The sequence below is a fragment of the Lathyrus oleraceus genome, chromosome 3 (assembly GCF_024323335.1).
Source record: "Lathyrus oleraceus cultivar Zhongwan6 chromosome 3, CAAS_Psat_ZW6_1.0, whole genome shotgun sequence".
Classification (NCBI taxonomy): domain Eukaryota; kingdom Viridiplantae; phylum Streptophyta; class Magnoliopsida; order Fabales; family Fabaceae; genus Lathyrus; species Lathyrus oleraceus.
The window spans coordinates 73,043,874-73,115,962 of record NC_066581.1 but is presented as its reverse complement, the minus strand read 5'-3'; the positions used below and the strand labels follow the sequence as shown (position 1 = coordinate 73,115,962).

Below are 72,089 nucleotides of genomic sequence, written 5' to 3'. Positions count from 1 at the left end.
CTAATTTGGACGTGAATAGTAACATGCAATGATCCATTTTCACTCAAAATCACCTAATGAACACAATGGCAATGGTATTTTGTTCATATGATGCACCAAATTTGAATTCCTCAATTTCCCTCCAAAATGCACTTGAATTAGCACATGATCATATGATTAAATTTCATGCAATGCAATGATGGATTTGGAAAATATAGGTCAAGAAAAGAATTTTGCAAAAAGAGTGGCTTCATTTGGAGTTTTGAGTCAAAAGTTATGCCACTTTGAAGTTTCATGCACCCTTGGTGATCGTTTGGCCATATCTCCTCAACCATTCATCATAAATTCATGATCTTGGACTTTTTGGAAATGGGAGAGAAATATCTTCAACTTTATTGTTCAACAAAAATTCATTTGAAGCTTATTTGAGGATGCAAAATCAAGTTGAATTTGGACCAAAATCTTTCCATTTTTGGAAACTTGAAATTACAGATCACTTTCCATTTTTGGAAACTTTTGATCTGACCTCAAATTCTTCAATACATATGTTTCTAATGACAAATGAACCCCATTTGAACATGAATGAGATGTTGAAACTCATTTCTCCACCTCATAGCCCTCAGTTGACTTTCTGTTGACTTTCTAGGTCCTCAAATGACCTAGCCATACTCTGATCAGCTTGAGCCTCCACCTTTTGAGGAAATGGCTCCAAAATGAAACCCTAGCTTACATAAGCTCAATATGATACTCATATGATCTCCATCTCAATAGAATGCCTCATTTCTTTGATAAACCCTGACTGAAAGGATGACACTGATTAGGGTTGACCAGATGTCAAAACCCTAATCCAGAGGAACATGAGCATGAATTCTGAAACCTTTGATAAGAACATAACCATGATGATGATGATGTATCCTTGCAAACAAGATAATGCTCAACCTTTTGAAGGGCCAAGAAAACCCTAATTGAAGCACAAACCCTCAGATGGCTAGTGATCAATTTATGGAGACCCTCAAGCTTGAATCTCTTAACCTCTCTATCTTCTGAGAAAGACTTAGGAGGATGACTTGTTTATTTTCACATGATATGCAATATGCAAATGCCTAATGTCCTAAAATATGAAATGCCACATGCTAAGCTAGTCCCAAGAGAGGAGGGCAAATTTTGAGGTGTTACAGCTGCCCCTATTCAATCCACTGTGAACCTGTCGATATGAATAGCCTCGGCTTTCAGATGATCAGGGTGAAGAGTGATTGAATACCAAGAACAGACGAACAATTTATGCTCCGCTGGGCAATAATTAACAATGCCTGTCAGAATCGGCAACAAGGTGATCTTGAAAAACCCGTCTGGTACGGAGAGAGTCAGTCTAAATACCGAAAAGAACGTCGACCTGGATACCAAAATAAATGGTAACGCAGGAGTAACCATGGCCTGAATGCCGCTCGTCAGTCTGAATACTGGAAATGACTTCGATCTGAGTATCGGAAGAAAGGAGATTATCAATATCGGTTTGAACACCGAGAGATCGGCCTGAACGCCACTTCGATCTGAATATCGGAAAACTGGCCTGAGTGCCACAAGTACTTCGACCTGATCATCGGAAACTTCTTCGATCTGAACATCAGAAAACTGGCCTGAGTGCCGCAAGTACTTTGACCTGAACGTCGGAAACTTCTTTGATCTGAACATCGGAAAACTGGCCTGAGTGCCACAAGTACTTCGACCTGATCGTCAGAAACTTCTTCGATCTAAACATCAGAAAACTGGCCTGAGTGCCACATCGGTCTGAATACCCGAAAAACTGGCCTGAACGCCACATCAGTCTGAATACCCGAAAAACTGGCCTGAACGCCACATCGGTCTGAATACCCGAAAAACTGGCCTGAACGCCACATCGGACTGAATACCCAAAAAACTGGCCTGAACGCCACATCGGTCTGAATACCCGAAAAACTGGCCTGAACGCCACATCGGTCTAAATACCCGAAAAACTTGTCATGCCTGTCAGAGTATCGGCAGAAATAAGGAAAAATGATAAATGAGGCGGCACGCGGGCCAACGACCTATGCTGGGGATAACAAGCCATGAGCACACTATCCTTATTCAACCATAGCAACCGAACAATTTGCGCTCAGCTGGGGATTTTTCTCTCTTTATTTATTTGCTTTTCTTAAACCCCGAAACTTCTTTGATTATCATTTCCATCTCTGCCCGACAGAAATTTCCTCCAGTATCGCACTACTGGGGAATACTGCTGATCTGACGTCATGATGCTAAACTCCTCAGAGTAACATCTTCACCATCCGGCTAAACCAATTCTCAAACGGTAACCACAGCTTGAGACTAGCTTATGCTTGCAATGCTGCTGCATGATAATTTTTCAGCGTAATGCTCCATAACCATGGAAATGCTACGCAATCAGATATGCAGTATGCTATGCTTATCTAAATGATGAATGTATAAAAAGCATCCCCCTCAAGGGACTCTACTGGGGAGCTCGAGGCACTCTGCTGAGGAACTCGACAACACCCCAATCTCCACCCTGCTGGGGAATAGCACTGCTACTGGGGAAAGGACAACCCTCACCAGGGATGACCTCCACTGAACTTGATCCGCTTGGGGACTTCGCTGGGGAAGAAACCACCAACGCACTCTGCGGGGAAAACAACAATCTTCGACTTGCTGTGGAACTAACAAGCTCCATCATGCTAGGAGAAACAACAACCTTCAGGCCTGGCTGTTGAGGGAAAAGCTACCAACGGACTCCTCCGCTGGGAAAATAGCAACCTTCAGGCCTGACTGCTAAGGAAACACCGATCTCGAACCTGCTGGGGAGATAAAAATCCCGACCCTGCTAGGGAAAACACAGACCTTGAATCTGCTGGGGAGGTACGGAATTTTTGACACAGAACACCCGTCGACTCGTCGAACGCCGGCATTCACCATCTGACCATGGTATCAAATTTCCACTCCAGACTTTGAAGAGTCTTCTTGATTAACCCTCCAGGATCGTCGTACGTCTATCGTCGCCTCACCATTATTCTATTTCTCGTCCCTGATTGGACTCCACGGGAGTCTTTTGTCAAAACGCTTCACATCACAACCTGCAAGTGAGTGAAAATATCTAACAGCGCCTGCAAAAGAGATCGTTAGATAAAACGTGCCCCAAGCATGCCAAAGTTTCAACACCTAGGTCACTCAACCTTCCGAATAAGATTTCAAGTTTTCAATCTTATAAACATGCATCGGAAGGGATCTCCATGTCTCAAAATGCAAAGATTCTTATCAAAATAAACAGATGTTTTTGCAATCAAAGCGGTTATGAAAACAAAAACAAAATTATTTGACTGAATTTGCATTTTATTGATTGAAAAAGGTGGCTCGTAACTGAGCAATACACAGGAAGCAATTCCTGAAAAGAGGTAATTGCGCACAAAAGGAAAATCTATCCTGATGGCAATGTGAACCCGTGATCTCATCGAGTTCCAACTCGGTTACACCCCATATGTCCTCAAGACTCTCCATGCTTTCTGCCTTCTGAACAAGACGCTTCCGACCGATCCCCGCTGGGGGATTATCCATGTGTCATAACCAAAGTGCAAACGATCATGCTAGATGCAGTTGTTTGTTTCAATCTCTCTTTTTCCTGGACCGCCCTTTCGGGTTTTCAGTTCACCGGGATACCCTTTTTTGCCCAAGTCGCCCTTGTGGGGTTTTCGACTTGCCGGGTGTACAGTTTTTTTCCTTTTTATCCCTAATTTTTGCCCGAACCTTTTCATCATTTTTTTTTCGGTTCGCCGGGACGCCCATTTTTGCCTGGACTATTTTATTCTTTTCGTCCAGCGGGTCTCTTATACGAAGTATTTTTTAACTGCGTCTGCATTCACAAGGGATGGAAAATCCTCGCCATCCATGGTCGTCAACAACAAGGCTCCGCCAGAGAAAACCTTCTTGACCACGAATGGACCTTCATAATTGGGTGTCCACTTGCCCCTACGATCGTTCTGAGGAGGAAGGATCCTTTTCAACACCATATCTCCCACATGATACACACGAGGTCGCACCTTTCGGTCAAAAGCTCGCTTCATCCGCTGCTGGTACAACTGCCCATGACAAATGGCCGCCAACCTCTTTTCCTCAATCAGGCTCAACTCTTCATACCGAGTTCTTACCCATTCAGCCTCTTGTAATTTCACGTCCATCAGGACTCTCAACGACGGAATCTGAACCTCAACCGGTAGCACGGCTTCCATCCCATACACAAGCGAGAATGGCGTTGCCCTAGTAGATGTACGCACCGAGGTTCGATACCCATGCAATGCAAACGGTAACATCTCGTGCCAATCCTTATAGGTCACGACCATCTTCTGCACAATCTTCTTAATATTCTTATTAGCTGCCTCGACCGCCCCATTCATCTTTGGACGATAAGGAGAAGAATTGTGATGCTCAATCTTGAACTCCCGACACAGTTCTGCCATCATCTTATTGTTGAGATTAGAACCATTATCAGTAATGATTCTTTCGGGAACCCCATATCTGCAAATGATGTCTCTTTTCAGGAACCTGGAAACAACCTGCTTTGTCACGTTTGCATAAGAGGCCGCTTCCACCCACTTGGTGAAGTAATCAATAGCCACTAATATGAACTGGTGCCCATTCGAAGTCGTAGGCTCGATCTTTCCAATCATATCAATGCCCCACATAGCAAACGGCCATGGAGACGACATCAAACTCAACGGGTTTGGAGGCACGTGCACCTTGTCAGCATAAATCTGGCACTTATGACATTTCCGCACGAAGTTAAAACACTGGGCTTCCATTGTCATCCAGTAATAACCAGCCCTTAACAACTTTTTTACCATTGCATTCCCACTGGCATGGGTACCAAACGACCCCTCGTGCACCTCTTTCATGAATTGGCTTGCTTCTTTGTCATCAACACATCTGAGCAAAACCCAATCGAAATTCCGCTTGTACAAAACTCCATCCTTATTCAAATAAAACGCCATGGACAACCTCCTCAGAGTCTTTCGATCCTTCTTAGACGCTCCCTCGGGATACTCCTGGGTTTCCAGATACCGCTTGATATCATGATACCACGGCTTCTCATCATCAGGCGCTGCCTCAACAGCAAACACATAAGCCGGTCTATCCAGACGTCCCACCTCCACACTGGGGAACTGATTCCACCACTGCACCTTAATCAAGGCGGCCAGAGTAGCCAAAGCATCTGCCAAAGGATTCTCTTCTCTCGGCACATGATGCAATTTCACCTTGGTGAAGAACGTCAACAATCTCCTCGTATAATCCCGGTATGGAATTAAATGAGACTGATGCGTATACCATTTTCCGTTAACCTGGTTCACAACCAAAGTTGGATCTCCATATATAACAAGGTTCTTGATCCTCAAATCAATCGCCTCTTCAATCCCCAAGATACAAGCTTCGTATTCAGCCACGTTGTTGGTGCATTCAAATGTTAGCCGGGCAGCAAAAGGAATGTGGGATCCTTTCGGCGTAACCAAAACAGCACCAACTTCGCTACCATTCACGTTAACGGCCCCATCAAACATCAGAATCCATTCGGATTCAGGGTCAGGCCCCTCCTCCGGGATTGGTTCCTCACAATCTTTCGATTTGAGAAACATGATGTCCTCATCAGGGAATTCAAACTTCATTGGTTGATAATCCTCAATGGGTTGCTGGGCGAGGTAATCGGACAATACACTCCCCTTGATTGCTTTCTGAGAGGTATACTGGATATCATATTCGGTCAAAATCATTTGCCATCTCGCAACCCGTCCGGTCAATGCTGGCTTTTCAAAAATATACTTGATTGGATCCATCTTGGAAATCAACAAAGTGGTATGAACCAGCATATACTGTCTCAGTCGGCGAGCAGCCCATACCAAAGCACAACAAGTTTTCTCGAGCAGTGAATATCTTGTTTCACAGTCGGTAAAATTTTTGCTAAGGTAGTAAATTGCATGCTCTTTTCGACCAGACTCGTCATGCTGCCCCAATACACACCCCATAGACCCCTCAAGGACCGTCAAGTACAGAATTAACGGTCGTCCCTCCACAGGAGGCATCAGAATCGGAGGCTCCTGCAAATACTCTTTTATCTTTTCAAATGCCGCTTGGCAGTCATTATTCCACCTAACCGTTTGCTCTTTTCTTAACAACTTGAATATAGGTTCACACGTGGCAGTTAGATGAGATATGAACCGTGAAATGTAGTTCAATCTACCTAAGAAACCACAAACCTCCTTTTCTGTTCTCGGCTCAGGCATTTCTTGTATTGCTTTTACTTTAGCAGGATCAACCTCGATTCCTCTTTCACTTACAATAAACCCCAGCAACTTACCGGACCGCACTCCGAAAGTGCACTTATTCGGATTCAACCTCAGTCTGAATTGTCTCAACTGGTCAAATAGCTTGGCCAGATCTACCAAATGCCCCTCTTCTGTCTGGGACTTTGCTATCATGTCATCAACATAGCACTCGATTTCATGATGAATCATATCATGAAACAAAGTCACCATAGCCCTTTGATAAGTGGCACCGACGTTCTTGAGACCGAATGGCATCACCTTATAGCAGAAAGTGCCCCATGGTGTGATGAACGTTGTTTTCTCCATATCATCTGGCGACATTTTGATTTGATTATAGCCAGAAAAGCCATCCATGAAGGAAAACACCGAGAACTGAGCTGTATTATCTACCAACACATCAATGTGAGGTAATGGGAAATCATCCTTCGGGCTAGCTCTGTTCAAATCCCGGTAGTCCACACACATTCTCACCTTTCCATCCTTCTTCGGCACCGGCACAATGTTCGCGACCCAAGGCGGATAATTGGTGACAGCGGGGAAACCAGCATCCAACTGCTTCTGAACCTCCTATTTAATTTTCATGGCCATCTCGGGTCAAGTTCTGCGCAACTTCTGCTTCACTGGAGGACAGTCTGCTCTCAATGGTAGCTTGTGCACAACGATATCGGTATCCAACCCTGGCATATCTTGATAAGGCCAGGCGAAGATATCAACATACTCTTTCAACAAGGCTACCATTCTGCTCTTGACATTTGCCTCCAAAGCGGCCCCAACTTTCACTTCTTTCCTGACCTCCTCGGTACCCAGATTCACAATCTCAACTTGCTCCTCGTGCGGTTGAATCACATTCTCCTCTTATTTCAACAACCTGGCTAATTCCTCCGGCAGTTCACAATCTTCTTCGCCTTCTTCTTCGGCATGATAGATCGGATTGTCGAAGTCATATGAGGGTGTAACAGGATTGTTATAAATGAGATCCGGAGAATGATCGCATCTGCATGAATGTTGATTCATGCATTGCTTTAGAACCGGAGCGAGACAAATGAAAAGAAGAAAAATGAAAACAAACATTGCCATTTTTATTTTTGTTTTTATTAAACTGCAAAAATAAATGAAAAACAGGGAACACCGCTTTTAATGAAAAACATCCTTTATTTATGATGCAAAGATTGCAAAATGAAACACATGAGGTGGCCCTTACAATGAACCATTACGTTTCAGGCAAAACGTATGGCTTTCATGCAGACAGTATTGAAAAACAGGAAATATTACTCTTCACGTAGAGTGACAGTGATGATCTTTTCGGCCTTCTAGTTATGGATCTCCATCCCTGGTACGCACGGTTTTATCCACTGATCAAGCTCACAGTCACTGTCAACCTCTTCACCCACCATACAGATGTGATCTGGATCCAGCATTCCAGCACTGGTGAACGTGAATGGCTGACGATGTCCTCTGCTCTGCCCAGACGAGCCTCGGCCCGGCTGATAACCAACCCCAAATCGGTCTTCTTTGGCGGCGATGTCTGTAAGACCCCAATTTTGGCCCTAAGATCCCTCATGGCCCATATCATATCATATCATGGCCTCAAGGATCATTGCATACCCTAGCTTCCCTCCTAGTGGGTGGGATACCTTGTGAGTGTGGTTCTTGATCACCAAGCATGTATAGCATATTGTATATCATTGCTTTTCATATGTTTACTAACCAAAAGTACAAAAATATTGTCATCTAACCATGTTGCTTGCAGTTGAAGCAATCATCAGTCAAACAGTCAAAATCAGCCATTGAGCAATAGATGGTGACCATTCTTGAAGAATTTGGACACCATGATCATTCATAAAGAGTTCATATAACTTGTGATATCATTTGGAAGCAAGATCTCAATTGAAAGAGACTTGGAATTCATCAGAACATGGCCCAGTCAAGAAAAGTCAACAAAAGTCAACTGTGGTCAACTGTGCATTTAATCAGGGATTGGAGGGTGTGAGATGGTTGGAAAAGTCTCTTTCATGTCCATACAAGTCTCATTTGACATTTCAAAGATCAAGGTTGAAGGATTTGAGGTCAGACAAGAAGTTTCCAAAAATGGAAATGACCTGTAATTTTCACCTGCCAAAAATGGAAAGTTTGGCTCCTCAAATTTACATCATGATACAAGCTTCAAATCAAAATTTGTCCAACATGAAAGTTGAAGACCTTGTCCTCACCATTCCAAAAAGTCCAAGAACTTGAAAATCCCATGTATGGTTAGCAAGATATGGTCAGATCAATTTCAAAAATGACCCATAATCAGAAGGGCGTAACTTCCACATGGATTGTCCAAATTGAATGTTCTTTATATGCACAAACTCCATTTGACATGTACTTTCATGGTGCATAATTGTATTTCTTCAAAAAAGGTCAATGCAAAAGGTCAAATTTCAACTGGACAGTTAAATGAACCAGGGGCAAAATTGTCCAACTTGTGAAATAATTGGAATTTTTGAGTGGGGATTTTTGCAACACCTCACAAATGGCATTTGAAACTTGTTGGAATACTCATAACATGCCAAGGCTTCATGGTTTGAAAATTAGCTTTTGAAATGAATTGGAAAAATGGACAAAGTACCATCACATAGTGAAATTGAGAAGTATGAAGAATTTGGACACGAGACTAATGCCATCAGCTTCCAAATGATATTTATGGTTTGCTTGAGGTGATAAACCACTGTTACATTGATCAAAAGCATCCAAGGGCAAAAAAGCCAAAATACACACATAAGCTCATTTTTGCTAATCTTCATTTTTGCTAATCTTGATTATGAGTTGGATTAAGAGCACCATATATAAGCCTAATCACAACTAATCTCTAACAGAATTTCACAATCCCAAAAATCAGATCCAAATTCTCTCCAATTTCTGAAAATCTCTCAAGAACACTTCACACAAAAATTGATCAAACTTCACCGATTCTTGATCAATTCTCGAAATTCCTTTTGTGTTGATCTTCCATCATCCTCTACTCCATCTGTTTCGGAAGTTTGAATCAAGAGGAGCTTCATTTGTGGCTGTTCATCTTGGAGGCATCAATGGTGAATTGAGAATTTCGCGCGGTAGAAGCAACCTCCATCGAACCTGGGCATCGTATCCAATTTCTTGCAGCTTCTAGTCCATCTGTTTTTGGTCGAGAGGTGCAAAGAACACGCGAACTATCACTGCCATAGCAAGGTACTCAAAATTCGAGTCTCATGATTCTTTCGATTATCCTATGCGTGTTGTAGCTTGTTAGACGTAGTTTATCATGCTAGGCTCGGTTTGTGAAACGGTGAACTATAGGTTGAGAAATCTGAACTCGAAGCTTTGAATGAGAAACTTTATTCGATCGATCCGTGAGCTGTGTTAGGAGTTAGGTGGAATTAGTTACATAGTTGAGATGTACACGGTGAGACGATTCCAACGGATATTAGTTTGTGCAATTTGGCGATGAAATGATTGAAGCCGAGTTTGGATATGGAGGCGTGTGTGCCGCGCGGGGAAGAAGATCGTTCCTGGAAATTTTCTCCAGTTTGATTCGCTATTTGGCAAGGGAATTTTTAAATTGTGTTTCCCGCAAAATCCTAACCAATGGTACAGCGCCAGCACATTAAGTTGTGCTGTGCGTTTTGGTCCGTGGCATTTTATTTACCATAATGCCATTGGTGATTTTAATTAATTAACTTAATTCCAAATAATTATTAAAAAATGCTATAACACCTTAAAAAATTCATAAAAAATAATTGGCTAATCCAAAAAATGTGAGGATTTTTCCTATGGTCTCCATTTTTCCTGTAGAATTTTATGGACATATTTTTTGAAGTTGTGCCTGGTAAAAATTTTGATTTGGCATAGGGATGTTCATAATGTGTGTAATATTCATATGTTTTGCTATTTTAATCATAAAATGACCATGCCTTATCCAAGTGAATTGAAATTTTAGAGGGTGATTCTTGACCCTCTCCTGGAGATTTTGACATATGATTTGTAATTTTTGGACCTCTGGTCTATTAGATGTGATTAATTCTTTTTGAGTGTGACAATATGTGTCACACTTTGATATGCTGAGTTCATGAATTATTTTTCCATGCTTCCATTAGGCCTATGGTTCTGATTTTTTGCATGAGATACCTTTGACATGTTAACTTTCAACATGAATTTTTGTGGATTTTAATAATCCATTTTCTATTTGATTAGAAATTTTGTTTGCTGCTTAGCATTTTTAGGGCTTTGCTTGTGTAACATTCTTCCCTATGTTGCCAAATCCTCATCCCTAACCCTATGAATATGAAATTTGGTGTAGTAGTTCCTGACATGTGTAGCTTTCATTTGGCTTTGGTCCTACTCATTTCCCATTTAATATCACTGTTTACCATTTGATTGAAGTTAGTGTACATGTTGTGACCTATTTTGGTTGTGTTTTTGCATGCCTTAACATGTTGAATTAATTCCCATAGCTCCACTAGTCCAAATGGCATAAAAATTGACATGTAGCTTGTTGAATGTCCTCTGTTTAGGATATAATTTTTGTGGAATTTTCTATGCTGTTTTGGTATTTTTTTTGGATGTAATCATTCTGGTTGTCCATATGTGATTCAACATTGCTTACTTTGTCTTAATTTGTGCATAAATTGAAATTAGTGCATAGTTTGGATATGAGCCCAATTGGGATCCCTTTGTAATTGAAATATCTTGGTTTTGATTATGATTTACTTGCTGTTTTAGGATTTTTCCATCCTTTGGACCCTAGGCTTGGCCTAGTGGTCTTGTTACTTATGTTTGAGCTTGACTTTGACTTTTCAGGTTAAAAAGCTAATGCCTTAAGGAGGTTGATGCATAATTGAGTTGAAATCATTTGACCAATTGTTTGTTTTGTAGGGCTTGGTTCACATGAACTTGGTGCTATGCACATTATTGTTTAATTGTACATTGGTTGATTCTTATGTTATTGTTTTGTTTATGTTGGGATGCTGATCATGTTTGACTATTTCAGGTACCCTTAGTTGCTCAGTTATCTTAAGAACTTGCATTGCTTTGCTTATAAGCAATTGGCATTGAGGTATAGAACCTTCTTCTTCATGTAGTCTGGAGACCCGGCCCGTTATTTAGCCGGGCAAACTGTCTGAAGTCCTCCTTAAGAGGCAATGTTTGTGATTGTTTATATTTGTCCCAAGCAGGAAAAGTCCTCATTTTGAGGCAATCGGTGGATCAAAGAGATAAGTAGCCTATCTCCCACTATTCTGTGAGTCTTCTCCTTGCTCCCATTACATGGTTGTAGCATTGAGATCCAAACCCAAGATCTATCGAGTCTAATCGGGGAAAGAGTTCCATCTTTCTGAACTCCCCCACATTCTTATATTTACATGCTCTCTCGGACTTGAGATAGAAGCAATGAGGCACACCCCTCATATCCTTTCATCTGCTTCACCTTAGCCCCTCAATGGCAAGGTTAAGAGCGACACTTACCTCTTACAGTGGACTTTCATAGTCAAACCCTTTTGCTTGAGCCTAATTGAATGGTTATAGCGTGTGCTACTTGAATTTATGTGATCGATTACTTGACTCATTTATACATGATTACTTGTTTGCCATTGTGCATTTACTATCATTGATTGCCATTGTGCATTTATCATCTTTGTTTGCCATTAGTGCATGATCATTTCTTTTGTCCTTGTGACATTGATGTTTTCCCATTGAGGACAATTGTAAGTCCATATTGATTGGCTTTTGTTCCTATGACATGGAAGAGATAGAGTGTAAGACCTCATTGGTCACTCATATCTTCTTTGCTCTTTGATTGAGCATTGTTGTTGTATGTGAGGATTCATTGTAAGTCCCTGTGATGTGGCATTTGTATTCCTAGGATCATACTGTGGAGGTTAACATAAGTCCAGATAGATTGGCAGTTGACTTCCCTGTTTTGTTTTTTGTATTATTCTGATGGAGATTAGTGTAAGTCCATAGAGTGGCTTCTGATATCCTTACTTGTTTTAGGAGACGGGTATAAGACCATTGAGTGGCATCCAGTATCCGCTTTTATTTACTTTCATCTGTTACCATGTTCAGATTATTGCTCATTTGTAGCCTATTCCTAAGGACCCACTTGAATCATCTTCTATATGATTTCAAGAGGTGGACCCTCCTAAGAAGTTTTACATTCACTCTTCTATTCCATTCATCCCATTGTGTCCTACCTTTTCACACATGTTTTAAAACTTGAAATAAATGTTGTGCAAACATTCTCACCCCTTTTCAAATTAGAAACTTGGACCTTAAGTCCATGATTTTTCAAACTCCATTTTGTAAATACTTCATTTTGAATTGACTTTAATCATACTTTGACCCCACTTTGTAAATAATCCAAATAACTTCACCCATTCAAATGATTTTGTGGCTTTGTCCATGTTTGTTAAGTTTTCATACATTAGCTATAGGTTTGATTTACCCTAGTTGGTTGATATTAATCTCACCTATTTGTCCTTAGTTGATTGAATTGTAAGTCTTCCTTGCCTATTATAGGGTTAACCCCTCTCTAGCAAGTTGAAGCTTTTCTCACATGGTGGACTAGTTGTTATAAAAGGTTGAGTTTTCTCCCATGGGTAACGTAAAACCTTAGGGCTCGTGTTTAAAATTGAACTCACTAACTTTTGGAAATCTTTTAGCCGAACTACGGCGTTTTGATCCTTACCTTTGATGGAAGGTACGTAGGCAATGGTTATCCATCCAAACACAAAAATAATTAATTTGTACATTCTTTTCTCATCATCCCACTCATGTTTGCACAATACTTATGTCATGACAAAATAATAATTTTCAAACAACAAAGTGTGAAAAGGGCTCCCTAGGAGTACCTAGGACGCATTGGGTGCCTAACACCTTCCCTTTGCGTAATTTACCCCTTACCCCGATCTCTGATCTTTTCATTGGTTTTCTACGAGTAAAACTTCTTAGGCTTTTGTTCGCTTTTTAGCCAGTCCTTAGGATAAATAAAAGTGCGGTGGCGACTCTATGTTTATTGTATACTTTGCTTATGATTTAACCAATAGATCATATAGTAACGAATACACCGCTACAGAAAAGTGGCGACTCCACTGGGGATCAATGTGCATCGTCCTTGGTGGTATTGCCAACTTTTCACCATTGTTGTGATATATTATTATTTGTTATTTGTCATATTTTTGTACAATTTGGGATAACTGTATTGATTGTAATGTTTGAATTGCTTGATATACAATTGCTGTTTGCTTTGGTGATCCCCGTGAGATGAGTTCTATACCCGAACTCGAGTGCACTCTAGGATAGGAGAATGGCATAGTCTTGTCGACTGGTGTGGAGTAGTCCTTAGCCAGTTGACTTGCGAGTCCATTCACTTGGTGGAGGTCATGTTGGATTAATAATGTCACACAAGTTATTTGTGGTTAGGCATTATTCTTTCAATCATGTGCCTTAGAAGCCAAGGACCTTAGTTTACCAAACCCATCTTGGCCTATTTTTAGGACGTAGTGCGGAGGTCGTTCAGATGTAAGTTCTGATGCGATTGTCACGCGATACTACACTCATAAGAGTCTCTCTTGAGAATATTTTTGGAATACGAGTATTCGTTCCTCCGATAATATCCGAGAGATGGGACGATGATTATGGGAACCTCTGGTAGAACATGTCTGGCAGGTTTAAACCCTAGTACATTCCCCTTGGGTGATTCTTAACCAAGACCCCATGCTCGTGACTCTCAGCAAACCCGTGATTCGTGGTTGAGTCGTTCAAACATCGTTAATATCAATGGATCCCGGATCAGGTGTAAAACCTAAAATCCACCAAAGCGGCTGGTTGATATTAGGGATGTTTGAGCCGGTTCATGTACCGTTAATATCAATGGAACTTGGGTGTTGATAAGGTGAAAACCTAAATCCACCAAAATGGATGATTAATATTAGGGATACAATGAGCTTTCCCATGACCTTTGTTTGGTGTGCTTTGCTTGATCCTTGAGTGTGATTGTTGCATTCATACATTCATGCATTCATCTGCATTTCATGTCATCAGAAAAGGAGAAAATTTTCAAGGAACTTAAAGGGTTTATTTGCAAAATTTTCAGACATGGAAAGACCAAAGAGGCATACGAAGAAGTACAGTTTCCGACAGCCTGATGTAAAGGAGTTAAGGAACCTGACACCTTATGTACTAGATCCCCTGGGTTTCAAAGCTCGCTATGGGAAGCTTCTGCCTCTGCTAACCACCCAGATTGATGAGGGATTGATGAGCACTCTTGCTCAATTCTATGATCCGCTGTATCACTGCTTCTTATTTCCGGACTTCCAGCTGTTGCCTACCTTGGAAGAGTACTCTCACCTTATTGGGATCCCTATTCTGGATCAGGTGCCATTCAGTGGCCTAGAGCGTATTCCATCTGCTTGTGAGATCGCTAGTCTATTGCACATAGATGAAGGCCTGATTAGAGCTAATCTGATTACCAAAGGTGGAATTCAGGGTTTTTCTTCCGAGTTCCTTGTCGCTCAAGCTACCTTCTATGGAGAAGCCAGGAGTGAAGATGCCTTTGAGGCTTTGTTTGTATTACTCATCTATGGATTAGTGCTATTTCCCAACTTCGACAAGTTCGTGGACATGAATGCTATTAGGATCTTCTCAGTTCTTAATCCAGTTCCGACTTTGTTGGGCGATGCCTATTTCTCTCTGCACCTGAGGAATATGAAGGGTAGTGGAGTTATTGTCTGCTGTCTGCCGTTGCTGTACAAGTGGTTTATTTCGCACTTGCCGCAGACACTTGCTTTTAAGGAGAACAAGGGATGTCTACGGTGGTCTCAGAGACTCATGTCTCTCACTAATGACGATATCTCTTGGTATGATCGCGTGTATGATACTGTGCAGATCATTGATTCCTGTGGTGAATTCCCGAATGTGCCTCTTCTTGGTACATGTGGTGGGATCAGCTACAATCCTATACTTGCACGTCGTCAGCTTGGGTTCCCCCTAAAGGATAAACCTCGTAACATTCTGTTAGAAGGTGTGTTCTTTCAGGAGGGTAAAGATCCCCAAGGCTTGAAAGCCAGATTCGTCCGCGCTTGGCGCAGTATCCATAAGAAGAGTAGGAATGAGCTGGGTCCGAAGAATTGCATTGCTTTGGAGCCATATACTTCTTGGGTCAGACAGAGAGCTGCAACCTACCTGATGCCATACGACTATCCGAGACCTACACCTTCGGATGTGGTTGGGCCTTCAACCCTCCCTATCCAACGCGTAGAGGAGTTGAGAGAAGAAGACCTTTCACGTGCTTGGATCCGTGAAAGAGAGGAATTGCTGCAACAGATTAAGGAGAAGGATGCTCTGATAGAGTTTCTTGAGCATCAGGTGATCGACGACCCGAACGACACCTGGACTTCTTTGCTTCCTCAGTCTTCCAAGTTTTGGAAGAGGAAGTATGATCAGCTTGCTAAGGCAAAGGCAGATATGGAAGCTGCTTATGAGAGAGAGATCAAGAAGCTGTGCACCTCTCGTCTTCCAGCATCCAGAGCTCCTAGGGATCCATAGGATGTTGTTTTCCTTTTCTCCTTGTAATTGAGTCAAACTGATGTACTTCTTTGTCTCGAATATATTGAATGAGATATTTTCCATGTGAAATATAAAATGCTTTTAATGCTCAAAATATTGCAAATAATGCCCTAAGGGTTCCTTGAAAATAAAACAAAAGCATCTGCACAAGCATGTCATGCATCATGTTGCATAAGCAGGTACCTTGTTTCTGGCCTCCCTGTCCTAACTCTGTGTTCTTCATTTATTTTGAAGACAAGCTGACTCACCGGTATTACACCCGAGCCAATTCTGCAAGAGTAATGGATCAGCTAGAACAAGAGAACCGTGAACTGAGGGATGAAGTCGCCAGACTTGGCGCTCTGATGGAGCAACTTCTTGCCGCTCAGAATCAACCTGCTCAACCGCCTGCAACTCCCCAAAGGACTGTAATCTCTGAAGTGGCCGTTCCGACTGTGCCTGCTGTCAACGCTCCTTATATGCCCAATGCCATGCCAGCCGGGTACCCGTGGGGTATGCCTCCAGGTTTCATGCCTGACATCCCTGCTCCTACCTTCGTTCATATGCCGACATCTAGCCCGGTCATTACTGCTGCTCCTCCTGTAGTGCATACCTTGCCAAGGGCAGATGAAACCATATATCATTCCGAGCCATCTAAGGGCCCGGACGTTAATGAAAAAATGGATGCTATGAATGACCAATTCCTTGAGCTGAGGAAGGAATTGAAGACCCTCAGAGGTAAGGACCTATTCGGCAAGTCTGCTGCCGAGCTCTGCCTGGTTCCTGGAGTCAAAATACCCATCAAATTCAAAGTTCCTGACTTTGAGAAATATAAGGGGAACACCTGTCCGCTTGCACACCTGGTTATGTACGCCAGGAAGATGTCCACTCAGACTGACAACGATCAACTCTTGATCCACTACTTCCAGGACAGCTTGTCTGGTGCTGCGCTCCGTTGGTATATGAGTCTGGACAGTGCCAACATCAGATCATTCAATGACCTTGGCGAGGCTTTCGTCAAGCAGTACAAATATAACGTCGATATGGCGCCTGACAGAGATCAACTCAGGTCTATGTCGCAAAAGGATAAGGAGACTTTTAAAGAGTACGCCCAGAGGTGGCGAGAGCTTGCAGCGCATATCACTCCACCACTCGAGGAGAAAGAAATGACTAAGATTTTTCTGAAAACTCTTAGCTCATTTTATTATGAGCGAATGGTGGCTAGTGCTCCCTCAGACTTCACTGAAATGGTGAATATGGGGATGAGACTTGAAGAGGGTGTCCGTGAGGGACGTTTAGCAAAAGATGAAGGCTCTTCTAGCAAAAGGTATGGCTCATTTGCTAAGAAGAAAGATGGGGAAGCACATGCTGTGCAGTCCCATAAATTCAGGAAACCTCCCGTTCAGAGGAAACCGACACGCCGTGCAGGTCATCAGCATCAGGTGGCCCATATTGCTCCTGTCTTCAAAGACAGTGCCCAGCAGCAGCAATATCATCCTCAGCAACAGTATCAGCAACCTCAATATCAGCAGCAACACAATCAACAACAACCTTCTCAACAGTATCGTCAACAACTATCTCGCCCACAGCAACAGGCTTACCAGCCTCGGGGTAGCACCAGTAATCAAGCGAACATGAACTACGATAGGAAAAAGATCAGTTTCGATCCAATTCCTATGTCGTATGCAGAGCTGTACCCTTCTCTAATAGAGCGGAACCTGATTACTCCAAGAGATCCTCCGGCTATACCGGTCAACCCTCAGTGGTGGTATAAGCCTGATCTACATTGTGTCTACCATTCTGGCGCTCCGGGCCACGATATAGAGAACTGTTTTCAACTAAAGACTAAGGTTCAGGACCTTGTGAGATGTGGTATTCTGAGTTTCGAAGACTCAAGCCCAAACATCACCAAGAACCCATTGCCCGCGCATGGGAAATCTGTCAATATGGTTCAGGGATGCCCTGGGAAATACAAAGTCAAATATGTGAGTCATATTAGACAATCGTTGGTGGAGCTACATCGCCTGCTGTGTCAATATAGCCACATGGAGCATGACCACGATAAGTGCCGTATCTGCTCAGTTAACCGCTTGGGTTGCAACCAGGTCCGAAGAGAATTGCAAGAGTTATTAGACGAAGGAACCATTGAGATTCTCCAGAATCGCAATGTCGACGAAGATGAACCTGAGGTTAACGTCATATCTCCAGTGTTCAAATTGCCAGAGCCTGTTGTTATTCGCTACGATAGCAGCAAGCCAAAAACTTCTCCCTCCTTGGTGATTAAGCCAGCCGGCCCTGTGCCGTATTCATCCGATAAAGCTGTGCCGTTCAGGTACAACCCGGTTGCCGTGCAAGATGGGGTGGAAGTGCCTTTGCCTTCAACTGCTGTGACCAATATTGCCGATGTAAGCGGCCTGACCCGGAGCGGTCGAGTTTTTTCTGCACCTGCTAAAGCTCCTGTTGCTTCTGAATCTTCTGAGCGTCCAGTTGGGACTGCTGTCAATAGTCAGAATCCGGCACTTGATGTTGCCAGACCCTCCATACAAAAAACTCCTACTTCTTCAGTTGGCCCGAGTGGCATTGTGAACGAAGAATCTGATGAGATGCTGAGGCTCATCAAGAAAAGCGAGTATAATGTTGTAGACCAGCTTCTACACACGCCATCCAAAATCTCCATACTATCCTTGCTGTTGCATTCAGAACCCCATAGGGAGGCTCTGCAGAAAGTCTTGGATCTGGCGTATGTTGATCATGACGTCACCATTGAACAATTTGACAGTATCGTTGCAAACATCACTGCTTGCAACACTTTGAGTTTCAGTGACGCTGATCTCCCTGAGAAGGGAAGAGACCACAACATGGCTCTACACATATCTCTGAACTGCAGATCTGATGCTATGTCCAATGTGCTGGTGGACACTGGATCATCTCTTAATGTGTTGCCTAAATCCACACTCTCCAGATTGTCATATCAAGGTCCTCCCATGAGGCAGAGTGGGGTCGTTGTGAAAGCTTTTGATGGGTCGCGCAAGACCGTGATTGGGGAAGTTGATCTCCCTATTAAAATTGGACCAAGTGATTTCCAGGTTACCTTCCAGGTAATGGATATCCACCCATCATATAGCTGTCTCTTAGGCAGACCATGGATTCATGAGGCTGGCGCCGTGACTTCCACCCTACACCAGAAGCTGAAATTTGTTAAAAACAAGAAACTGGTTGTGGTAGGGGGAGAAAAGGCTCTCCTGGTTAGCCACTTGTCTTCTTTCTCATATATTGACGCAGAGGATGAAGTTGGAACGTTGTTCCAAGCTTTGTCTATTCATGAACCGATTGAGAAGAAATCTCCCTCATTCGCTTCTTACCGTGATGCAAAGCGGGCCATTGAATGTGGTGCAGTCGCTGGTTTGGGGAAGCTGATTGATCTTGAGGATAACAAATCCCGGGCTGGCATTGGCTACGGTTCTGGGGCATATAATGAGCACGGTCTGTTCACAAGTGGAGGATTCATCCATGATGATCAGTCTGTAGAAGAGGAAGCTGCTGCTATCATTGAAGAAGATGCAGAGGATATGAGCAATTTTGTTATTCCTGGTGGTGTCTGCCACAATTGGGTCGCTGTGGATGTTCCTACAGTTATCCATAGATCAGAGTAAATATGCTCACTTTGTTTAAAACCCTTCTCCCATGCCAAAAGGAGAAGTGATGACATTATTGGCTCATATATACAATGATGTTTTCCTTCAATTAATGCATTGTTAAACATTTGTTTTTCCATTTGTTTTCACTTTTTGCTTTTGCATGAAATCAGTGATCACAAAAAACCCATAAAAACAAGAATAAAAGCAACCTTTTCATCTGCATAATGGTTTGCTTGTTTAAATACAAAAGTTTTTCATTAACCAAAATCATTATGCAGGTTGATTCTAAAACCCATTGAACATAATGATCCAATGCCATCTCCCAACTTTGAATTCCCTGTATTCGAGGAAGAGGAAGATGATGTTGAAGGAATTCCTGATGAGATTACCCGTCTCCTCGAGCACGAGAAGAAGATCATTCAGCCACACCTGGAAGATTTGGAAACAGTCAACTTGGGGTCTGAGGATTGTGTTCGCATGGTGAAGATTGGGGCACTTCTCGAGGAGTCTGTCAGGAAAGATTTGATCAGCTTGCTACGAGAATATTCAGACGTCTTCGCTTGGTCATATGAAGACATGCCGGGTTTAGATACAGATATTGTGCAACATTTCATGCCTTTGAAGCCTGAGTGCGTGCCTGTGAAGCAGAAGCTCAGAAGAACTCATCCAGATATGGCAGTGAAAATCAAAGAGGAAGTTCAGAAGCAAATTGATGCGGGGTTTCTGGTGACTTCTACATATCCTCAATGGGTGGCCAATATTGTGCCCGTTCCTAAGAAGGACGGAAAAGTCCGTATGTGCGTTGACTACAGAGATTTGAATAAAGCTAGTCCGAAAGATGATTTTCCTCTGCCACACATCGACATGTTGGTAGACAATACAGCTAAATTCAAAGTCTTTTCCTTTATGGACGGATTTTCCGGTTATAATCAAATTAAGATGGCACCAGAGGATATGGAGAAGACAACGTTCATCACACCTTGGGGAACATTCTGTTATCGAGTGATGCCCTTCGGTCTGAAGAACGCCGGAGCCACGTATCAACGAGCTATGACTACCTTGTTTCACGATATGATGCACAAGGAGATAGAGGTCTATGTTGATGATATGATTGCTAAGTCCCGAACGGAAGTTGAGCATATTGAACATTTGTTGAAGCTTTTTCAGCGTTTGAGGAAGTTTAGACTCCGCCTGAATCCGAACAAATGTACTTTTGGAGTCCGTTCTGGCAAGTTGTTGGGTTTTGTGGTAAGTGAAAGAGGTATTGAGGTTGATCCTGCAAAGGTCAAAGCGATACAAGAGATGCCTGCACCCAAAACTGAGAAGCAAGTCCGAGGTTTTCTTGGCCGCTTGAACTATATTTCCAGATTTATATCCCACATGACTGCCACATGTGCGCCGATATTCAAGCTCCTTCGGAAAGATCAGTCTCATGATTGGACCGAGGATTGCCAGAAAGCTTTCGACAGTATCAAAGATTATCTGTCTGAACCTCCGATCTTGTCTCCACCCGTGGAAGGAAGACCTCTAATTATGTATTTGACTGTGCTTGAAGACTCAATGGGTTGTGTACTCGGTCAACAAGATGAATCAGGGAAGAAGGAATTTGCTATTTACTATCTCAGTAAGAAGTTCACTGATTGCGAGTCTCGGTACTCTATGCTAGAGAAGACGTGCTGTGCTTTGGCTTGGGCTGCTAAGCGTTTGCGCCAGTACATGATTAATCATACAACTTGGTTGATATCCAGAATGGATCCAATCAAGTATATTTTCGAGAAGCCTGCTTTAACTGGGAGGATTGCCCGTTGGCAGATGTTGTTGTCTGAGTATGATATTGAGTATCGGGCTCAGAAAGCTATCAAAGGTAGTATCTTGGCTGACCATCTAGCACACCAGCCAATTGAAGATCACCAGTCAGTTCAGTATGACTTCCCTGATGAGGAGATTCTGTATCTGAAAATGAAAGATTGCGATGAGCCTACACTTGATGAAGGTCCGGAACCTGGTTCCAGATGGACGATGGTGTTTGATGGCGCTGTTAATCAATATGGAAATGGAATTGGTGCAGTTATTGTTAATCCTCAAGGTTCTCATATTCCATTTACAACAAGGCTAACTTTCAAATGCACGAACAATATGGCTGAGTACGAAGCCTGCATCATGGGACTTGAAGAATGCATCGACTTGAGAATCAAGCATCTAGATGTATATGGTGATTCGGCCCTAGTTGTCAATCAGATCAAGGGTGAATGGGAGACGAATCAACCAAGTCTCATCCCATACAGAGATTATGCAAGAAGGATTTCAACTTTCTTTACAGAAGTTGAATTTCATCATATTCCTCGAGAGGATAATAGGATGGCAGATGCGCTTGCTACGCTTGCTTCCATGATAGTGGTCAGATGGTGGAATGATGTCCCCAATATCACTGTGATGCGCTTGGATAGACCGGCCCACATATTTGCGATTGAAGAAGTCAATGATGACAAGCCTTGGTATTTTGATATCAAGAATTTCCTCCAGAACCAGGTCTACCCGCCTGGGGCATCTGTGAAAGATAGGAAAACCCTGAGAAGGTTGTCAGGCAGTTTCTACCTCAGTGGTGAAGTGCTGTATAAAAGAAATTTCGATATGGTTTTGCTCAGATGCGTGGATAGACACGAAGCAAACCTATTGATGACTGAGGTCCATGAGGGTTCATTTGGTACTCATTCCAATGGGCATGCCATGGCTAAGAGGATGTTGAGAGCAGGCTACTATTGGCTGACAATGGAGTCTGACTGTTGCAAATATGTGAAGAAATGTCACAAGTGTCAAATTTATGCGGATAAGATTCATATTCCTCCGACACTCCTGAATGTGATTTCGTCACCATGGCCTTTCTCTATGTGGGGAATCGACATGATCGGCATGATTGAGCCGAAAGCGTCCAACGGACACCGGTTTATTCTCGTAGCAATTGACTACTTCACCAAATGGGTTGAAGCCGCTTCATATGCGAATGTGACCAGACAGGTGGTTGTGAAGTTCATCAAGAACCAGCTGATTTGCCGTTATGGTGTGCCAAAGAGGATCATTACTGATAATGGATCTAATCTGAATAATAAGATGATGGATGAGTTGTGCGCTGAATTCAAGATTGCACACCATAATTCCTCTCCTTACAGACCTAAGATGAATGGGGATGTTGAAGCTGCTAATAAGAATATCAAGAAGATTATCCAGAAGATGACTGTCACGTACAAGGATTGGCATGAGATGCTGCCATTTGCTTTGCATGGATATCGTACGTCTGTACGCACTTCAACAGGGGCCACCCCTTTTCTCTTGTGTATGGCATGGAAGTTGTTCTCCCAGTAGAGGTGGAGATCCCATCAATGAGAGTCTTGATGGAAGCCAAGTTGACGGATGCTGAATGGGTTCAGAGTCGTTATGACCAACTGAATTTGATTGAAGAAAAGCGATTAACTGCCATGTGTCATGGTCAGTTATATCAGCAAAGAATGAAGAAAGCATTCGATAAGAAGGTCAAGCCTCGTGTGTTCCGGAAAGGTGACCTCGTGCTCAAGAAAGTTTTGTCTTTCGCGCCCGATTCCAGGGGCAAGTGGACTCCAAACTACGAGGGTCCATATGTTGTTAAGAGAGCCTTTTCAGGCGGTGCTTTGATGCTTACAACAATGGATGGGGAGGATTTCACTCGTCCTGTGAATTCAGATGCAGTTAAGAGATACTTTGCCTAAAAAAAAGTATATACAAATGAAAAACAGAATAACTCGCTAAGCTGAAAACCCGAAAGGGCGGCTTAGGCAAAAATGAGTGTCTCGGTGGAGAACCCGCAAGGGTAATCCAGGCAAAAATTAGAGACTTGAAAAAAGTATATTTGCATCCCGCTAGATTGAGTACCTCACTCTGGGGCAATCTAGGCAAAAGTTAGGGATTTGGCAAGTAACTGCATCCTGACAAAACTTTCTGGTTTATCAGTCGTCATTTCGTCAGAAGATTCTCGATTCGTCGTCAACTGAAGCTTCGAATACATCGAGATTCAAATTGGTAGAGAAAGGATCATTATGTTCAATGTAGCCCTCTTCCAATATATATCACTGATTTCAAAATTGTACAGATTTATGGAGTCTTGCCATTTGCAGACTACCATTCCATCAAATAAATTTGAGCTTTTATCCAATTATTTGCACTCTTATTTGTTTCAATTCAACAAATGTTTTGCATGTTTTGATTGATAAAAATATCATTGTTTTAAAAACAAAATTTTTCAAAGATTATTGTTTTAAACAAAGTGAACATTCACAATGATAAAAGGATACCCACAGAATTTCTCAGTGCTCTCCCAAGGGTGGCATGATTTCCAACAGGTAAGACATTTATTCACATTCCTGGTTTGGGTTGTATCCTTCTTCTCCAGATTTTGTTGTTGAGGTTGTTCCCCAAGCAGAGATTTGTTGTTGGGGTTGTTCCCTAAGCAGAGCTTCTGTGGATTTTGACTCCCCGAAGCAGAGTGGTGTATTGAAGACTCAGTCTGTTCTCCAGCAGTAGTCTCTCCCCGGCTTGATTGCTCAGTTGTTCAGAAAATTTGTGGTTAGGGGGTTGATATCCCCGTATCCCGTATTTCTCCCCAAGTGAGTTGCCAGCATAATTGCAAGTCGAGTTGTTGGTGGGGTTGTTCCCCAAGCAGAGTGTTGTTGAAGACTCAGTGTTCTCCAGCCGCAGTTTTCCCCAGCATGGATGATTTCCTTGTGGAAGGTTCGGCAGTTGATGGTTTGTCACCTTGGTGCCTCGCCACTTTCTCCAGTGGATCGCTATCCCCAGACTTTATTTGTCTCCTTGGCACAGTAGAGCTGTTATTGACATCGCCATCGAAGTCGCGAGCAGAGTTGTTGTCACTCCTCCCCAGCGCAGTCGCGAGCGGAGTTGTTTACTTTCTCTCTATCAGAATGGTTGATCTCCTCAGCAGAGCAGGATTTATTTTCCTACTCAATGGCGGATTGGGTTGATATCCCCGCATTTTCATCCAACTTTCCCCAGCATTTGTCTGCAGAACGGTTGTTGTGGCAATATTGCCTGTTGAACCTCTTTCAATCCCCGGTATGGTCGGTTGATAGCTCCGTCATCCAGAGATTGTATTGATTTCCTGATTACTCGTCGATCCTCAGTAGAGCGGATTTTGTTGCAGAATCTACTGATGTGATCCATCAGATATGTGTTCGCCCCGAGTAGAGTGGTTTGTTGCAGAATCTACTTGTTTGGTGCTTTCCTTCCTCAGTGGGTTGTTCCCCAAGAGAGTAATTGACGATATCCCCAGTAGAGTTGCGTGTGCAGCCAAACTCTATCCGGGTAACCTTTGCTCCCTCAGTGGGTTGTTCCCCAATGGAGTTATGTTGGATCCATTCCCTTAGCAGTGCTGCTAGGATCCCCTGCAGGATTTTGAGATTTTTCTCTTGTTCGCCAACAGATTTGTCTTTGTGGCTCTTTGCCTGTTGTGACTTTCTGTGCCCTAGTTGGGGTGATCGTTGATCCATCACTCAGAGATTTGGTATTCTCCAGATATCTCTGATTCTTTTGCTTCTGCTTCCCAGCAGTACCCGCAGATCTTTGCTTTATGGCATGTAGATCTCCAGCAGAATTGGCTTTCCAGTCGGTTTTCCCCTGGAAGTGTAATACCGGACGTTTGATTCCTGGACCTGTTGTGTTAGAAATGTCTGTTTTGTCAGCATTCATCAAACATAAATCACGCATATTCATGCATATTCATAAAACATTCAGATATTCATGTTGCATTTTTGCCATATATCCTTTGTTTGTTGTTCCCTGCTATGGTGATATAGATCTCTTTACAGATCCCCCCAAGCAGAGGTCGGGTGTTACAAATCTCTCCATATAGAGTCAGCCCCATAAGCAGAAATGTTGTCTTTCCTTCTGCGGTTCCCCACTGAGATATACCCTCGTGGATGACGGTTTCTTCCGTTTCCTCCCAGCACATATATTGGGATGGAGGTTCCTATTTGAGTTATATCCTCATTAGGACGTGTCTTGATTTAGTCTGTCTTTTCGGATCTTTCCTGAATTGACATTTGTCGTCTGTTCCTTGTGCTTCCCTGTGGTGATTTTTATCCCCAGCGGAGTAGTTTCGGGCCTCTACCCCCATACCGGTAGTTATAAGTCCTATCTTTCCTGGCTTTCTTGGCAGAATTTGTGGTTATACACCTTTTATTCTCCAGCCAGAGTTTTGGTTTTCTACCCTCATACCGGTAGTCGTAAATCCTATTTTCCTGCTCTCCAGCAGTTTGTGGTTTGTTATAAACCCTATTTTGGTTTCCCGTGCGGATTTGTGATTTATTCTATCCCCACGCGGAGTTGTTGGTCTTCTACCTCGTATTCGGTAGATGTAAACCCTAATTTTGTGGTCAACCCCACCATCTTTTGGCCTTCTGCCTACAAACCAGCAGTCGTAAGTCCTATCTTTGCGGTTTTTCTACAAACCAGTAGTCATAAACCTTGTTCTCTCCTTGCAGAGTTAACTTTGTTGTTCATCCCAACCGATGACAATTCCCTCTTTGTGGATATCTTCATCTAGTTCTTGATGTTGATTTTCCTTTGCTTGGATAAGTTGCTCAGATCGGCACTTATATCCCCAGCAAGTCTTTTGTGGACAATTGCCGTATGCTAGCAATTTTATCCCCAGCGGGTCCTTTCACCTTTTGTCAGTGATTGTGTTACCCGGATCATTGATTTTCATCAATGTATCCCAGCGAGTCTTCTTTCATTTACCCTCTTGTTGGTAATGTTTGTTGCGCCCTTTGACTGGTCATCATTATATACCTAATTTGGTATCCCGATGCCTTTCTTTTCGGATTTTATCCTACAAACAACCTACAACCCGGTTCAGGATAATCTTCCATGTGAGTATTCTATCCATGTTCTGACGGTGATGGATATTATATCTCGTTCACTCTCGAGTCAATCTTTGATTGTTTTCTCCGCAGAGTCAGATTCGTATTCCTTGTGGAATCGAATGTCCATCCTATAAACAAGTCTGCTGTTCTAGCTTTCTTCAGGGTGATGAGTGTTTTGGAACACGAACCAATTCACGTTTTCGGATTTTATCCTATAAACAACCTACGACCCGGTTAAGGATAATCTTCCATTCGAGTATATTATTCACGGTCTGCCGGTAATGAATAATATATCTCATGCGCTCTTTGGTTGGGTCCTTTGTTGATCATCCCCAGTCGAGTAAGATTCGCATTCCTTGTGGAATCGAATGTCCATCCTATAAACAAGTCTGCTGTTCTAGCTTTCTTCAGGGTGATGAGTGTCTTGGAACACAAACCAATTCACGGTTCCGGATCTTATCCTATAAACAACCTACCACCCGGTTCAGGATAATTTTCCATGCGAGAATATTGTCTACGTTTTGACGGCTATAGATAATATATCTCATGCACTCTTTTGTCGAACACTTTGTTTGTTTCCCCAACTGAGTAAGATTTGTATTCTTTACAGAATCAAATTTTCATCCTATAAACAAGTTTGCTTTCGCTCTCTTCAGGATGATGAGTGTTTTGGAACACACACCAAATCACGCCCTGGTCGGTCGCCTGTTACATACCTACAACCCGGTATCCCTGGTGTCCCTTCCTTTCCATTCCCTATTATGACTTTGGTCCCTTGTGGAGTCAGATTTCCTGAGTTTATGTACCTTTCCCAGGTCTTTCTCAGATGTTTGGTTGATTGATATCTCTCACCCTTATGTCGGTCTTAGATATTCATTCTTCCTGAGTTTGTTGCCCTTATACCGGTAACATCTTCATTTCTTTGGTGCTTCTTCAGTGGAGTTTCCTGTTGCTTCTCCCCAGGAGTCAGCTCGTGTCTCTCCAATGGACGTTTTTTCCTTTGGAATTTTTCTTTTCCCCAGTGTGAGTCATTCACTCCCCAGTGAGGTCTCTAGTCTGATTTCTGTTATTACCCTAATCAGAGTCGTGTCGCGTTCACGCCGTGTCAGTTTTGTCTTTCCCCAACTTGAAGTCGTGTCCTGCTCACGCATTCTTTTTTACTATCCCCAATAAGAGCCTTGTTAGAGTCTCTGTTCCTGGTGAGTGTATTACTCCGATGGATCGTCTTTTCTTCTGTGTGAACCATATATTCTCCACAGAATTTGTCTTTTGCATGCATACAACTGCATCATGAGGTCTCTTAGGGACCAAAATTTGTCTCATTACTATTATTTAAGCCCATTCTACCGCGTCGAGATGAAGATTTCTAAACTTCACTCCTCCGGCTAGAATGACCTTAAATAGGGGCATCTGTAAGACCCCAATTTTGGCCCTAAGATCCCTCATGGCCCATATCATATCATATCATGGCCTCAAGGATCATTGCATACCCTAGCTTCCCTCCTAGTGGGTGGGATACCTTGTGAGTGTGGTTCTTGATCACCAAGCATGTATAGCATATTGTATATCATTGCTTTTCATATGTTTACTAACCAAAAGTACAAAAATATTGTCATCTAACCATGTTGCTTGCAGTTGAAGCAATCATCAGTCAAACAGTCAAAATCAGCCATTGAGCAATAGATGGTGACCATTCTTGAAGAATTTGGACACCATGATCATTCATAAAGAGTTCATATAACTTGTGATATCATTTGGAAGCAAGATCTCAATTGAAAGAGACTTGGAATTCATCAGAACATGGCCCAGTCAAGAAAAGTCAACAAAAGTCAACTGTGCATTTAATCAGGGATTGGAGGGTGTGAGATGGTTGGAAAAGTCTCTTTCATGTCCATACAAGTCTCATTTGACATTTCAAAGATCAAGGTTGAAGGATTTGAGGTCAGACAAGAAGTTTCCAAAAATGGAAATGACCTGTAATTTTCACCTGCCAAAAATGGAAAGTTTGGCTCCTCAAATTTACATCATGATACAAGCTTCAAATCAAAATTTGTCCAACATGAAAGTTGAAGACCTTGTCCTCACCATTCCAAAAAGTCCAAGAACTTGAAAATCCCATGTATGGTTAGCAAGATATGGTTAGATCAATTTCAAAAATGACCCATAATCAGAAGGGCGTAACTTCCACATGGATTGTCCAAATTGAATGTTCTTTATATGCACAAACTCCATTTGACATGTACTTTCATGGTGCATAATTGGATTTCTTCAAAAAAGGTCAATGCAAAAGGTCAAATTTCAACTGGACAGTTAAATGAACCAGGGGCAAAATTGTCCAACTTGTGAAATAATTGGAATTTTTGAGTGGGGATTTTTGCAACACCTCACAAATGGCATTTGAAACTTGTTGGAATACTCATAACATGCCAAGGCTTCATGGTTTGAAAATTAGCTTTTGAAATGAATTGGAAAAATGGACAAAGTACCATCACATAGTGAAATTGAGAAGTATGAAGAATTTGGACACGAGACTAATGCCATCAGCTTCCAAATGATATTTATGGTTTGCTTGAGGTGATAAACCACTGTTACATTGATCAAAAGCATCCAAGGGCAAAAAAGCCAAAATACACACATAAGCTCATTTTTGCTAATCTTCATTTTTGCTAATCTTGATTATGAGTTGGATTAAGAGCACCATATATAAGCCTAATCACAACTAATCTCTAACAGAATTTCACAATCCCAAAAATCAGATCCAAATTCTCTCCAATTTCTGAAAATCTCTCAAGAACACTTCACACAAAAATTGATCAAACTTCACCGATTCTTGATCAATTCTCGAAATTCCTTTTGTGTTGATCTTCCATCATCCTCTACTCCATCTGTTTCGGAAGTTTGAATCAAGAGGAGCTTCATTCGTGGCTGTTCATCTTGGAGGCATCAATGGTGAATTGAGAATTTCGCGCGGTAGAAGCAACCTCCATCGAACCTGGGCATCGTATCCAATTTCTTGCAGCTTCTAGTCCATCTGTTTTTGGTCGAGAGGTGCAAAGAACACGCGAACTATCACTGCCATAGCAAGGTACTCAAAATTCGAGTCTCATGATTCTTTCGATTATCCTATGCGTGTTGTAGCTTGTTAGACGTAGTTTATCATGCTAGGCTCGGTTTGTGAAACGGTGAACTATAGGTTGAGAAATCTGAACTCGAAGCTTTGAATGAGAAACTTTATTCGATCGATCCGTGAGCTGTGTTAGGAGTTAGGTGGAATTAGTTACATAGTTGAGATGTACACGGTGAGACGATTCCAACGGATATTAGTTTGTGCAATTTGGCGATGAAATGATTGAAGCCGAGTTTGGATATGGAGGTGTGTGTGCCGCGCGGGGAAGAAGATCGTTCCTGGAAATTTTCTCCAGTTTGATTCGCTATTTGGCAAGGGAATTTTTAAATTGTGTTTCCCGCAAAATCCTAACCAATGGTACAGCGCCAGCACATTAAGTTGTGCTGTGCGTTTTGGTCCGTGGCATTTTATTTACCATAATGCCATTGGTGATTTTAATTAATTAACTTAATTCCAAATAATTATTAAAAAATGCTATAACACCTTAAAAAATTCATAAAAAATAATTGGCTAATCCAAAAAATGTGAGGATTTTTCCTATGGTCTCCATTTTTCCTGTAGAATTTTATGGACATATTTTTTGAAGTTGTGCCTGGTAAAAATTTTGATTTGGCATAGGGATGTTCATAATGTGTGTAATATTCATATGTTTTGCTATTTTAATCATAAAATGACCATGCCTTATCCAAGTGAATTGAAATTTTAGAGGGTGATTCTTGACCCTCTCCTGGAGATTTTGACATATGATTTGTAATTTTTGGACCTCTGGTCTATTAGATGTGATTAATTCTTTTTGAGTGTGACAATATGTGTCACACTTTGATATGCTGAGTTCATGAATTATTTTTCCATGCTTCCATTAGGCCTATGGTTCTGATTTTTTGCATGAGATACCTTTGACATGTTAACTTTCAACATGAATTTTTGTGGATTTTAATAATCCATTTTCTATTTGATTAGAAATTTTGTTTGCTGCTTAGCATTTTTAGGGCTTTGCTTGTGTAACATTCTTCCCTATGTTGCCAAATCCTCATCCCTAACCCTATGAATATGAAATTTGGTGTAGTAGTTCCTGACATGTGTAGCTTTCATTTGGCTTTGGTCCTACTCATTTCCCATTTAATATCACTGTTTACCATTTGATTGAAGTTAGTGTACATGTTGTGACCTATTTTGGTTGTGTTTTTGCATGCCTTAACATGTTGAATTAATTCCCATAGCTCCACTAGTCCAAATGGCATAAAAATTGACATGTAGCTTGTTGAATGTCCTCTGTTTAGGATATAATTTTTGTGGAATTTTCTATGCTGTTTTGGTATTTTTTTTGGATGTAATCATTCTGGTTGTCCATATGTGATTCAACATTGCTTACTTTGTCTTAATTTGTGCATAAATTGAAATTAGTGCATAGTTTGGATATGAGCCCAATTGGGATCCCTTTGTAATTGAAATATCTTGGTTTTGATTATGATTTACTTGCTGTTTTAGGATTTTTCCATCCTTTGGACCCTAGGCTTGGCCTAGTGGTCTTGTTACTTATGTTTGAGCTTGACTTTGACTTTTCAGGTTAAAAAGCTAATGCCTTAAGGAGGTTGATGCATAATTGAGTTGAAATCATTTGACCAATTGTTTGTTTTGTAGGGCTTGGTTCACATGAACTTGGTGCTATGCACATTATTGTTTAATTGTACATTGGTTGATTCTTATGTTATTGTTTTGTTTATGTTGGGATGCTGATCATGTTTGACTATTTCAGGTACCCTTAGTTGCTCAGTTATCTTAAGAACTTGCATTGCTTTGCTTATAAGCAATTGGCATTGAGGTATAGAACCTTCTTCTTCATGTAGTCTGGAGACCCGACCCGTTATTTGGCCGGGCAAACTGTCTGAAGTCCTCCTTAAGAGGCAATGTTTGTGATTGTTTATATTTGTCCCAAGCAGGAAAAGTCCTCATTTTGAGGCAATCGGTGGATCAAAGAGATAAGTAGCCTATCTCCCACTATTCTGTGAGTCTTCTCCTTGCTCCCATTACATGGTTGTAGCATTGAGATCCAAACTCAAGATCTATCGAGTCTAATCGGGGAAAGAGTTCCATCTTTCTGAACTCCCCCACATTCTTATATTTACATGCTCTCTCGGACTTGAGATAGAAGCAATGAGGCACACCCCTCATATCCTTTCATCTGCTTCACCTTAGCCCCTCAATGGCAAGGTTAAGAGCGACACTTACCTCTTACAGTGGACTTTCATAGTCAAACCCTTTTGCTTGAGCCTAATTGAATGGTTATAGCGTGTGCTACTTGAATTTATGTGATCGATTACTTGACTCATTTATACATGATTACTTGTTTGCCATTGTGCATTTACTATCATTGATTGCCATTGTGCATTTATCATCTTTGTTTGCCATTAGTGCATGATCATTTCTTTTGTCCTTGTGACATTGATGTTTTCCCATTGAGGACAATTGTAAGTCCATATTGATTGGCTTTTGTTCCTATGACATGGAAGAGATAGAGTGTAAGACCTCATTGGTCACTCATATCTTCTTTGCTCTTTGATTGAGCATTGTTGTTGTATGTGAGGATTCATTGTAAGTCCCTGTGATGTGGCATTTGTATTCCTAGGATCATACTGTGGAGGTTAACATAAGTCCAGATAGATTGGCAGTTGACTTCCCTGTTTTGTTTTTTGTATTATTCTGATGGAGATTAGTGTAAGTCCATAGAGTGGCTTCTGATATCCTTACTTGTTTTAGGAGACGGGTATAAGACCATTGAGTGGCATCCAGTATCCGCTTTCATTTACTTTCATCTGTTACCATGTTCAGATTATTGCTCATTTGTAGCCTATTCCTAAGGACCCACTTGAATCATCTTCTATATGATTTCAAGAGGTGGACCCTCCTAAGAAGTTTTACATTCACTCTTCTATTCCATTCATCCCATTGTGTCCTACCTTTTCACACATGTTTTAAAACTTGAAATAAATGTTGTGCAAACATTCTCACCCCTTTTCAAATTAGAAACTTGGACCTTAAGTCCATGATTTTTCAAACTCCATTTTGTAAATACTTCATTTTGAATTGACTTTAATCATACTTTGACCCCACTTTGTAAATAATCCAAATAACTTCACCCATTCAAATGATTTTGTGGCTTTGTCCATGTTTGTTAAGTTTTCATACATTAGCTATAGGTTTGATTTACCCTAGTTGGTTGATATTAATCTCACCTATTTGTCCTTAGTTGATTGAATTGTAAGTCTTCCTTGCCTATTATAGGGTTAACCCCTCTCTGGCAAGTTGAAGCTTTTCTCACATGGTGGACTAGTTGTTATAAAAGGTTGAGTTTTCTCCCATGGGTAACGTAAAACCTTAGGGCTCGTGTTTAAAATTGAACTCACTAACTTTTGGAAATCTTTTAGCCGAACTACGGCGTTTTGATCCTTACCTTTGATGGAAGGTACGTAGGCAATGGTTATCCATCCAAACACAAAAATAATTAATTTGTACATTCTTTTCTCATCATCCCACTCATGTTTGCACAATACTTATGTCATGACAAAATAATAATTTTCAAACAACAAAGTGTGAAAAGGGCTCCCTAGGAGTACCTAGGACGCATTGGGTGCCTAACACCTTCCCTTTGCGTAATTTACCCCTTACCCCGATCTCTGATCTTTTCATTGGTTTTCTACGAGTAAAACTTCTTAGGCTTTTGTTCGCTTTTTAGCCAGTCCTTAGGATAAATAAAAGTGCGGTGGCGACTCTATGTTTATTGTATACTTTGCTTATGATTTAACCAATAGATCATATAGTAACGAATACACCGCTACAATGTCTATCATCTTCCCCCAACCTGGGGCCTCTCCATTCTTCACCACCTCAGCGGCCTGCTTATTCGAAGAAATGGACGACTTCTCCTCTTTAGCAAAAATAGCATTCTCCACCTTGACGGTTTCGAATGCCTGACTTGGCGTTTCAACAATTTCACCGTCCATTTCAACATATTTGAACGATGATAGGTTGCTGACGAAGATATCCTCTTCTCCACAAACCGTGACGACCTGCCCGTCCCAGATGTACTTCAGTTTCTGGTGCAAAGTCGAAGTCACTGCCCCAGCAACATGTATCCATGGGCGACCCAACATGCAACTGTATGCCGGCTGAATATCCATGACATAGAATACAGACTTAAACACCTCGGGCCCGATCTTTACAGGGAGCTCCACTTCCCCAAACACAGCCCGCTTTGGGCCATCGAAGGCTCTAACAACCAGGTCAGTGGGCCTCAACACCACTCCTTCACAGTCCAACTTTTCCAGGGCCTTCTTAGGCAACACGTTGAGTGACTGTCGCATCCGCGAAAAACAACCGGCGGGCTAAAACAAAAACAAACAGAGTCGCCACCGTGCGTTATTTATCCCAAAAGAGGGAAAGGAAATGCTCGAAGTAAACCTGGAAAAGATATGGTCTCGCGACCAAAGAGAGATGGGATCGGGAGTCGGTTACGCAAGGGGAAGGTATTAGCACCCCTCACGTCCGTCGTACTCGACGGGATCCACGCTCAAAAGGAAAGAAGAAAGGTTGCTAACTGCTCACAAACATCACACACACACACACTGGAAACAACACAGGTGGGAGAAAGAGGGGAAATGGCTCGCTAGGATATCGCATCCTATGCCTACGTATCTCATCTGAAATGAGAATCAGAGCTACCGTAGTTCGGCTCACGCACGCCGAAACAAAACACACGCAAACAGGCAAACATGGAAACCGAACGCCAATCGCTGGGCTTACATCAGACTCCGAACCAAATAAACCCACACTGGAAACCGACTGTCAATCGCTGGACTTACGTCAGACTCCAAGCACACGACAATAGGATACGGAATGCCAATCGCTGGGCTTACATCCATCTCCTAACACACACAAGAAGGCTAACACACAAACAAGTTACTAAGGAGTCTGGCACTCGAGCCTAACAATTGTCAAGCAAACACACACAAAAAGAAAAAGGGTGCCCAGAGAGATCTCGTACGACCTCCTGCCTACGTACCTCATCTGGTATGAGGATCAGGGCAACGTAGTTCCCCTGAACAGGGGAGAAACTTCTGCTAAACCAGAGACTGGGAAATGACAAACTAGAAGGGAGACTGACTCGAGCCTAATAGTTATCATGCAATCCACAATGGTCCTAGGTTAAGGTTTCTATCTAACTTGCACAGGCAGCAAGCTATCTTAAACAACACAATCAGTCAAAAGCACAAAGCAAGCACACACACTATATACAAACAGGGAGGCTCACACAAGGCTAGGCTTTAGTCAAGGGGTCATGTCAACCTCGACAAACAAGCCACTGTATCAGGGTGATGTTAGCTCTTAACCCTAACATTGAGAGTTAGGGTGAAGCAGATGAAATGGGAAGTGAAGATAAGACTTCACAACTCTTATCCCTGGCCTGGGAGAGCTTCAGACAAATGAAAGTGTGGGAGTCCAGAAAGTGGGACTCTATTCCACATGACTGACACAACAAAGATCTTGGGTTAATATCCACAATGCATCAACACAAGGTGTGTGGGCAAGGTGGATGACTCACTGAGTAGCAGGAGATGGACTACACATCTCTTGTATCTGCCAATGCCTCTTCTCTTAGGAGGTCTTTGATATGTATAGGGACAAAGATAAATAATCACAAGCATTGCCTCTTAAGGAGGACTTCAGACAGGTGCCTGCTCCCATAACAGGACAGGTCTTCCAGACTACATGAAGTCAGTGAGTTATACCTCAATGGTTAAGCAACCAAGCAAAAGCAAGTTCAAAAGAACTTAAGCAACTAATGTACCTGAAAAAAATCTAACCCAATCAGTATACAATCCAGACAATCAAACAGACAGTTAATTACACAGTCAAACAGATAAGCAAGCAATGCAACAGTGTGCAAGGCACAAGCTCAACTCAAATGAGCTAAAGTCCACCTACAAAACAACTCAAGGTTAACCAATATAAACCAATTATCAACTCAAGCAAGTGAATCAATCCCATTATGGCCATGTGCTTCTTAACCTGAAATCAAAGCTCAAACATGAGAGGCAAACCACTAGGGCAAGGCCTAGGGTCAAAGAGGGAGAAAAAAATTCAAAATAGAACATGAAAATTGACATGAATCAACTTCAATCAATTAAGAACATAATCCAAAAGGTCTCATGTCAATAGCATCAACCAAATTCATTTCATCAACCAATCATGGCAAGGTATGCAAGTCGAAAGCACATTGAGACAACAGAATGAACAAATGCACATTAATTCAAAAATGATTCAATTAATCTCAACAAAATTCATGGCTAAACAGAACATACAACATGATCAACACATCAAAAATCAAGGCAATTGGGCAACATTAGGCATGGTAATCAAATCGCATAAGGCAAGGAAGCACAAACAAGCATATTGATGACACATCTTGGCACTTCAACTTAGCACAAGCCTAAAACAGAAATGAAACATGGTAAAAACCACAAACCAAAGCCAAAACAAACTTTAACATGTCTAGAAGCAATGTGCAAAGTTTCACATTCATAGGATAAAGCACAAGCATTTCACAAATGATTGAAATTCAAGACACTTCAAAAGTGCACAAATGACCATCCAGGTTGAAAAATCTCAAACAAATCAGAAATGAATCCAAAAATTCCACAAAAAATCATGAGCATTCACAACATTCATATTAAGCACCATACAAAAAATCAGAACATTTGAAGATCATTTGATAAGGAAAATTCATCAATCAAGTTGAACATCTCAAGGTGTGACTCACATTGTCACACCTAACTTAGAAAAATCATAAATCAGCAATGGTAATTGATAAAAATGCAAACTCAATACCAAAATGTCCAGCAAGATGTCTAGTTTCAACATGTCAAATTTCATGAGCATTGGATCAACAACCATCATTTCACAAATGCATAAGCAAGGCCATGTCCAAAATGCATACATGTACAATAACCCTAGGGAAAAGAAATTATTCAGCCAAGCACAATTTCCATTTTAATCATCAAAAAAACTAGAGAGAAAATGTGACACAATGCAAAAACAACCATATTTTTTGGATCAATTTTCCATTTGTTATGAATTTTTAAAGATGCAAATGAGAAATGAAATAAAAATGTAATGAAACAAATGAATTAAAGGAATTGTTATTATTTAATTTGAATTGATGATTTGGCGCCAGAGACGAAAACTCTGCGTTTCACTTAAGTTCCCCTGGCCAATCACAGTGCACGCATGACATTCTCCCATGACCAATCAAAATTAAACCCTAGGATAAACAAACTAATGCAACGCTTTTGGCAAAATGCAAATTAAAACCGTTGCCTAATGTCCTGCAACTCGTCTCCTTCGCGCACACCAGAACAAACAGTGGAACTCAAGAATCATCAAGAACAAAATCTCCAGTTTTTAAAATTGAATACATGAATGGATAGATCTTTCATCATAGAGCATGAATCAATTAATAACTAAGCTTAAAACATCATATCCAAAGAGAATCGAACAAATTAAGTTTCATGCACAAAACTTTAAATCACCATAACTCAACGAATATTGCATGGAATCTAGTGGTTCAAAGCTCAGAATTACAAGCATTGCAAGATCTACAAGTATAGCATAACAATTTCAAGAAAAGAGAGACTCGAATTTGTGACCTCTTGATGAGCAGAATTGGAATTTGATGAATCAAGCCTTTGTAATGCTCCAAATGTCTTCTAGCATGCTTGTAGAGTTGATTGGAAGGAGGCTTGAGGTTCAATCGAGCACGATTCCACAGAATTTGGATTTCACCATTGTTGAGCTTCAAGCTTTGAGCTGCTTCAAGGTGCACGAATTCACTTGGATCTTGGTTCAAACATGCTCCATGATGATACTAGATGATGAATTGATCAAGAAAAATGCATGAGATGTGAAGAAATTTGGAGAAAAAATGAGAGAGAATTTTGAGAGACTTTGAGAATTCTAGATCTAGAATTGGGAAAATATGATGAATTCTGTTAGGATTTTCTATTTATATGCTATGCTAAACATGATTAATTAAGTTAAACCAAATGCTAATGAAAATTAATTGAGTTTGGAGGTGTTTTTTGCAAAATTGGAATTTCATCTTATGCATGAAAATGCATGTATGGACAGTACGAATTTGCACTCATTTTCACTCAAAAACCTGTTTTGGAGCCAATAGAAGTGATGCCATGTTCAAATAATGCACACATTTTGAATTTCATTTTTCCCTCCAAAAATCAATTGAATTTTCAAATATTTATGTGAATGGAATGCATGTCATGTAATGCCAAATTTGGAAACTAGAGGTTAAAAGGAGAATGTTGCAAAAAGAGCCATCTCATTTGGACTTATGGTTTGAAAGTTATGCACATTTGAAGTTCCATGTTCACTTGACCAAGTTTTGATCATATCTCTTCAACCACACATGAGAAATTGATGATCTTGGACTTTTTGGAAATGGGAGAGAAAGATCTACAACTTTCATGTTCAACAAAATTTCATTTGAAGCTTTCTTGATGATGTAATCTTGAGTTGAAAACCTTTCCATTTTTGGCAATTTTGAATTACAAGTCACTTTCTATTTTTGGAAAGTTTTGTCCTGACTTTATTTTCTTCAAAGTTGATGTTTGAAATGTCAAATGAGACTTGTTTGAACATGAATGGAGTATTTCTAACCACTTCCCACCTTCAAATCCAACAGTTGACTTTTGGTTGACTTTTGCAGTTGATAGAAGACTTGGGCCATGCACAGATGATTTTGAGCCTCAATCTCTTGATGAAATGGCTCCAAAATGAAACCCTAGCTTATACAAGCTCAATAAAATCACGTGATGACCTCCATCTCAACGAAAGACCTTTTCTCCTTGAAAAACCCTGATTGGTATAATGCAACTGATTAGGGTTGACCAGAGGTCAAAACCCTAATCCCAAGGAACTGATCAGGCACAATGAACCTCTTGGTGATGATAATGTACCAATTCAATCAAGATAATACCCAATCTCCTTGAGGAACCAAGAAACCCTAATTGAAGCACAAACCCTCAGATGGCTAGTGATCAATTCAATAAGCCCCTCAGACTTGAATCTTTTAACCTCTTTATCTTCTGAGCAAGACCTAGGAGGATGACTTGTTCATTGTTTCCATATGATATGCAAAGATGCAATGACTAATGTCCTAAAAATGAAATGCAATATGCAAAGCTAGTCCCAAGAGAGGAGGGCAAATTTTGAGGTGTTACAGGTGCCCCTATTCAATCCACTGTGAACCTGTCGATATGAACAGCCTCGGTTTTCAGATGATCAGGGTGAAGAGTGATTGAATACCAAGAACAGACGAATAATTTGCACTCTGATGGGAAATAATTAACAATGCCTGTCAGAATCGGCGAAGAAGCAATCTCGAAAGAACAATCCGTCTGGTACGGAGACAAGTTGGCCTGAATACCGAAACAGAATGTCGACTTGTATACCAAAATAAATGGTAACACAGGAACCATGGCCTGAACACCCCACATCCGCTGGGGATTAGTATTACTATTTTTTTTTTGCTTTTCTTGAACCCCGAAACTTTCTGATTGATTCTCTTCTTTTTCGTTTTTCTTGAACCCCGAACAAGTTTTTTTTTCGCGCAAATGATCTCGGATCACCGCAGTTGAACCCCGACAACTTCATAGTAGTCTTGTTTGCCAAATAATGAACCCCATTCTCCATTTTGAACCCCAGTCGCCTGACGATAACTTGTGATCGCCATTGTGAACCCCGTTCTCCAGAAAACACCCTGTGTCTCCCTTTCTCCATTTGGACCCCGTTCTCCAGAAAATGCCTAGCACTTCCTTTTCTCCATTTGGACCCCGTTCTCCAGAAAATGCCCAGCACTTCCTTCTCTCCACTTGAACCCCGCTCTCCACTTTCTTGTGATAATTCCGCTGGCAACGTCGGAAATAACACCAAAACACCACTCTGATGGCGACATATCAGAGGGTACACCTTCACAATAGGAAGGTAACATGTGCAATTCTTCTTCAGAAGACACCCATAACGACCTCTGTTGGCCTCAGCCAAAGTCTAAGGTGACACATGAACAGAAGATAATCCTGTGGACCTCATCCCGGATATAATCTTCAACTCCAATCTCCATTTGCACCCCAGTCTCCAGAAAATGCCTCAACACTTCCCTTTCTCCAATTGAACCCCGTTCTCCAGAAAATGCCTCAACACTTCCCTTTCTCCAATTGAACCCCGTTCTCCAGAAAATGCCTCAACACTTCCCTTTCTCCAATTGAACTGTATTTTCGCGCTGATCGCGTAACGTCCTTTGATTTTATTTCCATCTCCGCCCGACGGAAAAGTTTCCTCCAGTATCGCACTACTGGGGAACATTGCTGATCTGACGTCATGATGCTAAACTCCTCAGAGTAACATCTTCAAATTTCTATCTCGCACGACAGAAATCTCCTCCAGTATCGCACTACTGGGGAATACCGTAACCCAACACCACGATGCTAAACTCCTCAGAGTAACATCTTCACCATCCGGCGAAACCAAATCTCAAGCGGTAACCACGGCTTGAGTACCTGATGCTTGCAATACTGATGCTGATTTTCCAACTAGCGAAATCACTCCTCAAACGGTAACCACGGCTTGAGTAGCATCTTCACCCATTGGCGGAACCAAATCTCAAACGGTATCCACGGTTTGAGACTAGCTTATGCTTGCAATGACGATGCATGATGATTTTTTAGCGTAATGCTCCATAACCATGGAAATGCTACGCGATTTATTATGCAATATGCTATGCTTATCTAAATGATGAATGCATAAAAAGTATCCCCCTCAAGGGACTTTTCTGAGGAGCTCGAGGCACTCTGCTGAGGAACTCGCCAACACTCCGATCTCCACCCTGCTGGGGAATAGCACTGTTGCTGGGAAATAGGCCACCCTTACCAGGAATAACCTCCTCTGTACCCGATCCGCTTGGGGACATCGCTGGGGAATAAACCACCAACGTACTCTGTGGGGAAAACAACAACCTTTGACTTGCTGGGGATATAACAATCCCGACCCTGCTTGGAAAAACCACTACCAATAGACACCTCCACCGGAAAAATAGCAACCTTCAGGCCCGGCTGCTGAGGAAACACCGATCTAAAACCTGCTGTGGGAAATAACCATCCCGACCCTGCTAGGGAAGCCACAAACCTTGAATCTGCTGGGGAGTTAGTCATCCCGACTCTGCTTGGGGAAATGAGGAAAGTCTGGTACTGAACACCCGTCGACTCGTCGAACCCTGGCATTCACCATCCAATGTCAGCTTTCCAATTTTGAAAACTCCCAGACTCGTCTGGACTTTTCTGATTCATCACCTTGTATTCCCGACTTCTCCGTACTCTACGGAGAGTGAACTCCTTAGATTAGTACAAACTTTCTAATCTTCAGACTTTGAAGAGTCTTCTTGATTAATATCCAGGATCGTCGTACGTCTATCGCCGTCTTTCCACCATTCTTCAATTCAGTCGTCCCTGACCGGACTCTACGGGGATCTTTTGTCAAAAACTTCCACATCACAACCTGCAAGTGAGTGAAAATACCTAACAACACCTGCAAAAGAGATCGTTAGATAAAAAACGTGCCCCAGGCGTGTCAAGATTTCAACACTTGGGTCACTCAACCTTCCGAATAAGATTTCAAGTTTTCGATCTTATAAACATGCATTGGAAGGGACCTGTATGTCTTAAAATGCAAAGATCCTTTATCAAAAATAACTGGATGTTTTTGTAATCAAAGCGGTAATGAAAAACAAAAACAAAATTATTTGACTGAATATGCATTTTATTGATTGAAAAATTGTGGCTCGAAACTGAGCAATACAAAAGAAGCAATTCCTGAAAAGAGGTAATTGCGCACAAAAGGAAAAATCTATCCTAATGGCAATGTGAAACCGTGATCTCATCGAGTTCCAACTCGGTTACACCCCATATGTCCTCAGACTCTCCTTGCTTTCTGCCTTCTGAACAAGACGTTTCCGATTGATCCCTGCCGGGGATTATCCATGTCATACCCAAAGTAAACGATCATGCCAGACGCAGTTGTTCGTTTCAATCCCTTTTTTGCCTGGACCGCCCTTTCGGGTTTTCAGTCCACCGGGATACCCCTTTTTGCCCAAGCCGCCTTTTCAGGTTTTCGACTTGCCGGGTGTACAGTTTTTTTTCATTTTTATCCCTAATTTTTGCCTGAACCATTTCCATTTTTTCGGTTCGCCGGGATGCCCATTTTTTCCTGGACTATTTTATTCTTTCCGTCCAGCGGGTCTCTTTATACGAAGTATTTTTTAACTGCGTCTGCATTCACAGGGGATGGAAAATCCTCACCATCCATGGTCGTCAACAACAAGGCTCCGCCAGAGAAAACCTTCTTGACCACGAATGGACCTTCATAATTGGGTGTCCACTTGCCCCTACGATCGTTTTGAGGAGGAAGGATCCTTTTCAGCACCATATCACCTGCGTGATACACACGAGGTCGTACCTTTCGGTCAAAAGCACGCTTCATCCGCTGCTGGTATAACTGCCCATGACAGATGGCCGCCAGCCTCTTTTCCTCGATCAGGCTCAACTCTTCATACCAAGTCCTTACCCATTCAGCCTCTTGCAATTTCACGTCCATCAGGACTCTCAAAGAGGGAATTTGAACCTCAACCGGTAGCACGGCTTCCATTCCATATACCAAAGAGAAAGACGTTGCCCCAGTAGACGTGCGCACCGAAGTTCGATACCCATGCAATGCAAACGGCAACATCTCATGCCAATCTTTATAGGTCACAACCATTTTCTGCACAATCTTCTTAATATTCTTATTGGCTGCCTCAACCGCCCCATTCATCTTCGGAAGATAAGGAGAAGAATTGTGATGCTCGATCTTGAATTCCCGGCACAGTTCTGCCATCATCTTGTTGTTCAAATTAGAACCATTATCAGTAATGATCCTTTCGGGAACCCCATATCTGCAAATGATGTCTCTCTTGAGGAATCTGGCGACAACCTGCTTCGTCACGTTCGCATAAGAGGCTGCTTCCACCCACTTGGTGAAGTAATCAATAGCCACTAATATGAACCGGTGCCCATTCGAAACCGTAGGCTCAATCTTCCCAATCATATCAATTCCCCACATAGCAAACGGCCACGGAGACGACATCAAACTCAACGGATTTGGAGGCACGTGCACCTTGTCAGCATAAATCTGGCATTTATGACACCTTCGCACGAAATTGAAACATTGGGCCTCCATTGTCATCCAATAATAACCTGCCCTCAGCAGCTTTTTCACCATTGCATTCCCACTGGCATGGGTACCGAACGACCCCTCGTGAACCTCTTTCATCAATTAGCTTGCTTCTTTACCATCGACGCATCTGAGCAAAACCCAATCGAAATTCCGCTTGTACAACACCCCATCCTTATTTAGATAGAACACCATGGCCAACCTCCGCAGAGTCTTTCGGTCCTTCTTGGATGCTCCCTCAGGATATTCTTGGGTTTCCAGATAGCGCTTGATATCGTAATACCACGGCTTCTCATCATCAGGTGTTGTGTCGACAGCAAACACATAAGCCGGTCTATCCAGACGTCCCACCTCAACACTGGGGAACTGATTCCACCATTGCACCTTAATCAAAGCGGCCAGAGTAGCCAAAGCATCCGCCAACGGATTCTCTTCTCTAGGCACATGATGCATCTTCACCTTGGTGAAAAACGTCAACAATCTCCTCGTATAGTCCCGGTATGGAACTAAATGAGACTGATGCGTATACCATTTTCTGTTAACCTGATTCACAACCAGAGCTGAATCTCCATATATAATAAGGTTCTTGATCCTCAAATCAATCGCCTCTTCAATCCCCAAGATACAAGCTTCGTATTCAGCCACGTTGTTGGTGCACTCAAATGTTAGCCGGGCAGCAAAAGGAATGTGAGATCCTTTCGGCGTAACCAAAACAGCACCAACACCGCTACCATTCACGTTAACGGCCCCATCAAACATCAGAATCCATTCAGATTCAGGGCCAGGCCCCTCCTCCGGGATTGGTTCCTCGCAATCTTTCGATTTGAGAAACATGATGTCCTCATCAGGGAACTCAAACTTCATCGGTTGGTAATCCTCAATAGGTTGTTGGGCGAGGTAATCAGACAATACACTCCCCTTGATTGCTTTCTGAGAGGTATACTGGATATCATATTCCGTCAAAATCATTTGCCATCTCGCAACCCGTCCGGTCAATGCTGGCTTCTCAAAAATATACTTGATCGGATCCATCTTGGAAATCAACAAAGTGGTATGAACCAGCATATACTGTCTCAGTCGGCGAGCAGCCCAGGCCAAAGCACAGGAAGTTTTCTCGAGCAGTGAATATCTTGTTTCACAGTCGGTAAACTTTTTGCTAAGGTAGTATATGGCATGCTCTTTTCGACCAGACTCGTCATGCTGCCCCAGTACACACCCCATAGACCCCTCGAGGACCGTCAAGTACAGAATTAACGGTCGTCCCTCCACAGGAGGCATCAGAATCGGAGGCTCCTGCAAATACTCTTTTATCTTTTCAAATGCCGCTTGGCAATCATTATTCCACCTGACCGTTTGATCTTTTCTCAACAACTTGAATATTGGTTCGCACGTGGCTGTTAGATGAGATATGAACCGTGAAATGTAGTTCAATCTACCTAAGAAACCATGAACCTCCTTCTCCGTTCTTGGTTCAGGCATTTCTCTTATTGCTTTTACTTTAGCAGGATCAACCTCGATTCCTCTTTCACTTACAATAAACCCCAGCAATTTACCGGACCGCACTCTGAAAGTGCACTTATTCGGATTCAACCTCAGTCTGAATTGTCTCAGTCGGTCAAACAACTTGGCCAGATCTACCAAATGCCCCTCTTCTGTCTGGGACTTTGCTATCATGTCATCAACATAGCATTCAATTTCATGATGAATCATATCATGAAACAAAGTCACCATGGCCCTCTGATAAGTAGCACCGGCATTCTTGAGACCGAATGGCATCACCTTGTAGCAAAAACTGCCCCACGGTGTAATGAACGTTGTTTTCTCCATATCATCTGGCGACATTTTGATTTGATTATAGCCAGAAAAGCCATCCATGAAGGAAAACACCGAGAACTGAGTTGTATTATCTACCAACACATCAATGTGAGGTAATGGGAAATCATCTTTCGGACTAGCTCTGTTCAAATTCCGGTAGTCCACACACATCCTTACCTTCCCATCTTTCTTTGGCACCGGCACAATGTTTGCGACCCAAGGCGGATAATTAGTGACAGCGAGGAAACCAGCATCCCACTGCTTTTGAACCTCCTCTTTAATTTTCATTGCCATCTCAGGTCGAGTTCTGCGCAACTTCTGTTTCACTGGGGGACAATCTGCTCTCAACGGTAGCTTGTGCACAACGATATCGGTATCCAACCCTGGCATATCTTGATAAGACCAGGCGAAGATATCGACATACTCTTTCAACAATGCTACCATTCTGCTCTTGACACTTTCCTCCAAAGCAGCCCCAACTTTCACTTCTTTTCTGGCCTCGTCAGTACCCAAATTCACAATCTCAACTTGCTCCTCATGCGGCTGAATCACCTTCTCCTCTTGTTTCAACAACCTGGCTAATTCCTCCGGCAGTTCACAATCTTCTTCGCCTTCTTCTTCGGCATGATAGATCGGATTGTCGAAGTCATATGAGGGTGTAACAGGATTGTTATCAATGAGATCCGGAGAATGATCGCATCTGCATGAATGTTGATTCATGCATTGCTTTAGAATCGGAGCGAGACAAATTGAAAAGAAAAATGAAACATTGCCATTTTTTATTTTTGTTTTTAAACTGCAAAAATAAATGAAAAACAGGGAACACCGCTTTTAATTGAAAAACATCCATTTATTGCTGATGCAAAATTTGCAAAATGAAACATGAGGTGGCCCTTACAATGAACCATTACGTGTCGGGCAACACGTAAGGCTTCCATGCAAATAAAATTGAAAACACAAAAATATTACTCTTCAAGCAGAGTGACAGTGATGATCTTTTCAGCCTTCCAGTTCTGGACTTCCATCCCTGGTGCGCACGGCTTTATCCACTGATCTATCTCACAGTCACTGTCAGCTTCTTCATCCACCATACAGATGTGATCTGGATCCAGCATTCCAGCACTGGTGAATGTGAACGACGTACGGCATCCTCTACCTTGTCCAGACGAGCCTCGGCCCGGCTGATAACCCACTCCAAATCGGTCTTTCTTGGCGACGATGTCCATCATCTTCCCCCAACCTGGAGCTTCCCCACTCTTCACCACCTCAGCGGCCTGCTTATACGAAGCAATGGACGGTTTCTCCTCTTCTTTAGCAAAAAGAGCATTTTCCACCTTAACGGTTTCGAATGCTTGACTCGGCGTTTCCCATATCTCACCGTCCATTTCCACATATTTAAACGATGATAGGTGGCTGACGAAGATATCTTCCTCCCCACAAACGGTGACAACCTGCCCGTCCCAGATATACTTCAGTTTCTGGTGCAAAGTCGAAGTCACTGCCCCAGCAGCATGAATCCATGGGCGACCCAACAGGCAACTGTATGCCGGCTGAATATCCATGACATAGAATACCGACTTGAACACCTCAGGCCCAATCTTCACCGGGAGCTCTACTTCTCCAAACACCGCCCGCTTCGAACTATCGAAAGCCCTCACTATCAGGTCAGTGGGCGTCAGGATCAACCCTTCACAGTTCAGCTTCGCCAAGGCCTTCTTAGGCAACACATTTAAAGAGGAGCCAGTATCAACCAACACGTGTGAAAGCACTGCTCCTTTACATTCCATCGCAATGTGTAAAGCCCAGTTATGATTCCTCCCATCCATAGTTAGATCCAAGTCAGTGAAACCCAGCCCATGGCTGGCATGAACATTAGACACCACCGTCTCTAACTGATTGATTGTGATCTCTTGAGGAACATAGGCTCTTTTCAGAATTTTCAGCAAAGCCTCTCTATGCCCCTCGGAGCTTAGCAATAACGACAAGATCGAGATCTTGGATGGGGTCTGCTGCAGATGGTCAACAAGCTTGTACTCAGACTTCTTGATGATTCTTAAAAATTCTTCAGCTTCATCATCAAGTTCTCTCTCCGACCCACCAGGCACCGGTGTCACCACAGGAGTACCTTCGTTTACCACTTGTTTTCCTCTTGCCCTGGCTAAAGCCTCGGCCTTTTCCTTCTTTTCTTTTTCTCCTTCCCCACTTCTCAAAGCATCAGGGGCAAACAGCCTTCCACTACGAGTGAAACCACTAGGTCCGGCATTATCCACCTTTGAAACGGTGGTTTCACCTGCAGCTTGATCCTCCAGCTTCTCTCCGTTACAATAAACTTCCCCACCATAATGCCACGGCACGACATCATCTTTGTCATAAGGAATCGGCCCAGGTACCGTGATGGTAACTGGAGCCGCATCTGCCAACGTTGACAAATCAACCGGGTCAAAGTAAATAGTTATGGTGGAGACATCTTCTTTCCCCAAATCAGCCTTCTCAAACCTGAGACTTCCTTCGTCCATCAGCCTCTGGACAGCCTCCCTCAAGAGTATACACCCATCAGGAGTAACAGTGCATGCAGCACAACAAACATCACAGCCCGGAAAGACCCCATTCAACAACAACTGTCGTTTGACCTCAGCCAACGGAGTCTTTAACTGATCAACATTCAACAACCCAATTCTGCCCTCCTCAGAGATTGCATTCACCCCCATTTGACCATGCGCAGGCATGGGATTAGCATTCACGTTTGGAGATGGAGCAAAGTTGATAGCTTTAGAATCCACCAGGTCTTGGACTACATGCTTAAAAGCTTTGCAGTTTTCTACGTTATGCCCAGGAGCACCTGAATGAAATTCACATTTAGCGTTCTCATCAAAACTGGCTGGCCTCTGATCAGGTCTCAAAGGAGCCAAAGTTCTCAGCTGTACCAACCCCAAATCTTTCAGCTTTTTCAACAGGAATGAATAGGTCACAGGTGGCCTATCAAATTGACGATCATTCATTCTCCCTCTGACTTGATACCCGGCCCTCTGCGGTCTCTGCTGAAACGGCTGTCTTTGTTGTTGTTGTTGTTGTTGCTGTTGCTGTTGTGCAGGCTGATTATCAGCAGGAATAGTTACCGCAGCAGTGTGCTGGTAGTAACGATCCCTACTCGGTCCTCTTTGGGTATACACAGCACTTGTATCACCCTCCTTCTTCCTCTGACCATTTTCAAAGGGCTTCTTCGATCCAGATGACGAAGCGTTACCACCCTGGATTTTCCCCAGCTTCAACCAACTTTCAATTCTTTCACCGGCTACCACAATATCTGCAAAGTTGGTAACCGGGCATCCAACCATCCTCTCAGCAAAGGCCCCCTGCAAGGTACCCATGAACAGATCCGACATCTCTCTATCCACCAATGGAGGTTGAACTCTGGCAGCCAACTCCCTCCACCTCTGCGCATACTCTTTAAACCCCTCATTAGGCTTCTAAGACATACCCTGCAGTTGGGTGCGACTAGGAGCCATGTCAGCGTTGAACTGATACTGTTTAAAGAATGCATCACCCAGATCTTGCCAGCTCTTGATGTCAGAAGACTTCAGCTTGGTGTACCATTCCAAGGATCCTCCGGACAGACTGTCCTGGAAGAAGTACATCCACAACTTCTGATCCATAGTATAGGCAGAAATCTTACGGATGAAAGCCTGGAGGTGAGTTTCCGGGCAAGAACTCCCATTATACTTATCAAATGCAGGCGCTTTGAACTTCTGTGGGATCACAATCCCCTCAACCAGCCCCATATTTGACATATTCACAACCCCCAGAGTGGCATAACTCTCTAGAGCTCTGATTTTCTCTGCCAGCAACTGAATTTCTTTATTGGGTGGTTGGACACCATACTATCCAAACGGCTCATTCATCATAGAGAATTGATCAGCTTCTCTGTCCTCCTCCCTATCTTCATCAGCCCCAAAGAACGGAGGAAAAAGATTGTCCTTCATGTTATTGCCCATCTGACCGGGTCCACCACCTGTGGCAGCACCAAAACCACCGGCATTGTTAGTCACTACACCCACAGTTGTCCTCTTTCCACCGTCCCTAGAACCTCCAAGACCATGGTTAGAGACACCATCCAGATTGACACCACTGTTGGCAGCTGAAGCCCGCTCGAGCTTCTCTACTTTATTAGTAAGTGCTTTCTGCCCTACGGCAAACCCTTGCATGATATTAATCAGTTCGTTCATCTTCTCCTTCAGCTCGAGAACATCTGTATTGGGTAGATCCATCAGCCTAGGTGTATTGCGTCTGGTGAAATATCTGTGTGGACGTGTTGAATGCAAAGGAATGACTCTACGCGCACGAGCAATGATTCCTCAATCAATGGGTACCAAGGATCAACCATAGGAAACGGTAGACAAGTGAGCTCCACTCTCTTGCTGAGCCAGTCATCAAACGGAGGAAAAGACCTGTTATTAGCTCTACCCCAAGAAAACTTGCCTTTCCTTTGAATGTTGCGCCATGCATCAGACACTTGCCTCAACCGTGACTGGTTACCCTCAACCGGGAAGTACAAAGTTTCCTGAATCTCACTCTTGAGAGGAGGAACCTCCATAGCGAATTCCATTTGTCTCTTAAGAAGCGTCGGGTTATAATTAATGCAACCCTGAACTCCTATAAGAGGCACATTGGGAAAACCCCCACAACTGCAAATGAAATCTTGTCCAACCCCGCTACTGTGAGTCCAAGCTATGTCTTTGGCTCGCAAACCCATCAACTTGGTCGCCCAATTTATAGTATGGTCAAGAAGAACAAAAGCGCCCCTGGAAGGCAAATATCCCATGAACCACTTGTATAGTAGCTAAGCGCAACATCTAATCAATCCCCCACGCCTCTTCTCGTTCCGATTGTGGACCGAGTAATAAACATCCCCAATCAAGGTAGGGATAGGATTCCTCTGAACAAACAAACGGACGATATTAATATCCACAAAGTTCTTCTTGTTAGGGAATAGGACGATACCATAGATGCCCACAGCAATCAAAGCACAAACAGCTTTCCAGTTACCCAACTCAGCATGCTCCTTGGCCTTAGCCTCTAGGAAACTCGAATGAAAACCAGACAACTTCCCCTTCTCTTTCAAACCTCCTTTAGTCACCTCTGGACTCAAATAAAGAGCACGGGAGATCCCACCAATATCAGGTTCTTCCTTAGTAGCATAGAAAGGAACCTGATTTCTGATCTGAATGCCCAAGATACCAGCATAGTCCTCCATCAAAATCCCTAATAAGTAATCCGAGAAGACGAAACACCTCAAACCAGGGTCATAAAACTGGAGAAAAGTATGGATGGCGCTCCTATCCTTGTCAGTGAGCCTGAAAACCATCTTCAGAATACCCCCATACATCTCACGAAACATCCCCACATGGTCGGGCGTAATCAATGCTATCATATCTCTCAGCACACTGATCTCTGGGTCAAAGAAACTATAGACAACATCGTCTTTCAGCCCGGGCCTCATATCTGGAACAAAGAAGTCTCTCAACCAGGATCTCGATCAAGAATGTCCCTGCATATGGATAAACATGAGTTAGATGCGGATAAATGCAAAATGAGAATGATGCTGATGTATGAATGCAATGCATAGTGCCATCCTCCAAGCCATCGGATCATCAACTATACAGAAGCCCCTGGTCTCTGAACTGATCACACCCATCTGAGGTATTGAGCAACCATAGATCCAACTTGAGAGTTCCGAAATAAACGGAACTGAAGGATACATCACCATCATCACCAGAAAGTCCTCTGAACAAATAACCACAAGACCCTCTGAACCAGCCCGGGGAATCCTGAAATAAACGGATCCCCACTGATAAATACCGCGGACAGAATTCCGGCATCTCCGAATAAATATCCATAAATCCGACTTATAAATAGGACTCTGATCAACGGCTGAACCATTAGTCACCAACAAAGTCACCATCAGAACATGCATCTGTAAGAATCAACCCTCCCCTCACAGGTAAATTCTAATCAGGTTATCCTAAGGCGGATAATGGTCTCGAATTTCGGGCAAAGATACTCAACGGGTTTGCCCTTTCGGGTGTGCCGTTGCAGCTCTCTTAAGATCGTCTAAACCAAAGATCCGGGAAAGATCGGTCACCGAAGTCAATAACCCAAAAGAGGTAACCCAACCAAAGTGGAATACTCCACAATGGAAGAGCTCTCTCAGATGAACCTCGTCCGGCTTGTGGTATGTCACGTCGCAACAACATGCCCAACCAACATGTGAGGAACGTGAGACCACACTAATCCTAGGTGTATACTCAGGCCTGGGTTTTAGCCCCACTCAGAACACCCACCCCAAATCAAAGGACCCAACCTGTACAGAAGCAGCACAATGACAGTATGATGCATGCAAATATACATATGCACAGTATAATAAAAAATGCAATAAATAGAGCAACACAAGCAACCTAAACTATCCTAGACGCTAGGAGAGACTCGCTTAGGGAAGATGGACCAGCAATAGGTCAACTTCTATAAGTCCCCAGCAGAGTCGCCAGCTGTCGCATCCGCGAAAAACAACCGGCGGGCTAAAACAAAAACAAACAGAGCCGCCACCGTGCGTTATTTATCCCAAAAGAGGGAAAGGAAACACTCGAAGTAAACCTGGAAAAGACATGGTCTCGCGACCAAAGAGAGATGGGATCGGGAGTCGGTTACGCAAGGGGAAGGTATTAGCAACCCTCACGTCCGTCGTACTCGACGGGATCCACGCTCAAAAGGAAATAAGAAAGGTTGCTAAATGCTCACAAACATCACACACACACACTGGAAACAACACAGGTGGGAGAAAGAGGGGAAAGGGATCGCTAGGATATCGCATCCTATGCCTACGTATCTCATCTGGAATGAGAATCAGAGCTACCGTAGTTCGGCTCACGCACGCCGAAACAAAACACACGCAAACAGGCAAACATGGAAACCGAACGCCAATCGCTGGGCTTACATCAGACTCCGAACCAAACAAACCCACACTGGAAACCGACTGCCAATCGCTGGACTTACGTCAGACTCCAAGCACACAACAATAGGATACGGAATGCCAATCGCTGGGCTTACATCCATCTCCTAACACACACAAGAAGGCTAACACACAAACAAGTTACTAAGGAGTCTGGCACTCGAGCCTAGCAACTGTCAAGCAAACACACACAAAAAGAAAAAGGGTGCCCAGAGAGATCTCGTACGACCTCCTGCCTACGTACCTCATCTGGTATGAGGATCAGGGCAATGTAGTTCCCCTGAACAGGGGAGAAACTTCTGCTAAACCAGAGACTGGGAAATGACAAACTAGAAGGGAGACTGACTCGAGCCTAATAGTTATCATGCAATCCACAATGGTCCTAGGTTAAGGTTTCTATCTAACTTGCACAGGCAGCAAGCTATCTTAAACAACACAATCAGTCAAAAGCACAAAGCAAGCACACACACTATATACAAACAGGGGGGCTCACACAAGGCTAGGCTTTAGTCAAGGGGTCATGTCAACCTCGACAAACAAGCCACTGTATCAGGGTGATGTTAGCTCTTAACCCTAACATTGAGAGTTAGGGTGAAGCAGATGAAATGGGAAGTGAAGATAAGACTTCACAACTCTTATCCCTGGCCTGGGAGAGCTTCAGACAAATGAAAGTGTGGGAGTCCAGAAAGTGGGACTCTATTCCACATGACTGACATAACAAAGATCTTGGGTTAATATCCACAATGCATCAACACAAGGTGTGTGAGCAAGGTGGATGACTCACTGAGTAGCAGGAGATGGACTACACATCTCTTGTATCTGCCAATGCCTCTTCACTTAGGAGGTCTTTGATATGTACAGGGACAAAGATAAACAATCACAAGCATTATCTCTTAAGGAGGACTTCAGACAGGTGTCTGCCCCCATAACAGGACAGGTCTTCCAGACTACATGAAGTCAGTGAGTTATACCTCAATGGTTAAGCAACCAAGCAAAAGCAAGTTCAAAAGAACTTAAGCAACTAATGTACCTGAAAAAAATCTAACCCAATCAGTATACAATCCAGACAATCAAACAGACAGTTAATTACACAGTCAAACAGATAAGCAAGCAATGCAACAGTGTGCAAGGCACAAGCTCAACTCAAATGAGCTAAAATCCACCTACAAAACAACTCAAGGTTAACCAATATAAACCAATTATCAACTCAAGCAATTGAATCAATCCCATTATGGCCATGTGCTTCTTAACCTGAAATCAAAGCTCAAACATGAGAGGCAAACCACTAGGGCAAGGCCTAGGGTCAAAGAGGGAGAAAAAATTCAAAACAGAACATGAAAATTGACATGAATCAACTTCAATCAATTAAGAACATAATCCAAAAGGTCTCATGTCAATAGCATCAACCAAATTCATTTCATCAACCAATCATGGCAAGGTATGCAAGTTGAAAGCACACTGAGACAACAGAATGAACAAATGCACATTAATTCAAAAATGATTCAATTAATCTCAACAAAATTCATGGCTAAACAGAACATACAAGATGATCAACACACCAAAAATCAAGGCAATTGGGCAACATTAGGCATGGTAATCAAATCGCATAAGGCAAGGCAAGCACAAACAAGCATATTGATGACACATCTTGGCACTTCAACTTAGCACAAGCCTAAAACAGAAATGAAACATGGTAAAAACCACAAACCAAAGCCAAAACAAACTTTAACATGTCTAGAAGCAATGTGCAAAATTTCACATTCATAGGATAAAGCACAAGCATTTCACAAATGATTGAAATTCAAGACACTTCAAAAGTGCACAAATGACCATCCAGAATGAAAAATCTCAAACAAATCAGAAATGAATCCAAAAATTCCACAAAAAATCATGAGCATTCGAAACATTCATATTAAGCACCATACAAAAATACAGAACATTTGAAGATCATTTGATAAGGCAAATTCATCAATCAAGTTGAACATCTCAAGGTGTGACACACATTGTCGCACCTAACTTAGAAAAATCATAAATCAGCAATGGCAATTGATAAAAATGCAAACTCAACACCAAAATGTCCGCAAGATGTCTAGTTTCAACATGTCAAATTTTATGAGCATTGGATCAACAACCATCATTTCACAAATGCATAATCAAGGCCATGTCCAAAATGCATACATGTACAAGAACCCTAGGGCAAAAAAATTATTCAGCCAGCACAATTTCCATTTTAATCATAAAAAAAACTAGAGAGAAAATGTGACACAATGCAAAAACAACCATATTTTTTGGATCAATTTTCCATTTGTTATGAATTTTTAAAGATGCAAATGAGAAATGAAATAAAAATGTAATGAAACAAATGAATTAAAGGAATTGTTATTATTTAATTTGAATTGATGATTTTGCGCCAGAGACTAAAACTCTGCGTTTCACTTAAGTTCCCCTGGCCAATCACAGCGCACGCATGGCATTTTCCCATGACCAATCAAAATTAAACCCTAGGATAAACAAACTAATGCAACGCTTTTGGCAAAATGCAAATTAAAACCGTTGCCTAATGTCCTGCAACTCGTCTCCTTCGCGCGCACCAGAACAAACAGTGGAACTCAAGAATCATCAAGAACAAAATCTCCAGTTTTTAAAATTGAATACATGAATGGATAGATCTTTCATCATAGAGCATGAATCAATTAATAACTAAGCTTAAAACATCATATCCAAAGAGAATCGAACAAATTAAGTTTCATGCACAAAACTTTAAATCACCATAACTCAACGAATATTGCATGGAATCTAGTGGTTCAAAGCTCAGAATTACAAGCATTGCAAGATCTACAAGTATAGCATAACAATTTCAAGAAAAGAGAGACTCGAATTTGTGACCTCTTGATGAGCAGAATTGGAATTTGATGAATCAAGCCTTTGTAATGCTCCAAATGTCTTCTAGCATGCTTGTAGAGTTGATTGGAAGGAGGCTTGAGGTTCAATCGAGCACGATTCCACAAAATTTGGATTTCACCATTGTTGAGCTTCAAGCTTTGAGCTGCTTCAAGGTGCACGAATTCACTTGGATCTTGGTTCAAACATGCTCCATGATGATACTAGATGATGAATTGATCAAGAAAAATGCATGAGATGTGAAGAAATTTGGAGAAAAAATGAGAGAGAATTTTGAGAGACTTTGAGAATTCTAGATCTAGAATTGGGAAAATGTGATGAATTCTGTTAGGATTTTCTATTTATATGCTATGCTAAACATGATTAATTAAGTTAAACCAAATGCTAATGAAAATTAATTGAGTTTGGAGGTGTTTTTTGCAAAATTGGAATTTCATCTTATGCATGAAAATGCATGTATGGACAGTACGAATTTGCACTCATTTTCACTCAAAAACCTGTTTTGGAGCCAATGGAAGTGATGCCATGTTCAAATAATGCACACATTTTGAATTTCATTTTTCCCTCCAAAAATCAATTGAATTTTCAAATATTTATGTGAATGGAATGCATGTCATGTAATGCCAAATTTGGAAACTAGAGGTTAAAAGGAGAATGTTGCAAAAAGAGCCATCTCATTTGGACTTATGGTTTGAAAGTTATGCACATTTGAAGTTCCATGTTCACTTGACCAAGTTTTGATCATATCTCTTCAACCACACATGAGAAATTGATGATCTTGGACTTTTTGGAAATGGGAGAGAAATATCTACAACTTTCATGTTCAACAAAATTTCATTTGAAGCTTTCTTGATGATGTAATCTTGAGTTAAAAACCTTTCCATTTTTGGCAATTTTGAATTACAAGTCACTTTCTATTTTTGGAAAGTTTTGTCCTGACTTTATTTTCTTCAAAGTTGATGTTTGAAATGTCAAATGAGACTTGTTTGAACATGAATGGAGTATTTCTAACCACTTCCCACCTTCAAATCCAACAGTTGACTTTTGCAGTTGATAAAAGACTTGGGCCATGCACAGATGATTTTGAGCCTCAATCTCTTGATGAAATGGCTCCAAAATGAAACCCTAGCTTATACAAGCTCAATAAAACCACGTGATGACCTCCATCTCAATGAAAGACCTTTTCTCCTTGAAAACCCCTGATTGGTATAATGCAAGTGATTAGGGTTAACCAGAGGTCAAAACCCTAATCCCAAGGAACTGATCAGGCACAATGAACCTCTTGGTGATGATAATGTACCAATTCAATCAAGATAATACCCAATCTCCTTGAGGAACCAAGAAACCCTAATTGAAGCACAAACCCTCAGATGGCTAGTGATCAATTCAATAAGCCCCTCAGGCTTGAATCTTTTAACCTCTTTATCTTCTGAGCAAGACCTAGGAGGATGACTTGTTCATTGTTTCCATATGATATGCAAAGATGCAATGACTAATGTCCTAAAAATGAAATGCAATATGTAAAGCTAGTCCCAAGAGAGGAGGGCAAATTTTGAGGTGTTACAGTGACGAGCCGGTATCAACCAACACGTGCGAGAGCACGACTCCTTTACACTCCATTGCAATGTGTAATACCCTATTGTGATTCCGCCCATCCACAGTCAGATCCAAATTGTCGCAACCTGAAATATACAAAGGTGCGAAAAAAACAACCGGCGAAAAAAGAAGTGACAGAAGAGTCGCCACCGTGCGTTATTTATCCCAAAGGAGGGAAAGGAAACGCTCGAAGTAAACCTGAAGAGAGGAAAGGAAAAGACAAGGTCTTGCAACCAAATCTTGGGTTCGGGAGTCGATTATGCGAAGGGAAGGTATTAGCACCCCTACGCATCCGTAGTACTCTACGGGATCCACTCTTGTTGTTCTTGTCTAAAGGGTGTGTGTTTATCTAATGTACTATTTACTAAAAAGGGTCAAGAGAAAAATGACTCGCACAGATATCGCATCTATTGCATACGTATCTCATCTGAATATGAGAATCAGAGTCTTCGTAGCTCGGCTACCTATGGGTTAAAGAGGAGTGTGCTCGCTAAGACGTCACGTCTTATGCCTACGTATCTCATCGGGAATGAGAATCAGAGCAAAACGTAGTTCAGCTAACTACGGGAACAAAGGTCTCGATTGCAACTAGGGCAAGAGAAAGGGAAGGTCTCGATCGCAACGAGGGCGAGAGAAAGGATCGCAACGAGGGCGAAAGCAAACAAGGATTAGTTGTTAGTTGTTAGTCAAACTCGGCAAGACATCGCATCTTGTGCCTACGTATCTCATCTGAACATGAGAATCAGAGTTGCCGTAGTTCGGCTACATAGGGATTGCCATCTGAACATGGACTTACAAAGGAGGACACCAGTTGTGTCAAAGGAGAGTGGGCGATGTGTTCACGTCCTAGCAGTAGGTGCCGCAGCTCGCTGAATCGATTCTTAGGCAGTTACCTCTTTGCAATAGAACGGACTACATGCCACAAGATCGGAGACGCTTCGGAAAGGTCTAGAAGTGGGGGAAGCTCTGCCCTAGAGTTGTCATGCAATATGTACTTAAGTGTTAGGATTTACAAATGGGAATATCTACCTAATGTTAGCATGCAAAAGAATAAGGGAATCCTACCTATGTTATCATACAAAAGGGTTCTATCTAATGGGTGCTACCTAATCGGAACAAGAATTGACGAGTGGAGCAAGGAGAAGTGTTAGGGATAAGGGTAGATGGCGATGCATGAAGCAATCGACTTACAAGGTTGATGGCGATGCATAAAGCAATCGACTTACAAAAGGGTGGATGAATACGTGCTGGTTCTGTTAGGTTTTGAAAAATGATTACTCGACGTTGGATCGAGGTTTTGATCTTGCTTTGAAATGGTTGTCGAATGTTCATTTTAATTCTTGTATTAACAGATGAATAAAGAATGAAAGAATAAATATTATACATTTCATGGGAGAGGGATACATTTGTTATGAATGGGGGTTGTCAAAAATCATGAAATAATTAAATCGGGCCCAAACAACAAAATGACTCGAAATATGAGTGTAAGTGCAAGAGAACCGGCTCATTGTAAGAAAGCCCAAGAGTAAGCTATGTGAGGTTGATGTCGATGCTTAAAAAGCAATCGACTTACAAGGGTGTGGAAAAATGGGCTCGACATTGAATCGAGAAAATATGATTTTTATAATTTTAAAATGGTTTTGAATGGGTTTTTTATCAATGAGATTGTGATGATTTATCATGATTGTAACATAACTCACACATAAAGGCAAATAATTTGTACAAATGAATGAACAAACACAAATATAATAATTCACATAAATCCCAAAAAAAATGAATAATCGCATAAGTCATATTAAAAATAAAATAATAAAAAATGAATAAATGATAGAAACATGTTAGTTAAATGGTAAGGCTAGATAATTAAATGTGAGAATTAAAGAAAATATGGAAAAATCAAAATGTTGGAAAACCAAGGCAACATACCCGAGTATTGAACCCACCCCACTCAAGACTATGATACTACCCTTCTCCACCAGACCACTCATGATTATTTATTATTTTGATGCTACTTTAAATATATAAACCAAAATAGATTAAACATTAGAATAAAAAACTAAAATAAAAAAAAGTCTGTTGGACTATCCTAATAAACCCAGCCGCTTGGCTGTTGGGTTCTAGAGGCTAGTAAATTGGGAATCAAAAAATGTTAATGTAATATATTAAATGAAAACATTATCAAATGAAAACTTAGGAAATTTAAAACATAAAATTTTTATTGTTTCAATGTTTATCTTTATTTAAAAAAAAGGAAAATGGAAACCAACTAACAGACCCTCGTCCTCGTTCTCTTCCAATCTCTCAAACGCTCCTCTCTCTCACGCTTCTTTCAATCTCTTAACGAAATCTCTCTCTCAATCGCGCCACTCTCACAAACTCCAACCAAAATTGTTCTCTCAACCGTACCTCTCTCACTCAATCGCTCTCTCTCAGACGAGACTCTCTACTCTCATCACTCTCACCGAATCTATCAACAAATACATGAAAATGATAAAAGGAAAAAGGAAAGAAATTCTCACAAAGTGTCACGGCGGCGGTGAAAGGCGTGAAGAAGTTGGCCTCCCAATCCAGGTATCCGATTTTGGGATTTTAGGGTTTTTGTTTGAGATTTTCGCCTCCAAGTTTTTTTTCTGTCCTCAATTCCTGATTCTCTTCTCCTTTTATATTTCTGCAGCTAGGGTTTCAATTGGTGTTTTTCGTGTTCCAGAAGAGTAACTCTGCAAAGCGCTTTGGGTGTTCTCAGAATCAAATTGCCTGTTTGATGCTAGACTAGAAACGGTAATATGGACTCATACTTTCTCTTTGAATTTTATCTCTATTCCATTTTGGGATTTTTTTTCTGGAATTTAACTGCCTTGCTGTTTTTCTTTTACCGCAGTGAAAATTGGTTACAAGTGGAGTGGATGGTCCCAATCAAATTTGTTCATTTTCAAGCTTTTGAATAACCAAAGCCTGCCATTGGTTTGTTACTGCATAACATCAGTTGAAGGAAGTTCTGCATGTTTTACCTACTCTACAGCAGACACTAATCCTGCAGAGTTCACCGCCAAATGAACCAGACAAATCACTTTTGCAGATTGTTTTGAATACTTGAAGATGTTGCGGTTTGGTTGATGTTGGAGGATTATACGATGCTAGCAAACCTGCCAATGGCATCTTATCCAGTGGTGTATCACGTAGGTGCTTTGACATATTGAGTTTTTGTGAGCCAAGCTCTGCTACGGATTCTGCTGTGGATTCTGACTTGTGGAGGTTTGCAATGCTATCTGTTTGGAACCCATTACCATGCTTGTATTATACGAATTGTTATGATGCATTGGTAATGGTCAAAAGTTGATGTGAATAGGCTTGGTGTTTGGTCATGCCTGGTATCCTGTTCTGCAGGATATTGACAACATGTTGCAACATGCTCACTTGGCTTAAGGCTGGTTATCCAATTGGTTTTAGGGTGTTAGCATTGCCATGTCTTATGCAGGTATGACTCTTTGGCTTATTGTGTGGCATAATTGGCATTGTTCTGGCTTAAGTGGGATGCAATCACATGGCTTGCATTAACTGTTGACTGCTTTGTTGGGATGTTTGCATGAATCTTGCTACAGACTTTTGGTTTGTTTACTTGCAGGTAAGCATGGCTTGTGGATTTTGTGTATGCCTCTGGTTGTTAATTAACATGCAAAGTGGGCTAAGTTTCAAGACTGAGCTTACATATTTAACTTGGTGTAGTATTATGATGATGTGTTTGTGCAGTATGTTTTGTAGTACCACATGATGCAATTGTTCCTGGTCTGAGTATATGCTGGATGATGCATGGTTGAATGTTTCTTGGATGCCATTTGTATGCTAGGTGTTTGCGGCATGATGTGCACTTGACCTGTCCAGGTTTGATGGTTGCAGACATGTTTGCTTGTTCCTGCAGGGTGTTTGCAAGGCAATGTTAAATGTGTTGATGAGGATGGTAAGTGAAACTTGGTTGGTCCTCTTGCAGGCAAACTATTGGTTCCGCTGGTTATTCTTTTGTATGCTGCAGGAATGTTTGGATTGATACTGTTCCATCACCATTTTGAGGGAAGCTAAAGGGTTGAACAGTTCATGAATTAATTCTTGAAGAATTTCGCCATGACCTTTTCATGCAGGAAATTGGTTTGTCGATGCTTCTATTGACAACATTATGCACATGACATAGCCACTGAGAAAATTCAGCATGTGACCCCGACTGTACAGGATTTGATCTAAGAACTTCTTTAAAGTGATTTGCACATTCACTGCAAGGGTACATTCGAGACAAGATCTGTACAGTTCTTTTACATCTTTCTTCTGTTGTCTTGTAGGATTGTCTGGATACTGAGCAGCAAGAGTGTGAAGAAAAGTCCATGTAGCCCTTCCAAGGTCTTCTTTAGTCACAAGGGTAAAGGACTTACCCTTGACAACAGGATCACGTGGTTGTACAGAAGATGTAGTTTTCACAAATGGAGCTTTGATGGAGGCATTGACAGAGCCTATACCAGAGGTTCCTGATGACTGGATATGATGGCCTATGAAATTAGATACGTGATGTTGAACAAAATTTGCAACTTTCTCAAAGTTATGAAATAAACTCTGTACTGAATTCTCCGACATGTTAGTTACTGTTGCGATTTGCTTCTGTGTGTGTGGGGTGCTGTTGTTTTGCAGGTTGTAGTTTGATGAACTCTAGCTGAATGATTATCATGAGAATCCATCGTTCTTCCCGTGATCTTAGAGTGAGAAGTTTGGTTAAAACCTTTGAATTGGGTCCTGCTGGCTCACGCTCACAGCAGGTTTATGCTTGGCCATTGACAACACTTATGGTTTTAGGTCATGGCATATTAGCAACACTTCATGGATTGACCTTAATGTTGGTTATGACTTTGGTCTGTGCAGGTTAGGCGTTGCAGCAGGTTGGTATAGCAGGGCAAATGCAGCATGATGGAAGTTAATTGGCAAAGCAAGATTCCAAAGGTTCAAGGTGTGACCATGTTGACATTAAAGTGAAGAAGCCAAGCACAAGTGGTTAAACCAAAGATAACATGGACATGGATAATGGAATGAGAGTTATGACCAGCCATTTAGTGATTAGGGATGACCAATGGCATAGGGTTGACTTTGGTCAAAGTTGACCAAAAAGTCAATTGTTGACCAAAGTCAACAATTGGTTAAAATTCAATTTTATTTGCATTTTTCTTGTAAATGGACAAATGATTGATGATTGTGGTGAAAAATTAAGGCTTTTGGGTTTTGGGTGACTTTGGTCAATGTTGACCAAAAAGTCAACTGTTGACCAAAGTCAACAATTGGTCAAAACTGTCACGACTTGTACCCTTTTTTTTATGTAGAATCAAATGTGATGGTTTAGAATGATGTGAAATGAATTGAAATGGTTTGAAATTTGTTTTACAATTGGTTTATTTTATGACTTGAGTGCTTGACTTTGAAAAGAACATGACTTGACTGGTAGTATGTGTTAACAAGGCCATGAAATGATGGTATAAGATTAGGATTTGAAAGGGATATTCATGAATCAAGTGGCATGATTGGCAATTGGCTTGTGACACAAGAAGGTTGGTTGTTCGGATGACCAAGACCATATGTGCATTAACAATCACATGAACAACACCATGACTTTGGATCAAGACCAATCCTCATATAAAACCAAAGTAAGGTTAGGCCAAGCATGCTAAACAAAAATAAAAAACATAAAAAATTCAGGACCAAAATCGGGGTATGACAGTTGCCCCTATTTAAGCGTCTTCAACTAGAGAATATGAAGCAGGACGTTCTTCATATGATCATAGTGGGAGATGATTAAATACTAAGAAGACCCGGATTTTGATCCTGAATCCCTATGAAATAATCAACAATGCCTGTCAGAATCGGCAAAGAAGCAATCCCAAAAGAAGAATCCGTCTGGTACGGTGAAAATCGGCCTGAGTACCGAAACAGAAAGTTGACCTGGATACCAAAATAAATGGTAACACAGGAATACCCATGGCCTGAACGCCGCACGTTAGTCTGATCACTAAGCATCAGAATATGAGAGTATCAATGTTGGTCTGATCACCGGAAATCTGGTCTGAACACCACTTCGATCTGAAAATCGGAAAACTGGCCTGAATGCCACAAGTACTTCGACTTGATCGTCGGAAACTTCTACGATCTGAAAATCGAAAACTGGCCTGAATGCCACTTCGGTCTGGATACCGGGAACTGGCCTGAATGCCACAAGTTGCATCGACCTGAATGTCAGAAACTTCTTCGATCTGAAAATCGGAAACTGGCCTGAATGCCACTTCGGTCTGGATACCAGAAACTTCATGCCTGAATGCCACGAGTTGCATCGACCTGAATGTCGGAAACTTCTTCGATCTGAATATCGGAAAATTGGCCTGAGTGCCACTTCGGTCTGGATACCGGAAACTGGCCTGAATGCCACAAGTTGCATCGACCTGAATGTCGGAAACTTCTTCGATCTGAATATCGGAAAAATTGGCCTGAATGCCACTTCGGTCTGGATACCGGAAACTGGCCTGAATGCCATAAGTTGCATCGACCTGAATGTCGGAAACTTCTTCGATCTGAATATCGGGAAAATTGGCCTGAATGCCACTTCGGTCTGGATACCGGAAATTGGCCTGAATGCCACAAGTTGCATCGACCTGAATGTCGGAAACTTCTTCGATCTGAACATCAGAAAACTGGCCTGAACGCCACTTCGGTCTGAATACCGGAAAATTGGCCTGAATGCCACAAGTTGCATCGACCTGAATGTCGGAAACTTCTTCGATCTGAACATCAGAAAACTGGCCTGAACGCCACTTCGGTCTGAATACCGGAAAATTGGCCTGAATGCCACTTCGGTCTGAATACCGGAAAATTGGCCTGAATGCCACTTCGGTCTGGATACCGGAAACTTCATGCCTGAATGCCACGAGTTGCATCGACCTGAATGTCGGAAACTTCTTCGATCTGAATATCGGAAAATTGGCCTGAATGCCACTTCGGTCTGGATACCGAAAACTGGCCTGAATGCCACAAGTTGCATCGACCTGAATGTCGGAAACTTCTTCGATCTGAATATCGGAAAAATTGGCCTGAATGTCACTTCGGTCTGGATACCGGAAACTGGCCTGAATGCCACAAGTTGCATCGACCTGAATGTCGGAAACTTCTTCGATCTGAACATCAGAAAACTGGCCTGAACGCCACTTCGGTCTGAATACCGGAAAATTGGCCTGAATGCCACTTCGGTCTGAATACCGGAAAATTGGCCTGAATGCCACTTCGATCTGAATACCGGAAAATTGGCCTGAATGCCACTTCGGTCTGAATACCAGAAACTTTCATGCCTGTCAGCCTTGGCAGAAATAGGGAAAATGATAATTGAGGCGGCACGTGGGCCGACGACCCATGCTGGGGATAATAAGTCATGAACAACCTTCAGTCTGAGCACTGGAAACAAACTTCTGGCTTATCACTTGGGATACCGAGAATGTTTTATGCTTACATGCGTATGTTTGAATTTTGCGATGGCGTAATGTTCCATGAAAATGGAAATGCTACGCGATTTTGGAGGATGCAATGCAATATGATTCTACATGCAGGGATGCGAAATGCTGGGGAAAATGCCAAGCTGAAGCAAGGAATCCTGTTGGGGAAATGATCACAATCTTCTAGACCCTGGCACTACTGTTGGAGATGCACAACACAAAGGACTATGTGGGGAAATGACCCGCCACACGGTGTTCTAGCAATGACGAGATACCGAGACTCTGACTGGGGAGAGAACGGCGCTGCAAAACTGTTGTTGGCGGAAGCGATAGTGGTTCTGGCAACCATAATCTACGAGAGGTGACTCAGCAGGGGGGAGCAAACACCGATACGGTACCGAGGTTATGCTTCCAGGAAAGAGATCATCGATCTGGGATTGAAATCCTCGATCTGGCATCGAACTCTGAGGAGCAGCTGCTTCTGCTGGGAAGATCCAGTCTGGTACTGTCAACTCCGCTGGGGAGTGTATAGTCTGACACACATGCTTAGGAAATGCCCCGAGGGTATCTGTTCTGAATAGATGATCCAAAGCACTTAAAATTCACATCAACTTTAAATGTTTATTAAGCATATACCTGTAAAGCCCTTATGTGTCATGATGCAATGTTTATCAAAAATTCGGACGTCATTTTTGCAAACAAAACAGTAAAATAAAAATGAAAACAGAGATATACTGAATAACATGATTTTATTGATTGAATGGCCTCTGAATAGGCATTTACATCAGGAAGCAATCCCTGGAAAGAGGTAATCGCAAAACAAGAATTAATCTAATGGCAATGTGAAATGGATTTCTATTGGGTTCCAATTCTGCTATGACTTGCCCGTCTTCAAGATCTTCCAGATGATCAGCCTTCTGAAAAGGTGATTAGATTGTTTTCTTTCTTTTGAAAGTTTCCAGTCATTGACATGAGATGAGATTCAGAACTAACTCAGAACGCAGTCATTCGCTTAATCCCTAACTTTTGCCTGGATCGCCCTTTTCGGGTTTTCAATCCAACGGGATACCCCTTTTTGCCTAAGTTGCCTTTTCAGGTTTTCAACTTACCGGGTGTACGATCTTTTCATTTTTAAATCCCTAATTTTTGCCCGAACCTTTTCATTTTCTTGGTTCGTCGGGATGCCCATTTTTGCCTGGACTGTTCTTTTTACCGTCCAGCGGGTCTATTTTATGCGAAGTATTTTTTAACTGCGTCTGAGTTTACCGGGGAAGTGAAGTCTTCACCATCCATCATTGCAAGCATTAAGGCCCCACCATCGAAAACCTTGGTGACGATATACGGTCCCTCATAGTTAGGAGTCCACTTGCCCCTGTGATCCGTCTGAGGAGGAAGGATCCTTTTCAACACCAAATCTCCGACTTGGAAACATCGAGGGCGCACTTTCTGGTCAAAGGCTCTCTTCATCCGACTCTGATACAACTGCCCATGACAAATGGCTGCCATTCGCTTCTCTTCGATAAGACTCAACTCATTGAACCTTGTCTGAATCCATTCAGCTTCATCTAGCTTGACATCCAACAGGACTCTTAGAGAAGGAATCTCCACTTCAACAGGTAGGACTGCTTCCATACCATACACCAGGGAGTAAGGGGTCGCCCCGGTCGATGTACGTTCTGAAGTGCGGTACCCATGCAAGGCGAAGGGTAGCATCTCGTGCCAATCTCTGTACGTGACGACCATCTTCTGCACAATCTTCTTTATGTTCTTATTTGCTGCCTCAACAACACCGTTCATCTTAGGACGATAGGGGGAAGAATTGTGGTGCTGAATATTGAAGTTCTGGCACAACTCCTTCATCATTTTGTTATTGAGATTGAAACCATTATCAGTGATGATTCTTTCAGGAACCCCATAACCACAAATGATTTCTTTCTTAATGAATCGGGCAACCACATGTCTGGTGACATTCGCAAACGACGCTGCTTCGACCCACTTGGTGAAATAGTCGATGGCAACAAGGATGAAGCGATGCCCATTGGAAGCAGTCGGCTCAATCTTTCCAATCATGTCAATGCCCCACATAGCAAACGGCCACGGCGAAGACATCACATTCAGAGGATTCGGCGGTACATACACCTTATCAGCATAAATCTGGCATTTATGACACTTCTGAGCATACTTGAAACAGTCTGATTCCATGGTCATCCAATAATAACCCGCCCTCAACAATTTCTTAGCCATTGCATGTTCGCCGGCATGAGTACCGAAGGAACCTTCATGAACTTCCTGCATTAACATGTCCGCCTCGTGTCTATCCATGCATCTGAGCAAAACCATGTCGAAGTTCCTCTTATACAGCACATCGTCTTTGTTCAAGAAGAAACTGCCTGCCAATCTTCTCAAAGTTTTTCTGTCATTGTTGGATGCCCCTGCAGGGTACTCTTGATTCTTCAGAAAGCACTTGATGTCGTGATACCAGGGCTTGTCATCGACTACCAGTTCAACGGCAAACACATACGCGGCCCTATCAAGGCGCATAACATCGATTCTGGGAGCATGGTTCCAACGAATCACCTTGATCATGGAGGATAGAGTAGCAAGAGCGTCTTCCATCTGATTCTCATCACGAGGTATATGATATAACTTTACTGTCGTGAAGAAAGTCAACAATCTTCTCGTGTAGTCTCTGTAGGGGACCAGAGTAGGCTGGAGAGTGTTCCAATCACCATTTACTTGATTGATCACTAGAGCTGAATCTCCGAAGATGTCCAGAGTCTTGATTCTCAAATCAATGGCTTGCTCAATACCCAAGATACAGGCCTCGTACTCGGCTTCATTATTGGTGCACTCGAAGGTCAGACGAGCGGTGAAAGGCATGTGGGCACCTTTCGGAGTAGTAATGACAGCGCCAATTCCACTTCCTTTGGCGTTGACGGCCCCATCAAACGTTAAAATCCACTTTTCATCTGGATCAGGTCCCTCCCCAACAACTGGCTCTTCACAGTCTTTCATCTTGAGGAACATGATATCTTCATCTGGAAAATCAAACTTCATCGGCTCATAGTCTTCAATCGGTTGTTGAGCAAGATAGTCTGACAGAATACTCCCCTTGATGGCTTTCTGGGATGTATACTGGATGTCGTACTCTGTCAGTACCATTTGCCAACGAGCAACCCTTCCGGTGAGAGCTGGCTTCTCGAATATGTATTTGACTGGATCCATCTTGGAGATCAGTAAGGTTGTGTGAGTCAGCATGTATTGTCTCAATCGCTTAGCAGCCCATGCAAGTGCACAACATGTCTTCTCAAGCATTGAGTATCTCGACTCGCAGTCTGTGAACTTCTTACTCAAGTAGTAGATGGCATGTTCTTTCCTACCTGTCTCGTCGTGTTGACCGAGAACACAACCCATAGAATTGTCCAGTACTGTCAAGTACATAATCAGCGGTCTCCCTGAGACTGGAGGCATAAGGATAGGAGGATTCTGCAAATACTCTTTTATCTTTTCAAAAGCCCTTTGACAATCGTCGTTCCACCTGATAGCCTGATCTTTCCTCAACAATTTGAAAATTGGCTCACACGTGGCTGTTAGGTGAGAGATGAACCTCGCAATGTAGTTCAACCTTCCTAAGAAACCACGGACTTGCTTCTCCGTTCTTGGCTCAGGCATTTCCTGTATTGCTTTCACTTTGTCAGGATCCACCTCAATCCCTTTTCCGCTAACAATAAAACCCAGCAATTTTCCAGATCTCACCCCAAAAGTGCACTTGTTCGGATTAAGCCTCAACTTGAATTTCCTTAACCGTTCAAACAATTTCTGCAGATTCACCAAATGTTCTTCTTCTGTCTGAGATTTGGCAATCATATCGTCCACATAAACCTCGATTTCATGATGAATCATATCATGGAACAGAGTCACCATAGCTCGTTGATATGTTGCCCCAGCGTTTTTCAGACCAAACGGCATCACCTTGTAGCAGAAGGTGCCCCATGGGGTTATGAAAGTTGTCTTCTCCATGTCTTCTGGTGCCATCTTGATTTGGTTATAGCCAGAAAAGCCATCCATGAAGGAGAATACCGAGAACTGAGCTGTGTTATCCACCAAAACGTCGATGTGAGGTAATGGGAAATCATCTTTAGGACTGGCTCTGTTCAGATCCCGGTAGTCGACACACATCCGTACCTTTCCATCCTTCTTAGGTACTGGAACGATGTTTGCGACCCATGGCGGATAATCGGTAACCGCTAGAAACCCTGCATCCAACTGTTTTTGCACTTCTTCTTTTATCTTGACAGCCATCTCTGGTCTTGTTCTTCTGAGCTTCTGCTTGACCGGAGGACAACCCTCTTTGAGAGGTAAACGGTGTACCACAATGTCTGTGTCAAGCCCTGGCATGTCCTGATAAGACCACGCGAAGACGTCAACATACTCTTGCAACAGTTCAATCAACCCCTTCTTCACATCATCTTTCAAAGCAGCCCCTATCTTGATTTCTTTCTTGACGTCCTCGGTGCCAAGATTAATCACTTAAGTAGACTCTTGATGCGGTTGAATGACCCTTTCCTCTTGCTTTAACAGCCTGGCAAGTTCTTCAGGGAGTTCACAGTCTTCATCACCCTCTTCTTCAGCTTGGAAGATTGGATTTTCGAAGTCGAAGCGAGCCATAGCAGAACTGTTATCAATAGGATCCGGTGATGTGCATCTGCATGAGTGATGGTATGTGCTTATGAGTGTGAACAGTGAGTGAAAACTAAACAAAACATTGCCAAATATTTTTATTCTTTTGAAATTTTGAAAACTGCAAAAAATAGAAAGACAGTGAACAAAATATTTGAATGCAAAAGACGTCCTTCATTTATGATAAACAATGCAGGTATTCACATAGATGAGCCCTACAATGAGTCATTACGCCCTGGGCGGAACGTAAGACTTGGACATGCATGAATAAACAAAGAAAAGTTACTCCTCTAGAAGAGTGACTTGGACAATTTCCTCGGAAGACCAATTGTTGATGACTTCACCCGGGATCCTCGGACGCACCCAGTTGTCGATGTCGCAATCACTATCTCCATTTTCATCGTTGATCGCAGAGATCTGGCCATATTGGATGACGCCAGCACTAGAGAAAGTAATCGGCCCCTGACGAGTCTGAAGTGCTGAAGTTGTAGAAGTCAGCGCTGGTTGATACCCAATCCCGAACTTGTCGTCTTTCACTGGTAATTCCAACAGACGTCCCCAACCGGGAGCAACACCTGAATCCACCAAGGCTTGCGCCTGCCAAAAGGATGAGATAGAGGCACCCGCTTTAACTTCTTCCACCGGAGCTGCATCCTTGATCTGAACTGCCTTAAAGGCCTGGCATAGGGTCTCATGAAATTCACCTTCTACCTCTAAATACTTGAATGTAGACAGGTTACTGACCAGAATGTCCTCCTCACCACAGACAGTGATAATCCTTCCATTGACCGGGAATTTAACCTTCTGATGTAAAGTTGAAGAGACTGCCCCAGCATTGTGACATGTTATGGGATATGCAAATGCACTGACATGTTTATCAATTCCAAAGGGCATTCTACCCCCTTGATTCCAGTCTCACATTTGATAAACGGTGTAAGAAGAAAATCCCGACTAGAATCAAGAAGAAGATATGAACCCCTGGGAATAGATAAACATGTGTTAAATGATATGAATGCAAAATGATATGATGCAATGCAGTGACATGGAAATCAGGACTGCTGTATCTGCTTGAACATCTGTCGGGTTGCACTGTATGAAAAGAAACCCACTGAGGAATGTAATACAAGACGAAAACTCTGCTCCAGAAAACCGGGTTGGTTGGAGGTTAAGGTTCCCTGAATTTAGCCCGCCCCTCACTGGTAGGTTCTAAGAACAGAAGTTTGTCAGCTTCAGCCCTTCAGTCGAGAATAATACGTTTACCACTGAAGGTTTGGCATTATTACGGGATAAAAGACCTCTGCTGACTCCCCTCAACAGAATATCCTAAAGCAAGTTCCCAGTCTCGGGGTCCTCAGATTGAGCAGCGAGAATGTGCCCACCAGAGCTAACATAAACGCGTCTCGGAGGAGAGGCCTCGACTGAGTTCTCGGGAAATGGTCACCAGAGTCGACGATTTCTAAAGGAATATCTGTCGTTATGGAACACCCATAGGACAAAATATATCCAACAGAAACCTCGTCTGGAATGTGGGTCTCATGAACGACTTAACGTAGCACCATACCACGCAAGCCTCATGACTATCCACTCTAACACCTATGTGTACACTCAAGCCTGGGTAGTGGGCTTATCTCTCATAGAACAGTCCCAACCCAACAAACAAACAACCCACAGAACCCACAGATACAACAAACATATGTACATGAATGCAATAAGGTAGAGCAGGTAAATGCTGAAAATAAATAACTGTACAAAAGAATAAACACCCAACAAACAAGAAACCTACAAAAGCTAGGAGGGACTCGCTTAGGGAAACCGGGTCCCCAGCAGAGTCGCCAGCTGTCGCAACCTGAAAAATACAAAGGTGCGAAAAAAACAACCGGCGAAAAAAGAAGTGACAGAAGAGTCGTCACCGTGCGTTATTTATCCCAAAGGAGGGAAAGGAAACGCTCGAAGTAAACCTGAAGAGAGGAAAGGAAAAGGCAAGGTCTTGCAACCAAATCTTGGGTTCGGGAGTCGATTATGCGAAGGGAAGGTATTAGCACCCCTACGCATCCGTAGTACTCTACGGGATCCACTCTAGTTGTTCTTGTCTAAAGGGTGTGTGTTTATCTAATGTACTATTTACTAAAAAGGGTCAAGAGAAAAATGACTCGCACAGATATCGCATCTATTGCATACGTATCTCATCTGAATATGAGAATCAGAGTCTTCGTAGCTCGGCTACCTATGGGTTAAAGAGGAGTGTGCTCGCTAAGACGTCACATCTTATGCCTACGTATCTCATCGGGAATGAGAATCAGAGCAAAACGTAGTTCAGCTAACTACGGGAACAAAGGTCTCGATTGCAACTAGGGCAAGAGAAAGGGAAGGTCTCGATCGCAACGAGGGCGAGAGAAAGGATCGCAACGAGGGCGAAAGCAAACAAGGATTAGTTGTTAGTTGTTAGTCAAACTCGGCAAGACATCGCATCTTGTGCCTACGTATCTCATCTGAACATGAGAATCAGAGTTGCCGTAGTTCGGCTACATAGGGATTGCCATCTGAACATGGACTTACAAAGGAGGACACCAGTTGTGTCAAAGGAGAGTGGGCGATGTGTTCACGTCCTAGCAGTAGGTGTCGCAGCTCGCTGAATCGAGTCTTAGGCAGTTACCTCTTTGCAATAGAACGGACTACATGCCACAAGATCGGAGACGCTTCGGAAAGGTCTAGAAGTGGGGGAAGCTCTGCCCTAGAGTTGTCATGCAATATGTACTTAAGTGTTAGGATTTACAAATGGGAATATCTACCTAATGTTAGCATGCAAAAGAATAAGGGAATCCTACCTATGTTATCATACAAAAGGGTTCTATCTAATGGGTGCTACCTAATCGGAACAAGAATTGACGAGTGGAGCAAGGAGAAGTGTTAGGGATAAGGGTAGATGGCGATGCATGAAGCAATCGACTTACAAGGTTGATGGCGATGCATAAAGCAATCGACTTACAAAAGGGTGGATGAATACGTGCTGGTTCTGTTAGGTTTTGAAAAATGATTACTCGACGTTGGATCGAGGTTTTGATCTTGCTTTGAAATGGTTATCGAATGTTCATTTTAATTCTTGTATTAACAGATGAATAAAGAATGAAAGAATAAATATTATACATTTCATGGGAGAGGGATACATTTGTTATGAATGGGGGTTGTCAAAAATCATGAAATAATTAAATCGGGCCCAAACAACAAAATGACTCGAAATATGAGTGTAAGTGCAAGAGAACCGGCTCATTGTAAGAAAGCCCAAGAGTAAGCTATGTGAGGTTGATGTCGATGCTTAAAAAGCAATCGACTTACAAGGGTGTGGAAAAATGGGCTCGACATTGAATCGAGAAAATATGATTTTTATAATTTTAAAATGGTTTTGAATGGGTTTTTTATCAATGAGATTGTGATGATTTATCATGATTGTAACATAACTCACACATAAAGGCAAATAATTTGTACAAATGAATGAACAAACACAAATATAATAATTCACATAAATCCCAAAAAAAATGAATAATCGCATAAGTCATATTAAAAATAAAATAATAAAAAATGAATAAATGATAGAAACATGTTAGTTAAATGGTAAGGCTAGATAATTAAATGTGAGAATTAAAGAAAATATCGAAAAATCAAAATGTTGGAAAACCAAGGCAACATACCCGAGTATTGAACCCACCCC

The 72,089-nt window shown here is 42.2% G+C and overlaps 1 pseudogene; it reads right to left on the bottom strand.

Moving 5' to 3' along the window:
- Positions 1-17,345: 17,345 nt before the first annotated feature.
- LOC127129740 (FAD-linked sulfhydryl oxidase ERV1-like) lies at positions 17,346-60,836 on the bottom strand (annotated as a pseudogene).
- Between the last annotated feature and the right edge of the window lie 11,253 nt (positions 60,837-72,089).